We start from the raw sequence: 72,089 nt of genomic DNA, 5'->3' as shown, positions 1-72,089 counted from the left end.
GTCCAAAGCTATGCTTACAAGTAATGTCTTGTGGGGTTACCCTCATTCCTTTAATACAATACTAAAAACAAGGATGTTATGGTGTGAAAAGATTCAAACAATTTTATATAGCATTTGTGCAGCATAAAAAATTGGGTCTTTCAAGAATGCGGGATGCTTCTAATAAAGCACAGAGCAATTCAATCATGGTAATAGAAAATTTATGCACTGTATATGGTGATGCATTTGAAAAGGAAGTCTGTAACATGTTTTTACGGTGTCAATTTTATTCTTTCGTTTATAAGAGAGTGAAGAGAGGTGAAGATAATTTTAGTAGCCAAAGTAATTATAGGTTATTTTAATGTTTTTTTTTTCTGAAATTTAAAATATCTTTGGAAACTATAGCTCATGGTGAAATTGAGATATTCATATATTAAGGAATCAGTTTTATGTGACATTTTCCTCTTCTACCATTATACACAGGTAAAACAGGATGGTGTAAAGCATGTTATAATAACTTTCAGCCACCTTAATTTTACTGTTTTTATGAATTGGACTATATAATGATGAAGGCAAGAGATAACGTTAATCACATGTCAATAAATTGCTCTATATAAGAGCAGATACATGAAGGAATTTTTAATAAAATTGAATCTTTTCAAGCCCTGATATACACTGTTGATATATAATTTAGAAGGTCAAGACACTAATAGTATCTCTGTACTTTTATTTATTTGCAAAGATAATTATGTGCAGATTCAATATGCACATATTTGGAATAGTTTGATTGTGTTTAGCATCATCTTAGATGATGGAGTGCACCTGCCAGTTAACCAAATGGTGTTTAATGAGTGGATCATCTGTGGCCATTGATTACTAAGAATAAAACATGTCCTTAGAAAGAATTAGGTTAAGCCAGGATGTGGCCTAGATTTTCTCTATGTAATTCATGACTTTCTGCCCTTTCTGCTTTATTATATAACTGGTTCCTTCATAAATACTTAAAAAACCTTTATGTAGTAAAACAAATAAGCATAGATTAGAATTAGAATTAGGATAATTAGAATGAAGCCATTAACTTCTTCCATCATGGAAGCAGGAAATGTGCCAATTGAAACCACATTGTATCATGAGTGCATAGTAACCTTTTGAGTTATGAAATTTTATTAAAAATGAGAGCTATTGAAATCACTCAAACTGTGGATGGTTCAAGACATGCAGCCCAAAAAAAGCAGTATCCCTAAATTATGGGCAGAGAATACAAACTACTCCTTGTGGTGTTTTTGAACTGCTCTCCATTGAAAACAGATCGCAAGGAAAATGTATTCTCAGTAATAAAGTTACCAAAAATTGAAAGGCTAAACTGGGAGGAAAAGTAAATAAAATGACAACAAAAAATTCCTCTGCTTTTATTTTCTTCTATCTTGATTGGCAATAATTTTCCAAGATGAGGAAAAAATATATATGTACAGTTTTCCAACTTGCCACTCTTCCATAAGAGAAAATATTTGAAAAATATTTATTTCATTAATGAAGTAAAAGGCAATGGTGTTAAATCTTGCTCAATCAATATATCCGATAGGCAGTTGAATCTTAAATATCTGGTGAATATGGAGGTGGGTAATCTGAATGACTCAAACAATTACTGATGAATTATTGGTACATTTTTACAAGTTTTCCAATCAATGTTTAGGCTCTGACTGAAAACAATTACACCTTAATTTATCTTCGTCTTCTTAAATTCACAGCACATATACTTAATTTTCACTTTCATTTTTTCCCATGTTTCCCTATTTTTGTAAATACCAGCCACTAGGGTGATGAAGAGGTTGAGCCTTTACTTTAAATCATGTAAAGGCCATGTCAGAAGATCATCGGAAATGAGAAATACAGGCACATTCTGAAAAATTGAACACTGTACTGCTAACTTGCTCTGATAGACGCATCACAAAATATCTCATAAATGCAAATGGAATTCTAGAACAAAAGGCTGTCACTTCTTTAAAAAAAAAAAATAGCTGTCTAGCTTATCTGTCTTTCCTCATCGTCACAATTACCTTCATAACAGTAGGAGATACATAATATGGATTGAAAGGCACATTTCATGTTTATGCAAAAGAAAAAAGCAAATTTATAAAAATGAATATAGTAATGTAAATGAGTAAAAAAATGCCTACATGCAACATGAAGATCCCAGAAATATCAAGTGAACTAAGAAGTGCCAAGTTTTCCAAAGATGTGTAGCTCTTATCCAGAAGCAAAAACAAATCATTTATTTTCAAAACATTATAAAAATTTTTTTAATGACAGCCACAAAACCCAGACTAACTAATCTTTCAAAAAGATCTCTTTGGGCTAATCATTTGTAGGGGTCCAAGTGTAAGAAGTAAGGGCTGTCATTCAGCATGTGATGAAAGGGAAGGGGCACGTTTTATCCAGAGAAATGTCTAAGCATTATAATCCATGTGAACAGTACAAAAATTATCCATAAAATATCAATTATTTTGTTGATACTTAATTTTACAGGATGCCGAGATACCTGGCTAAACATTATTCAGTGAGGGTGTTTTAGATGAGACTAATCTTTAAATAGGTAAATTAAGTAAAGCACATTGATTTCCCAAATGTGGGTGGGCCTTATCCAATCAGTTGAAGGACTGAATAGAATAACTGACTGACGCTCCAATGGGTGATAGAAAACTCCTCGTACTTGACTGCTTTGAGCTCCAACACCAGATTTTTGTTTTATTTTTTCCCTGCTTTTTGCCATAAACTGTAGCAACAGCTCTTGGGTCTCAAACCTGCCAAGTCTTGAATTGGAGCCTCCATAATTACATAAGCCAATTCCTTATAATAACATCTCTCTTGCACATACATGTGGTATATATATTGAGAAAGAAATAGAAATGGAGAGATATACATAGATAGAGATATAGGTGTATATAGAGACATCACTGATTATTGATCTATAGGAAGGCCATTGATGGTAAGTGATTATTGATATGATTAATAAATACATAAGCTGCCAAGGCACTTAAAAAAGGAAATAAATTTATCTCCTTGATGTGGACACTCAAACATACATCTTACTGCATCATACTTCCTTCCTTCAGCAGGAAGTTTTGATGCAGACCTGAAAAACTCACCAGTGAAGAGACAATAATATATTGTAAAAGAAATGGCAAGTTAGCACAAAGCTTTTTTAATAGTTCTTCTCTTACCACATTTATTCATAGCTGGTTCAGCTTCTCTTATTCCAGCCTTGTGGAGCCTTGGGTGTAGGGCTTTGTACATTCTAGTCAATGACTCTGTATTGCAACTCTATACAATTTTTATTGGTGTGCTGCTGCTGCTGCTAAGTCACTTCAGTCGTGTCCGACTCTGTGCTACCCCATAGACGGCGGCCCACCAGGCTCCCCTGTCCCTGGGATTCTCCAGGCAAGAACACTGGAGTGGGTTGCCATTTCCTTCTCCAATGCATGAAAGTGAAAAGTGAAAGTGAAGTCGTTCAGTCGTGTCTGACCCTCAGCAACCCCATGGACTGCAGCCTACCAGGCTCCTGCATCCATGGGATTTTCCAGGCAAGAGTACTGGAGTGGGGTGCCATTGCATTCTCCATTTATTGGTGTAGCTCACTGATATTCTCACATTGAATAGGAGTTAAGCTAACCATAAAAGACCACAGATGTCCTGGTACTTCCAAAACTACGAAAATAAATGAATGAGATTCATGAAGTTTATTTCTTCCAAAAAGAAAACTATAAAAATTTAGACTCATATGACAATATTTTACTAAAGCACATATGGCCTTGAGACTACAATTCTCTTATATGAACTGAAAATAACTAAAATGTATCCCATAGAGATTCAAATAATAAATAAATATAAAATTACTTTAACAATACTGACTGACCTACCATAGGGACATGACAATGAAAAATATTAATACTTGACCCTTTCATATGTAAAAAACAAAACCTTTACTTTATGGATATTAACATACTATTATAAAGTTTATAGGAAAATCATAAGACCCAGAATATTCTACATAACATTAAAGGAGAAGAATGAATTTGGAGGACTGATGCTACTCAACTTTAAGACATATTATAACGATAAAGCAATTAAGGTGGTATAGTATAGGCAAAGAAATAGACCAACAGAACAATAGAATAAAATAGGGAGTCTAGAAATAGACTCACATAAATATAATCAACTGGCCTTTGACAAAAATAATAAGGCAATAAAATGGAGCACTGACAGAGTCTTCAACAAATGACACTGAAATAGACACCCAAATGCAAAGAAAGCAAATGACTTCTGGACATAGATCTAACTAACAAGCACCCTTAACAAAAATTAATTCAAAATGAATCATAAACTTACATAAAAGTGAACATCTACACCCCCTAGAAGATACCAGCTTAGACAGCCTTAGGTATAGTGATGATTGTTTTAGATGCAACATCAAAAATAAGATCCATGAAGGAAATAATTGATGAAATGGACTTCACTAAAATTAGAAATTTCTGCTCTGTGAAAGATAATGTTAAGAAATTAAGACAAGCACCAGACTGAGGGGAAGTATTTGCAAAAGACACATCTGATAAAGGACTATTACCCAAAATGGACAAAAACACTTAAAATTCAACCTTAAAAAAAAAAAAGAAAACTAATTTTAAAAGGAATCAAAAACTTTAATGGACACCCTATCAAAGAAGATCTACAGATGGCAAGTGAGTATATGAAAAGATGCTCTGCCTTATATATCATCAGGAAAATTCAAATCAAAATAACAATGAAATACCACTCTATACCTATTAGAACAGACAATTCCGAAACACTGGCAATACCCACTACTGGTGAGGATGTGAATCAGCATCATCCATGGTAACTGTTGGTGGGAATGCACTATGGTACGGCCACAGTGGGAGATAGTTTGTCAGTTTCTTACAAAACTAAATGCACTCTTACCATACAATTTTGGAAGTACACTCCTTGATATTTACCCAAAGGAGATGTAAGTGTAGTTCCACACAAAAGCCTACACATAGACATTTATAGCAGTTTTATTCATAATTACCAAAACTTAAAAACAATCAGAATATCCTTCAACAGGAGAATGAGTAAATAACTAGATCCAGACAATGGAATATTATTGAGCATTAAAAAGAAATGGGGGCTACCCAGCTGGTGCTAGTGGTAAAGAACCCTGCTGCCAATGCTGGAAACACAAGAGATGCAGACTCCATCCCTAAGTCAGGAAGGCATCCCCTGGAGGAAGGCATGGCAACCCACTCCAGTATTCTTGCCTGGAGAATCCCATGGATTCTGGGGATTCTGGGGATTCCCAGAGGAGGCTGGGGAACTAACAGTTCACAGGGTTGCAAAGAGCCAGACATGACTGAAGTGACTTAGTTTGGTTCAGTTCAGTTGCTCAGTCGTGTCCGACTCTTGGCGACTCCATGGCCTGCAGCACACCAGATCTCCCTATCCATCACCAACTCTGGAGTTTACTCAAACTCATGTCCATTGAGTCAGTGATGCCATCCAACCATCTCATCCTCTGTTGTCCCCTTCTCCTCCTGCCTTCAATCTTTCCCAGCATCAGGGTCTTTTCAAATGAGTCAGCTCTGTGCATCAGGTGGCCATTGTATTGGACAAGTGGGGATAAATAGGTGGAGCACAGATGATCCTTAGGGCAATGAAAATATTCTAAAAGATATTACAATGATTGATATATGCCATGATACATTTTCCAAACCATAGAATGCACAACACCAAGAGTGACCCCTAAGGTAAGCTATGAACTTTGGGTAATTATGATGTGTCACCTTAGGTTTATCCTTAGTTAAAAAAAAAATGCACCTTTATGATGATTGATGTTGATAACGGGGGAGGCTATGCCTGTGGGTGTGTGGGTCAGGGATATTTAAGAAATCTCTGTATTTTCTTCCTAATTTTGCTCTAAAAGTAAAGCTGTTCCAAAAAACAAAATTTAAAAAAGAAATAACTCTTTCTAAATAATGGCAATAAAAGCTGATTATCATAGATAGTCTTTGAAAATAATTATTAAATACAAATAAATGAACATACAATGTCAAGAAGATCTTTACAGATTCTTAAGTTTATACAAAAATCATAAATTTGGGGACCCCACACAGTATTTCTAAACTATTTTCACTCATTGTCTATCCCTGTATGCAATACTATTACAATGTGTGCATGTTAAGACACCTTCAGTCATGTCTGACTTCTGTGATCCTATGGACTATACCCTGCCAGGCTCCTCTGTCCATGGGACTTTCCAGGCAAGAATACTGGAGTGGGTTGCATTTCCTCCTCATATGCTTCCTGAAAAACCTCAAAGGAGCATTGAATCTACAACAAAGGAAAGACCATCAGTATTTCCTTAGTTTTGGCATTTTTGTATGTTCTAATTTTGGTTGTTATCTGTCATAAAATTTGGAAAGCCCAAGGGATCTTACTACCTAGAAAAAAAACTGGGTTTTCTCTGAGATTTAAAGAATTATGGGCAAGTTAGCTTCAACATAAGTAATAATCTGGAAATATTTTCCAAAGATCTAAGATGTGCCAAGAATAATATTGAGTATTTGTTATGTCCATACTGCTCCTCAGATACAATTACATATAAGCATGTTTAAGATCATGGCATCCGGTCCCATCACTTCATGGGAAATAGATGGGGAAACAGTGGAAACAGTGTCAGACTTTATTTTTCTGGGCTCCAAAATCACTACAGATGGTGACTGCAGCCATGAAATTAAAAGACGCTTACTCCTTGGAAGGAAAGTTACGTCCAACCTAGATAGCATATTCAAAAGTAGAGACATTACACTTGCCAAAAAAGGTTCATCTAGTCAAGGCTATGGTTTTTCCTGTGGTCATGTATGGATGTGAGAGTTGGACTGTGAAGAAGGCTGAGCGCTGAAGAATTGATGCTTTTGAACTGTGGTGTTGGAGAAGACTCTTGAGAGTCCCTTGGACTGCAAGGAGATCCAACCAGTCCATTCTGAAGGAGATCAGCCCTGGGATTTCTTTGGAAGGAATGATGCTAAAGCTGAAACTCCAGTACTTTGGCCACCTCATGCGAAGAGTTGACTCATTGGAAAAGACTCTGATGCTGGGAGGAATTGGGGGCAAGAGGAGAAGGGGACGACAGAGGATGAGATGGCTAGATGGTATCACTGACTCGATGGATGTGAGTCTGAGTGAACTCTGGGAGTTGGTGATGGACAGGGAGGCCTGGCATGCTGAGAATCATGGGGTTGCAAAGAGTCGGACATGACTGAGCGACTGATCTGATCTGATCTGATCTGATGTTTCAAAACCCTTATTTGACTGATTTGTAAAATTTGCTGAGTACAGTACATTTCCCTGGTGGCTCAGATGGTAAAAAAAATCTGCCTGTAATGTGGGAAACCCAGGTTTGATCCCTGGGTCAGGAAGATTCCCTGGAAAAGGAACTGGCAATCCACTCCAGGATTCTTGCCTGGAGAATCCCATGGACAGAGGAACCTGGTGGGTTACTGTCCACACCGTTGAGAAGAGTTGGACATGACTGAATGACCAACACACACAGTATTATGCTTATTGATTTACAGAACAAATTATTTTTTTCCTTCAATGTGCTGGACAGTGCTTTCAGTATGGAGCTTACTTTCTAGAAAGAAAGGCAGAAAATAAACTGATAAATATATATCATACTGCTGGCTATGGCAGAAGAAGAAACAGCCATGAGATAAAGGAATGGGGAGAGACAGTAAGGTGTCTTTCGTACAGTAATCAGGGGAGATCATCTTCAGTGGTGACACTGAATGGTACTGAGTGAAAACAGAATTTCAAACAAATGCCTTGAGGTAAAAACAATTTGGTGCTCTGAAGCACATAGGTTTTTCATGAGTTTTCTTTAAACAAGAGGCAAGAAAAATTCAACTTATTAAACAGGAGCATAGCTAGGATGTAGCAAAGGTGTGCATTGATGCTTCTCATACCACTCTCCTTTATACTCACCACCATCCAGTCCAGTGGTCATCATTCAGTGTCTGGAACATCTTAAGTATGGGAACTGAAATTCTTCTTCCTAACCCTTTCTGTACTTCGGTTTTTTAACTCCAGGCTTCTCCCTATTTGTGAGACCCAAGACTGAATTACAATAAGGCCCTACCCTGGAGTTCAGAAAACTGTGAAGTTAAGGGCACAGTCCTCTAGACTGCAAGGTGAGCCTAAGAGTGCTAGCACCAGCTGTAAGTAAGGGTTCAGCTACAAAGGTAAAAGAAAGTGCATATAAGATCGTTCTAATTTCTGATAACAACTTCAAGTTTTGGAGTTTCCCCAAACCTCAGTTCTACAGATTAGTTCTGATTTGCTAATAAGTTTTACACAATTCAACTCATGGAAAACTATAAACTCACATTTACATTCATTCAGGACAAAGATACATTAAAATTAGCCATGGAAAGACACAAAGGGAAGAATCCAGGAGGGCTCCAAATGGAAGTTTTCTTTCAGTTAAAGATGCATTAAGTTGCAATGAACATGGGGGAATGCACGTATCTTTTCAAATTAGTATTTTTCATTTTCTTTGGATAAACTCCCAGAAGAATTGCTGGATCATATGGTAGCTGTATTTTTAAACTTTTTAAATCTGCGATACTGCTTTCTGTAGTGGTTGTACCAATTAACATTCTACCTAAGACTGCACAGTGTTCCTTGTTCTCAACATCCTCTCCAACACTTGTTATTTCTTACATTTTTAATAATAGAAATTCAAAAAGGTGTAAGGTGATATACTACAGGAATTTTCATTTGCTTTCCCTCATTTTGAGTATCATTTCACATATACGTTGGCCTTCTGTGTGTCTTCTTTGGAAAAATGTCTATTCAAGTTCTCTTCCTATTTTTTTTAATCGGATTGTTTGTAATTGGATTATATGGGTTCTTTATTTTTTTTTGACAGTAAATCCTTATCAGACATATGATTTGCAAATATTTTTCCCCATTCAGCCAGTAGGCTACTTTTTCATTTTTTTTTGATGATTTCCTTTGCTGTGATAAATCTTTTTAGTTTGATATGGTCCCACTTGTTTATTTTTGCTTTTTAAAAAAATCATTTTATTGAAGTATTGATTGACAATGTTGTGTTAATTTCTCCTGTATAGCAAAATGATTGCTATATACACACACACACACTTTTTTGGATTCTTCTCCATTATGGTTTATCAAGATATTTAATATAGTTCCCTGTGCTATACAGTAGGACCCAGTTGGTTATCCATTCTAAATATAACAGTTCACATCTGCTAATCCCTAATATTGCTTTTGTTGCCTTTGTTTTTAGTATCAGATGAAAAAAAAAATCATCACCAATTTTGCTGCCTATGTTATCTTCTGGGAATTTTATTGCTTAAGGTTTTATAATAAGGTCTTTGTTGTTTTGTTGTTTCTTAGTCACTGAGTCACATCTGACTGCTTGCGGTCCCATGCGCTGTAGCCTGCCAGGCTCTTCTGGCTATGGGATTTCCCAGGCAAGAATACTGCAGTGGGTTGCCATTTTCTTCTCCAAGGGCTCTTCCCAACACAGGGATCAATCCCAAGTCTCCTGCTTAGTAGATGGATTCCTTACCACTGAGTCACTTGAGAAGCCCATTAAAGTCTTTAATGAGCCTTTGGTACACTGTGAGTTAATTTTTGAATCTGGTATAAGATAGTGGTCTAGGTTTATTCTTTTGCATGTGACTGTCCAGTTTTCCCAACACTATTTATTGAAAAGGCAATCCTTTCCTCATTGTATATTCTTGATTCATTGCTTAAAAATTAATTGAACATATGTATATGGGTTTATTTCCATAAATTCAGTTCTGTTCTACTGATCTATACGTCTTTGTACTTTTTTTTTTTTTTAATGAAATGCTTGTTCTTTCTCTGGCCAAAGTTATATTGAGATAAATGATTTTGCTCATCATTTGATATATTGTTATTTATTTAATATTATGAGTTACATAATGTGAACTATGTTTCTCAATTTATTTGTCTTTAATTTTAACATTTATACATTTTTCAATATCATAATTTAAAATTTGTAGCTCTTCAGGTATATCAACTACCACTATCCCCAGCTTAAATTTTCTTTTTTTGATACTTATAAAAGTTATTTTTAAATAATCCTCAAGTATTCACTTCTTTTTTCTTCTAGTTTTATATCTCTAGGTTTTGCATTCAATTCTTCAAATCCTCTGGAGTTTATTTTTATGATGATGCAACATAAAAAATTTGAATTTTTTTTCTTCAAAATTTACTTTATTTCTTAAAACACCTGAAGAATACTTAATTTTCTGCAATTGTTTGAAAATCATTTTGATTAATAATAAATTTTAAATACTTTTGGTATAAACAAACCTTTGGCTCCTCATAATGCAGCCTCTTTTCTCGAGGAGATTTTTCTCATGTAGTCTTATTAAACATTCTATTTCTTTAGTTCTCACATTACCTAAATGTTTCCCTTAAATGTAGATGCTTACATTTTTCTTTGATATTTTCCCCATCATCCTCTGCTCTTCAATCTCAATGTACAATCTTATACTTCTTTTCAGAATGTCATTCATTCATCTGACTGAGGAGAGTTTATGGGCAAACCTTTTCTATTTGTCAAAAGATACATATAGGACCAATACTAGAAAAAGCAAATCATCAATTTCTCTCAACAAATTCATTCTAAAAAATACCAAAGATAACAAAACATCTTTTCTTTATTGCATATAATTGCTAACAGTGTTTTCTGAGATGACTCTCTACTTCCATTGATCTAGCTATTCTGTACATGTAGCGTGTCCTAATTATTAAAGCTTTACAATTATTTGGTGAATAGCATTGTGCCAGTTCTCTCCTTATCCTACTGCTTAAATTGTTTTATAATTGTCACTTGTTTGTTGTTTCAAATGGGTTTCAGAATATTTGCTAGAGGTTAGTAAAGATCCATTTGGAGTTTCAGAGAAGTCATATTAAATAATACACAAAGTTAAGATAATCATGTATCTTTAAAATAATTTTCTTCCAACACATGGCTGTGCAACAGCTTTCTATTGAGTTTATTTTTAAAGTCACAAATAAAATGGAAGTAAAATGATGAAAAAGATAAAAATTGGCTAAAAGTTTATAACTCTGAGCATTTTTCATTGCCATTTGTATAATTTAAAGCAGAATGTGATGTGATAGCTATGTTCAAAGTCTGATAAGAGAAATACTTTTCTTTATTCTGTCCATGTACACTCCTATCAATCTCTTTAGAATACTGACTTATTAGTTTTAAATCACCTTTGTTCAGTAAGACAATAATTAACCTCTCCCAAAATAGTTTTCATTAAAATTTTGTAGAAATAATTTTAGTTCTTTTTTCACAGAAAACACAGCATAGAAACAGGAAACAGAGGAAAGACTCTGAAGGGGAAATATGATTATTTTACACATGAAATTTTTAATAGAAATATTTGAGTGCATTTTACTTGAAGGCCAGTTAGCTTGGAGGGGGGAAGGATGTTGGTATACTTCAAAAGACTTTACATCAGATAAATGTAAACTATCTGTTTGGCAGTGATTAGTGCAGGTGACATTAATTATTGGTTATCTGTGAATCCCTTGGTTTTCTACAGAAGTCATGTCATTTTTATATTTGTTCTAATGGTTGTGTAATCTTTAGGGTTTTCTAAATGTTTTCTAAATGACATAAATGTTTATGTCATCTGTGAATAGACATATTTTATTTCTTTATTTGAAACTTAGATGATTTTACTTTTCTTTGCAACTATTTGCCCTGGATAGGATGCCCAATACTGTGTTGAATAGAAGTGGTAAAATCAGGCATCCTTTTCTTGTTCCTCATCTTAGAGGGAAAGTTTTTAGTATCTACTATTGGGTATGATGGGGCTTCCCAGGTGGTGCAATGGTCAAGAATTTGCCTGACAATGCAGGAGACACACGTGGGTTTGACCACTGGGTCGGGAAGATCTCCTGGAGTAGGAAATAGCACCCCACTCCAGTATTCTTCATGGATAATTCCATGGAGAGAAGCCTTGTGTGCTACAGTCCATGGAGTCGCAAAAAGTTCGACATGACTGAGCGACTGAACACGCATGCACACATGATGGTAGCTGAGGGTTTGTCATATATGGTCTGTATTATGTTGAGGCATTAATAGTTCTTTCTATTTTTATTTTGTCGAGTGTTCTTTTTTTAATCACAAAGGATATTGAATTTTGTCAAATGCTTACTATACATCAGTTGAGATGACCATGTGTTTTTTTCCCTTTCTTTCTGGTAATGAGATGCATTGTATTTATTGATTCTTATACTGAACCATCCTTTCATTCTCAGGACAAAGCCCACATGGTCACGGTATATAAAGATTTTAATATACTGTTGAATTTGGTTTGTTAGTATTTTGGTGAGAGCTTTTACATTAATATTCATCATATATATTGATTTTTAGTTTTCTTTTCTTATAGTGTCTTTGTCTGACTTTGGTATCAGGGTGAAATTTGCTTCATACAATGAAAGAATGATTCCTCCTCTTCAATTTTTTCAGAATAATTAAAGAATTGGTGTTAATTATTCTTTTTTTTTTGACTTTTTGTTATTTTATTGAAGGGTTCTCACAGCAAAGAACTGAAATGAAGTCAATGATATCAAGAGTATCAAGTCACAATAAATGAAAAATGTAAATTATTTACATTATACATCCTTCTGTATTTAAAACTGATAAAAGAAATAAAAACTGTGATTTTTTTTAAAGATAAGCCAGATTAAAAACTCAAGTTAGCATTTCATCACTATCCAATTATAAAGTATACAGACACTTTTGTGAACAGGAACAACACACCTCTCCTTTTCTAAAAGGAACTTTCACATAAAGCCAAATTGTTAACTACAGAGATAATTTCAGTCAGATATAAAAGTAAATACAGACAAACTGGAAAAGAATGATTAGGTACAACCATGAACAGGAACCTTTGTAATGCCCAAAGCAAACCAAAATTACTTTTATTAATTAACTGTATCTCCTTCTTTTCACTATGACAAAGCAGCACACTACCCTAAAAAGTATTTGTAGAGAATTTTACATGGCTTACAGCTTATGCTTTTATATCTTTATTCAAAATAAATTTTTTCCTTTTTTTTTAATTTTTCTTTTAGTACTTTATTATTATTTTTTTTATTTTTTTAAATTTTATTTTATTTTTAAACTTTACATAATTGTATTAGTTTTGCCAAATATCAAAATGAATCCGCCACAGGTATACATGTGTTCCCCATCCTGAACCCTCCTCCCTCCTCCCTCCCCATACCATCCCTCTGGGTCGTCCCAGTGCACCAGCCCCAAGCATCCAGTATCGTGCATCGAACCTGGACTGGCAACTCGTTTCATACATGATATTTTACATGTTTCAATGCCATTCTCCCAAATCTTCCCACCCTCTCCCTCTCCCACAGAGTCCATAAGACTGTTCTATACATCAGTGTCTCTTTTGCTGTCTCATTGTTAGATCTTCCAGTGAAGTCATCTGGCCCTGGGCTTTTCTTTGTTGAAAACTTTTTATTGTTTCAATCTCCTTGACTAGTCATAGGTCTCTTCAGATTTTCTGTTTCATCATGATTGTATTGCTATTTCTTTCATGATTTAGCTCTGGTAGTTTGCCTCTCAAATTTGGTCATTTCATCTGTTATTCGATTTGCCAGCATAACAACTATTCACAGTACTCTCTTACAATCCTTTGTATTTCTGTAAAATCAGTAATACTATTTACACTTATATTTCTGAGTTTAGTTATTTTTGTCTTCTCCCTATTTTTCTTAGCCAGTCTTGCTAAAGGTTTGCCAATTTTCTTGGCCTTTTCAAAGAAAAATGTCTTGGTTTTGTTGATTTTTCTTTATTGTTTTTCTGTTCTCTTCCTTATTCACCTCTGATCTAATCTTTATTATTTCCTTCCTTCGATAGATTTGACGTGGCTTATTCTTTCTGTACTTCTTTAAGGTATAAACTTTAAGTTGCTGGTATCTTTCTTCTCTCCTAATGTAAATATTTATAAGTATAAATTTCCCTCTTAACACTGTTTTCACTGCATTCCATAAATTTTGTATGTTGTCTTTTCATTTTCATATATTTCAATATATTTTCTAGTTTCTCTGGTGCTTTCTTCTTTGACTCACTGGTTATTTAAGAATGTGTTGCTTACTTTCCATGTATATGTGAATTTCCCAGTTTTCCTTCTGATGTTATCTTCTAGCTCCATTATGCTGTGATCTTAATCTTTTTAAATTTATTAAGATTTATTTTGTGGCTTAATATGGTTTATACTGGAAAACATTTTATGTGCTCCTTTCTTCCCTTCTTAATCCCTGTAATCCCCTTTCCTTTGTTACTTGGGTAAGATGTAATGAAGGCTATAATATTTTTATTTATTGCATTCTTGTTTTAAAAAGAAAACATAAGAACATAAATATATATTATTTTCCAACTATATTTCTCTAGGTTGTATTTTTCAAAAATATTTTTAAAAGAATGACCAAATAATTTTTTTAGTGATTCATTCTCCTGCCTAAGCTCCAATTGTTTTTAAGGTAGTAATGACTAGGTCCACTTGTAAAATAATCTTAATTTTGAAGTCAGGAAAATAAGTTTACCTCATCTAAATGCACTGATTATGTTTTTGTTGCAAAAATACATCCCCAGGCTTAATTCCATTATTTTTCTATTATTTCAAGTGAGGTAAAAGAAAACAAACTGCAAAAAGAAAAAGGTGGCACCATGATTCAGTCTTGAATCAATTAGAGTCCATTAATAAATTATAAAGATGTATTGATCAACTAAATATAAGGGAAACTTCAAATGTTTGACATTTTAGATCATGATAATTAAACAAATAAATTTTTTCCCCCAGAAGTTCCTTTAGTTGTTTTTCTGGAATTTTACACACATGACAACAATTTATTTTCAGCAATGATTTACATTTTCTACCACTAGGCAAGTAGGAAGGCTTGAGGTTTTCATATCTCTAGTTTTATTATTTATGCATTGCACCTTCATGTTTTACTCATGAAAACCTAAGTGTTCAAAAGGAAATATGCAAACTAGATTTTCTGATGACAATTTATTTTGTTTGAAAAGATTATTTGCCATAATTCCTTAGGCAACCTCCCAATACAAGGCAAAACAATATAAGATTAGGATGCTGAGTTGTATTAGAAATCAACACACTGTTAAAACAAGTTATATTAGTTTTTCCTTTGTGGTATTCAAAATCACTAAATTCCTCTGCAAATATTTATAAAAATATTTGATCTTCAGAATTCCTTTCATATAGCAACAACTTTGCAAAAGAAAGTGACAGAAAGTTGGGGGTTCCATATAACACTTGTAGTAGGTAGAATAGTAACGGTCTTACCACCCCTATACTTGCCTGTTTTTAGCACACAAAATATAATCTTTACTTGAATTTTCCATAGGTAGACATGGTTATTAAATATTCTCTGTGTATTTATCATCATCTATCCAATTGGCTATACAAATTATACTTTACAAGACACAAATTTACTTGTAATATGTATCTATTGATTTCATAAATCATCATATTTTTAATTAAATTGTCATCCAACTGAGGCAGAGACATAGAAAAAAATGAAACAGCTTAATGAGCTTTCTCTAAGCCATTGCCCACCAGCTTAAAAAGCACATCAGCCTTGTTTACATGAAAGAAATACTTCTTTAGGCTCATTATAAACTATGGATTTACAGTTATAATTATTTTTCTCGTTGACTTTTCTATTGTACTAACTACCCTGCTGTGATTCAGGATCTGCTTTTAGATGCACTTTCATCAGACAGTTTTCAAAGTATATTTGCATATCTTAATTCAATTACATTAAAATTATTTTAAACCCAAACTGCATCTTTTAGTTCTTTTTTTCCTTTCTAATATGAATTATTCTGCCCTTGCTTGTGTAAAAATTCATGCTGACTTTTTCATTTTTCCCTTGTTTATAATTTGAGAACCAACTTTGATCCACCTAATTAAAACTTCTGTGAAGGACAAAACAGAAAATGACTGCCAGGAGGCAGTCCGAAGCTATTCAAAATGATTTGAACATCAGTGCTCTAACTTTCCACAACACCCTCAACTGTTTGCAGACCCAAGTAAACAAACTGTGTGATCTTTCCCAAGTATAATCAGTATTCAATTACACCACACTCTGGGGACTTGATGAACCTGTCTGACATACTGCCATTCTAAAATGTTAGCAAAAATAATTTGCATGAATTAGGCTGTTTATAGGTAGATAGTTAGGATGGATAAATATTTTTATGATATAAAAAAAGACTTTAAAACAAAGAAACAAGATAAAAGGGCTTCCTTGGTGGGTCAGCAGTAAAGAATCCGTCTGCAATGCAGAAGACGCAGAAGTGGGTTTCATCTCTGGGTCAGGAACCCATTCCTGTACTCTTGCCTAGAGAATTCTGTGCTCCTGCCTGAGAATCCCATGGACAGAGGAGTCTGGCGGACTACAGTCCAAGGAGTCTCAAAGAGTCAGACAGGACTGAAGGGACTGAGCATAGCACAGCACAAACAAGATAAAAGAGATTACAGGTTTTACCACTGTTTAGAAAAGAAAAAGGAATAAAAATAAGAGGGGAAATGTAGGCTAACATAAACAATAAATAAAAGAATAGAGTTAAGTTCCAGACAAATGCTGACAGCAATGAAAATTAAGACATTAAAAAAATGTAAATCGTAAGCTATTGATTAATTTTCCTGTCCATATATAGCTTGTTTCCTTCTTTGAAGCAAGTTCTGCAGTACTGCTGAGTGAGTAAGCCAAATGTAAATCAGGCTATTGCAGCACACACAGAGTCCTACGAGGTGAGAAAATGTTATGCTAATAATCAAATAGGTCTCTGAAGGTCATGGGGAAAAAAGTACCTATGGGCCAAGACAGAGTTATCCATTTGTCTCTTGGACTTGTCAGAGATTATACTAATATTTAAGAAACCTAGATTCCTAATACTTTTTAATATGTCTGTTTCTATAAAACGAATAACATGTTTTTTTTTTCTAGGATAGCATTTCATGGATAGTATAATTATTTAGACCTATAATAAATATTCATTACATCCATTATATTAAACAGGCATATCCCCACTATTAGACATTTAGAAATATTTAATTTGGGGAATGTTTAGTGTAAGAGTGACGAAAAACTGGTTCACTGTGTTAAATATATATCCAATAATGGCATTGTTGTAGTTGTTTAGTTGCTCAGTCATGTCCAACTCTTTTGTGACCCCATGGACTTTAGACAGTCAGGTTCCTCTGTCCATGGGATTTCCCAGGCAAGAACACTGTCATTTCCTTCTCCATGGGATCTTCTTGACGCAGGGATCAAACCCAAGTCTCCTGCATTGGGAGGTGGATTCTTCACCACTGAGCCACCAGGGCTAGTCAAAAATCTAAACCTTTCCAAGACATAATATAGTTGTGAATTAATTTTTTATTGGGAAATGCTTTTTTATCTGGATAGTAAAAGTAATGGAATGTACATGCAGAGATACACACATATTTTATTCAGTTTGTCAATCAAAATTATGATATTAATAGTTTTAATTTGGGGGTATGTATTGACTTTGTATCATTTTTTAACATAGCAACAGTTATAATGATGGTTCCAAAGTTTACATTCATAAAATACAAACACTAGAAAAAATAGTCAATGCATTTTTTTGAACTTTCTTAATCATTAAAGTGGATTACATAACCAATTGTGCTATTTATTTTATTCATATTTGAACTACAAATTCTAGCTTGCATCATCTAGAAAACAAGCCATAATTCTAAATTTTTAAATTTCTTTTAACTTAATCCAAAGAAATACTTTTGATGCTATACAATTGACCAAAGACTTAACTACTTTGTGAATACTTATTTTTAAGGAATGAAATTTGAGAAATTTCTCAGCAACTAAAGTAAAGGAAGTAATCAAGATAACCTTATGCTATTAAAAATTTTGTTTATTATATACGAAATAATATCTGTACAATTTAAACTCATTCATTATATATATATGCATACACATATATATATTCATGAATTAAAATAGATAAGAAAATTCAATTTGATCTAGAAATATCATTCTATCAGGATTTTTAAAAAATTATACCAATGACTACCATTGTGTTTAACATGGGGATTTAGAAATTAGCCCCTTCTTACATAGTCAATGGTCAGAAATCATATTGTGTATGTATGATTTTGTTCCTCTCCTAAAAGCAGATAGTCAAATTAAAAAAACTTGCCTGCAAATAATTATTTTGGAGTACAAATGTCACTGGTGGAAATGTGAGAAAACCATAGGGAAGAAAAGGCAGCCATCAAATGTGCATTTTTATCAGCTATCATGCTGGGCTAATGGAATTTAATCCTCTAGGGAAATTCTAAAAAGTGGTATAAGATCACAACTTCAAATTCTCTCACTTGAGAGGAAAGGAGTTATATATTTAGCCATCAACTCCCAGAGTGATCTGAATCCCCTGATCATTCCCAGCACTAGGAGAGCACTGAGAACAGCCTTCTGTGCTTCTAGAAAATGTCCTATCAACCCAGGAGGCAGAGATTCACACTTGGAGACTTTGGAGGCTAGCCATGATATAGGGAGCTACTTGCAGTATTGGGAAGGGCATGGCAATAAATGTCTTCACTTTATATTGTTCAGGTCTTCCTCAGGCCCTACATTAAATGCACAGTTGTATTAATGTCACTGCTTCTTAAAGGTTGGTCACAATTAAAAAAAAAAAAACCAACAAATTACAAGACAATGGTAAATAAGGAGCTCTACCTCTGTAATTGGTCCTGAGGCTACCCACAGCTCATACCCTTTATTCCTCTTCTACTTTGCATACTAGATTTCCCTCAACTGAGTTAGCACTTCAGCTGGCCAAGAATGCTTTTCCCATGAAATAAATCATACCTTCATGCTTGAGCGTTTTGATCCTTTGATTACCACGTCTTTGTCAGATTGCACTTCCTGCAATTGACATGTAAGGTTTTAACTCAATAAAAGCATTAAGAGGTACCATAGGAAATCTTCTTAGCTCCAGACATACTCTCCCTGTCTGAACACAGAGCAGCCACCTGATCTCATGAAAACTATAATCAGTTATCCCTGCCAACAGAGTAACTCCATTCCTTTTCCTTGTTTTGCTGGCCTGAGGGACTCAATGTAAAACTTCTTGTTGCTGTCACTTAGTCACTAAGTTGTGTCCAACTCTTTAGTGACCCCATGGACTATACACCTCAGGCTCCCCTGTCCATGGGATTTCCCAGGCAAGAATGCTGGAGTGGGTTGCCAATCCATTTCCAGAGGATCTTCTCAACCCAAGGATCAAACCCAGGTCTCCTGCATTGGCAGCTAGGTTCTTTACCACTGAGCCACCGGGAAAGCCCCAATGTAACTTAACTGAGTCAATAAATTTAAGTTTAGTGACATCCTTCATATGTTCTAGTGTAAACATACCCCTCCCCTCAGAATCAGGATTTCTAATGCAGAGGCCAGAAGTTGCTCAATGAGGCAAAAATAAATTAATTGCATCACTAGGAGCAATAGCTAGAGGGTACTCAGACAAAGGTATTCCATCTATAGCGAATATTGAGAGTATTAGGGTCAAAGACTTTCATGGACATTTTGCTAATTATTGCACCATCTTCTCCATAGTTTTGATGGCCTTTCTAAGGTATTTTCATAATCCCATTATAATAAGTCAATTTGTTAGCCTAGGAGTAGATTTCCTGGCCAAGACAGTGCAGACAGACAAGGAAAAGCCACACCCTTGTCAAAGCAAAACTTGCACCAGACAAAGTTAAACAGGCCCCCAAAGACCTTTTTCAAGACTATTTCAATAAAGAGAAAGACTGAATTCATCTCCACCGATATAAAATATGGGAAAGATTATAAGTATTGGGATGAGCTAGTGGAAAAGTATTGGAAGATTTTGTATGTAGGGTTGATCTAAGGTATGTGTCCAGCATATTGAATTTTTCTTGAGTTGCAAATCTTTTTCTCTTTAATTAGGTTATTTGTGTTTGTTAAGTGTTGCTTCATGAAGTTAGACTCCCACCCTCCCTCAGAGACTAGGAAATTGGGGTGTTATCTCCTTTGATGTTTACATTTCAAAGAGATGGTTCCCAGGTCCTTGAGAAAGACATTTCCTGAGCTATAAAACTGACAAGAAGTTAGAAGCAGATTTACATACATTTCAAAGGAACAGAACAAGAATTTACAGTCCAGAAAGTTTTCTGAAGTAAATGCTCTAAGAAAAGGCAGGTCAGGGGTCTGTCATTAGAAAAAACTTGTCTAAATCTGTTAAGCTGAGAGGAAATTTAAAGTCTCCTTGGTCACCCAGAATATGTATCAATCCAGCATGAGGATAAATTATTTACTCTTTGAGGATGGAAAGGATCCAGTGTAATCAATCTAGCCCTGGGTGGCTAAATGAGCTGCTCAAAGGATGGTGCCTTACCAAAGGCTTCACTTAAGTCTCTACTGCTACTCTGTTGAGCATTCAGCAGTCACAGTGTCTATTATAAATTCAATGAGAGGGAGTTCTTGTTGGGCCCAGGCATATTTACCAAGCCTGCTACTATAGTTATTCCTTTCATTATAACAAAGCTTTAAGCACAAGAAAGACTAAGGGCAGAACATTTTTGTTGTTTTCTGAGTTGTTTGGTCAGCTATGCTTGTGCTAATAATTTTGTAATTGATTTTGATCAATTAATATTATTAAGCTAATTCTAGGGATGGGAGGTGTTTCAAAGCTGGATGGCAATCCCTTTAAGGGTTATGTTTTTACTCTGTTCACTTTGATTCCTGGGGAGTATATTTTCCAAGTTCCAACTCCATGTACAGAACCTCCCTACTCTGGACATTCCTGGAATCCTAAAATTTGTATCTGAGTTAGCAATAGAGCTTAATTAACTAATTAAATCCTAACACAAGAGAAATATATGCACATCCATCATTGCTTTACAGTCAAGATTTTTTTTTTTAACATTTTACAACTTTCTTCATAATAGCCTAAACTCAGAATAACCTAAAAGTCCATAAGCAAGGGATATGTAAATTTGGGAATATAATAAATGAGACATTATATAGCCATGAAAATAAATGAACTAAAGTAAATAAAGTAAAGTAAATAAAACCACTCACAAGTGGGGATGGGTCACACAAACATTATGTCAAGTAACTGAATTCAGATCCAAATGAGTACATGCTATATAACTCTAGGAAGATAAAGTACAAAGCGGCCAAAACTATTGCATTGTGTTAGAGTTCAGGATAATGTTTATTTTAGGGAAAGAAATAGGAAGTTGGGATTAGAAGAGGCATGCAAGGGACTTCTTGATGGCTGGAAAAGTCCTGTTCTTGATCTATTTGTGATTACAGATGCATTTGTGAGAAAATCCTTAAGTCATACTTCTTACTGTTTGATATACATTACTGTATGCTATGACTCACAATAAAAAAATAAAAAGAACAAAAATTAAGATCTCACAGTGGTGCATGCAAATAAAAATATCTCAAAACATAATTAAACTTTTCTAAGTACTTTGTAAAAATTGCTTAATTTGAATGTTTCTTTGCTCACCAAAAAGAATATATTATAATGTTATAAGAGTAAAATAAAGGGATATAAATTTTTCCTCATATGTTAACTTTATTAATTAATTGTTCTTTCTGAGACATTCATTTCTTTTTACTGGTCACTGAGGCAACCAGTCCATCCTGAAGGAGATCAGCCCTGGGTGTTCTTTGGACGGAATGATGCTAAAGCTGAAACTCCAGTGCTTTGGCCACCTCATGCGAAGAGTTGACTCATTGGAAAAGACTCTGATGCTGGGAGGGATTGGGGGCAGGAGGAGAAGGGGACGACAGAGGATGAGATGGCTGGATGGCATCACTGACTCGATGGACGTGAGTTTGAGTGAACTCCAGGAGCTGGTGATGGACAGGGAGGCCTGGCATGCTGCGATTCATGGGGTCGCAAAGAGTCGGATACGACTTAGTGACTGAACTGAACTGAACTGAGGCCTTTTTATTTTACACATAAAACCACTAAGTATGGTATTGCCTGTGGACACCTCAGAAATTATACTATAGATACTCATGACTTCAAATAGTTGGTGGGAAAAGAGATGAGAAAAACAATGACTTGGGTCAATGACATGATTATAGAACTAAAGTTTCCAACAGGGTTTCAGATGGTCAACTTGGCTTCTGAAGCAGTTCTAAGGATGCAGTGAGAGAACAATAGAGGAATAATAGAAGGAGTTAACTATCAGGAGCCCCTGCAAGTATCAAGGGAGACCTTGAACTATCTATGCAAACATCAAGAACAACATTCTAACCAGCCAACTAGTGACTGAAAGACCTAGGTGTTCCCCTTCCCCAAGTTAATTTGGCTTATCTGAAGCTCTTGCTAGCAAATTTAACCTTGCTGCCCACTTCTTCAGCAGTTATGAGGATCTGGTTGTGCTTGGTCAAGCACTGGGATAGGCAAGGTATATCAGTCCTGAGCTGCCCAGTGCAGGTCTCTACCATGAGGTTGGCAATGCATATACCTTCAGTTTCCCCAGAGTTATAAGATACCATGACACCCCACCTATTGGACTGGTCCAGCTTGCACACCCAAAGAGAATTGGCTATGAGATGATCCGGTACACTTTGAGCAGGAGGTAGTTGCATGAGTTTTCAACCACAGCCTTGGAAATCTGCTTCAGGCTGGTCACTGAGAGATCATTCCCCACCACCTGGATTCTTGTCCTAGCAGTGAACTTCTGCCAATTTTCCCAATCTTTTTGATTAAAAAGGTCTTTGATAGACACCGCTGGGTAGTTCTTGATGAAGGACTTATAAGGGTCTGACATTTGGTCAGGTGGGTGTACCTGCTGAGACCACTGGGAGACTTGACATCCAGGTCATATTTCCCTGACCTGAAGAACTGAGAGGTGGTCAAGTCCATGCCATTGACAACCTTATGGGTATACCAGCTGTCCTGACCTCATTCTTCAGCAATTCTAGGGCTTCTTTTTTCCCCAGGAGAAAATTTCCCTTCACCCCCACATTGGTGGCATCTTTCCCATATTTCTTTTTGATGATATTCTTCAGGTTGTCATAAACCTCTGCTCCAATATGCATGGCTTCCCTGAAGTTTGTTCCACCAAAGGAGAGGATCAGAAACTCCTATGTGGCCAACTTGTTTCCAGTATGAGAACTACCACTGATCACACTGAAAGCTGGAACTGACAGGATGACTTTCAAATTGCCAGCATGTCAGCAATGTGGAGGTACAAGACACCCCTTCTCAAAATCCTAGCCTTACAGATGGCCAGTGTCCCTCCCCAAATTAAGTTAGCACAGATAATTTCCTCAATAGTATAGGCCAAGAGTATTATCTAAAGGAATTTTATAAAGTTAATAGAGCAAATTAGTATTTAGTCCAATAAGTAAAACACAAGTCACAATTTTGAGTACAACAAGTATTTGAAGATTTTATGTTCAAACTTAATTGCTCACATGATAATATTTATTAAAGGTGAATAAAAATCACCTTAATTAAAGATTATATGTATTTATATATAATTTCCAGAGTCAATATTCTAGTTTATCTAAATACAAACTTCTTTATTCTTAATGAGTCTTTCCAATGTTTTGCATATGTTAAAGTTATCATAGGTGAATTAGTAGTGGCTAAACTAAAAGGGAATTTAAAATTTTCAGCCTACTCCAAGAGGAAAAAGAAAGATGGTGAATTCTGTTTTGTTTCAGAAAAATGAACCATCCCTCTAAGGGAACTAATTTGGAATCAAGGAAAAAGAAACTCACACAACAAAGAGAATCCATTTTAATTATCTATGTGAAAGTAAAAATTATTTGTATAGAAACAGCAAACTCATAGATTGCATAACATACTATGACATAAACTTTATGGTGAACTCTATTTCAATATCACCCATATCCATATTTATTTTATTTTACACTTTACCTTGCCTTTATTTATATTCAACATAATGTCCCTATTATTCTTGCTTGGCTTCTCATTTTACTATAAAATAAAAAGTGTGCTAGACAAAATAAGGTAATATAAAGAAATGGAACTCCAGATTGCTAACTCTATTCAAGAAATCCCACTCATTTTAACCCAAAGTTCTGAATTAAATCATTGATTATATTCTCCCATCTTATACATGAACTACAATGCTAATCAAACAGCATAAATATCACAGATTTTTTTTAAATACCAGATATCTTATAAGATAAACTTCATTGGAAGGTGTATATTATTTTTGAAAGCTTTATTTACTTTGTCAAAAACATACTCCTTGTTTATATGTTTGACATCAACTGGATAATATTGAGATCATTTCTTTAGCTATTGAACATGAGGAAAAAAAACAGTTTCTGAACACTATCAACGATGCAAATATTATAATTTACAAAGTTTCCTCATATAATCTTTTTTACAAGATAGATGAGATAATCAGTACCAACCACAGACTTCAAAAGGTTAAGGATTAAGAACACATAGCTACATAAAGAACACTTAAAATCTATAGTTTTTGACAAACTAAATCACAGGAGAAAATATTTAAAATTATGTGACAGACAAGGGGTTAATATCCATAATATACAAACAGCTAATTCAATTAAATATCAAAAAAAAAACCAAACTAATCAAAAATGGACAGAAGACATAAATAGACATTTTTACAAAAAGGACATGTAGATGGCTAACAAGGATGAGATGCTCACTATCATTAATTATTACAGAACTGCATATCTAAACTATAATGAGGTATCATTCCACACCATTCAGAGTGGCTATCATCAAAAAGTCTACAAATAATAAACACTGGGGAGTGTCTTGAGAAAAGAGAACTGTCCTACACTGTTGGCAGGAGTGTACGGAAAACAGTTTGGAGGTTCCTTAAAAAGCTAAAAATGGAGCTACCATATGATCCAGCAATCTTATTCCTGGTTATATATCCAGAAAAAAAAAATAAAAGCCCAATTCAAAAGAATACTTGCACCCCGAGTTTAGTGCAGCACTATTTACAGTAGCCAAGAAATGGGAATAATCAAATAGCCATCAATAAATAAATGGTTTAAAAGTGTGGAATTGAATATTACTCAGCCATAAAAAAGAATGAAATATTATTATCTGCAGCAAAATGGATGGACTTGGACTATAACGCTTAGTGAAATAAGTCAGATAAAGACAGATACTCCATGATATTACTTATATGTAGAATCTAAGAAATAACACAAATGAATCTATAGACAAAACAGAAACAGACTCATAGACATAGAAAACAAACTATGGCTACCAAAGAGGAGAGAGAAGAAGGGAGCAATGAATTAGGAGTATGATATAAATAGATATAAGCTACTATATATAGATAAGCAACAAGAATTTACAATATGGCACAGGAAACTATATTCAATATCTTGAAAAATAACATATAATGGAATATAATCTGAAGAAAATAACTGAATCACTTTGATGTACACTTGAAACTAAGGCAATGTCAAAAATCAGCTATACTTCAATTTAAAAAAATCTTTCTGTGGTAGAACATACAGTAACTTATTATATTGTTGACTTGCATACAATTGAGTTATTGAAGTATACTTTGAATTGTTTATAGTTTCTGATAGAGAAATACAAGCCTAAATATTGGTTTGTGTTTCTTAATTGCCACACATTCACCTATATGAAACAAATCTCTAATTGAGAAGGAACTTACTAAGAAACAATTTTGATAAAAGAAATCAGGTTCCCCCATTAATTACCTTTAAATCTTATAGGACAGTGATCAAGAAAATGACTCTTATAACAGATAACCATAATGCTGAAGAAGCACAGGCTTTGCCTATGAAGTGATCTGTGTATGAGGATCAAGGATAATCAGACTAGATTATTTTATCTATTATCTGTAAATTCTAAATGTTAATAGCTATTCAAAGCTTAAAATAGAACCTGCTATTGGGCTTCCCCTGTGGCTCAAAGGGTGAAGAATCTGCCTGCAACACTGGAGACGCAGGTGATGCGGGTTCGATCTCTGGGTCAGGAAGGTCCCCTGGAGAAGGGAATGATAACCCACTACAACATTCTTGCCTGTAAAATCCCATGGATCTTAGAGAGGAGCCTGGTGGGCTACAGTCTACAGGTCTCAATAAGTTGGACATGACTTAGTACACACAAAGCACAACATAAATCAGACAAGATGTCTAACATTATAACATCAATATTACAAAATGCCTATAAGGATCCCATTGGAGCAATATTTCCCAGTGTCTTCTGATAATCAGGAACAACCCTCACTATATCACTCACATTAGAATCACTTTAAAAAAATCTGTAATATTTTATATTAGTCCATGTGTTTTCAAAATGTATACACAGAATCTCCCTCACTTAAAGGAATATCAATCCTCAACCCCTTACAACTCATTTCAGTACCAAGTACAGGAAAGGAATATTGATTTAGTAGAATAAATGAAAAAGTAAATGAATGAATGAATAAATAAATATCAAGAAGTGGTTGTTAGTATAAAACTGCCTGTATGTAATTAAAATTTCAACAATTGTGAGCTTCATTTACTTTGTTTTGAATTTATTGGAGATTTTTAGGAAAGAAATTTCTAGATAAAGTTAGTGGTGTATGAAATAAAATGCTTAGGAAGTAAATATAAATGTGCTATCACATTACATGTTGTTGTTCAGTCCCTAAGTTGTGCCCAACTCCTTCTGACCGCACGGACTGCACCACACCAGGCTTCCCTGTCACATTACATATTCCCCATCACATTACATTACATGTGTGTGTGTGTGTGTGTGTGTGTGTGTGTGTGTGTGTGTGCTTTGTTCTCGTGCTATCTCCTAGTTAGCTTGGCTTTGAAAAATAATTATACCTATCTATTTAAAGTATAATTATCCAGTGCATGTTTATGGTAAAGGATGTTGTGAAGAAAGAACAGTTTTTGAGGCTGGATTGGATATGTTGGATATCAGAGGTAGAACTTGACCGTGTGCTGTCTACCGACCCCATCATCCAACCCACTACCTGTAATTATAATCAACAGTCACCAGAAACAAACAAACAAAAAAACCTAGGGTAAGCCTCCTTCTAGGGAAACATGACTTCCTAATGGCAAACAAAATTCACTTCAGTTATCTATAAACAAGGACTGTCATCCAGAAATTAACAGATTTCAAAGGAAAATCAATATTATCTAAAGTGAAATTTCAAGAAAAATAATTTAGAAAATTGTTAAAAAGAAGTAGGTAATTTAGTGAGAGAGAATATATTTTAAGAAGAGAATTTTAAAAACTAAATCAATAGCCTTGACGTGTTAAGGAGTTAACTTTTGAAAAAATTAACTTTTAGTCAAAAACAGGTTAATAATTTTAAAGTGAGCCAATAAAATGGAATGCTTAGATGCATTAAAGCATTTTTTAGAGAGAAAAAAAACTGGAAGAAAAAGTTACTAACAGTTACTAACTGCTACTAACACTCTTCAAATATACACATATATGTAAATAGAAAAAAAAGTTGCGACAGGGCCAATGAATATAGGGGTTCCAATTTTCATGGGAAAGGAGTTTATCAGAGCAATAATGGAAGAGGGAAATAAATGCCTAGAAAAGGGCTATCAAAGGCAGGAATAATCAGTGGTCTTCAAATTGAAAGACACAAGTGAGTAGAAGAGTGAAAGGGGTTACAATACGTTGATATGTATAAATAGGCTTTGAGAAAGCCAAAGATCAAAAAAAAGTTCACTAAAATAATAACCAAGAAAGACTGATTATTTAAAATGAATAAGAACTGACTTTGTATAGAATCTCCACAGGAACTCTGATTAAATCATATAAAATTATTAAGGAATGCATCTGTATACACATTTTTAAAGTAACTAAATATTAACAAGATGAGGCAGAGAAATGATTTGAGACATGAAATTTTGAGAGCATTTATTTCCTCTGCATCTTTCCAAGGAATATAATTATATTATTTTCATCCAAGAAATAGGGATGACATAGACTCTGTGAAAAACAAAACATTACTGAAAAGGTACAATTTAAATATGAATCAAATTGAGAAAAAGAAATATTTTGAGCAAGTGATATGATAAAAGAAAATGAAATCTATTGTTTGTTTTCTTGGACTAGTACTAAATGCTATAAATTTGATTTCATAAAATAACATTTTCTCCTCTTTTTAATATCTTTTTGAAAATTTGTTTTAATTGGGGGATGATTACTTTACAGTGTTATGATTGTTTTTGCAGTACATCAACATGAATTGGCCATAGGTATACATGTGTCACCCCATCCTGAAACCCCTCCACACCTCCCTCCTCACCCTATCCCTCTAGGCTGTCACAGAGCACTGGCTTTGGGTGCCCTGCGTCACACATCAAACTTACACTGGTCATCTATTTTAAACATGGTAATGTACATGTTTCAATATTATTCTCTCAAATCATTCCACCCTCTCCTTCTCCCACTGAGTCCAAAAGTCTGTTCTTTTCATCTGAGATATAGATGTTTTCTTCTTTCTGCAAGTCCATTCACAATACTTGTTTCCAAAACATCCAATAATCAACGGATCATAAATTAAAAAGCTGACTGTTTGGATTTTAATCTTTAGAATCTTTAATCTTTACAGAATAATAGCAGTGTTCTTACATTAAGGCTAGAGCAGAATATAATGTTTTAAGTCTTGACAACTGAAAAAATATGACTGTCAGTGAATGAGATATTTGTAGAGTAAAAGGTTATATTGAAAGAAACTGACTAAGTATATACCACTCCTGAGTAATGAGTTAAGGGGAAAGTTCTACAGTTTAAAAATATAAAACTAACCAAAAAAAGAACCATGCGTTTCTGAAAAGTTTTGCAAATGGAAATAAGTTGGGAGATTCTATAAGTGTGCTAAAAACCCCATTTTTCAGAGCAGGGTGTCAATGGTCACTATCTAATTAGATAAATCAAGAAAGGAGGAACAAGTCTATATAGCTACAAATATTCTTACAGATTCCATTCCAGTTTATTTAAGCAGAGGGGGATTTCCTAAAGAATTTTAGACATCTCAGAGCATTTTCAAGAGTGCCTGAGAGTCAATCCTGGATACTTCACAGCTTGGCACAAAGCAATCAGATGCATGGAATCTAGAAAACTAACCACGGTATAGGACTCCTCCAGCTCAGACAGTAATGTCCGTATCATCCATCGCTCTACACACATGACTCTCAGGGCCTGTGCCCCTTGGAAATGTCACACAGCTGCCCTTGAATAACAGAAAACCCTGTGTGCTTCTTTTTTTTTTTTTTTTCTGTTGCAATTAATTTTTATTTTTATTTTTTTAAGGTTTTTTTTTTTATTTCATATAGAAAGTTTTCTTGTTTGTCTTTGCCTGAAAATCTCTAGATTTCTGTTTCAGTTCTTTTTTGTTTGTTTTATTTTGTTCTTTAATATAAATTTCTTAATTTATATTAATGTTCTTAAATATAGTTATGTTAAATATAGTTCTTGAATATATAATGTTCTTAAATATAAATATAAATTTATTTAATGGAAAGCTAATTACTTTACAATATTGATTTGGTTTTGCCATACATCAACATGAATCTGCCATGGGTGTTCCCCATCCTGAACCCTCCTCCTACTTCCCTCCCCATACCGTTACTCTGGGTCATCCCTGTGCACCAGCCCCAAGCATCCTGTATCATGCATCAAACCTGGACTGGCGATTTGTTTCACATATGATATTATACATGTTTCAAAGCCATGCTCCCAAATCATCCCACCCTCTCCCTCTCCCACAGAGTCCAAAAGACTGTTATATACATCTGTGTCTCTTTTGCTGTCTCACATACAGGGTTATCATTACCATCTTTCTAAATTCCATATATATGCATTAGTATACTGCTTTGGTGTTTTTCTTTCTGGCTTACTTCACTCTGTATAATAGGCTCCAGTTTCATCCACCTCATTAGAACTGATTCAAATGTATTCTTTTTAATGGCTGAGTAATACTCCATTGTGTATATGTACCACAGCTTTCTTATCCATTTATCTGCTGATGGCCACAATGAGGTACCATTCCACGCCAGTCAGAATGGTGGCTATCCAAAAGTCTACAAGCAATAAATGCTGGAGAGGGTGTGGAGAAAAGGGAACCCTCTTACACTGTTGGTGGGAATGCAGACTAGGACAGCCACTATGGAGAACAGTGTGGAGATTCCTTAAAAAACTGGAAATAGAACTGCCGTATGACCCAGCAATCCCACTGCTGGGCATACACATCATGGAAACCAGAATTGAAAGAGACACGTGTACCCCAATGCTCATCGCAGCACTGTTTATAATAGCCAGGACATGGAAGCAACCTAGATGTCATCAGCAGATGAATGGATAAGAAAGCTATGTGCTTCTTAAAACAAGTGTATACCAGCCACCATGTGTTGCTCATTTCTGTATCCAAGTTCAATAAGGAAGCATCTAATCAGGAAAAATGTCAGTCATATGCTCACATTCTAGAGACAAGTGCATCTCCAGAAATGCTAGAGGCCAGAGGTCCAAAATCAGGTATCAGAAGGACTATACTTCCCATGAAGTCTCCAAAGGAGGATCCTTCTTTGTTCTGGTAAACACATCACACAAATCTCTGCCTCTGTGTCTTTCTTTTTAAAAAACATTTCTAGAAATTATTATAGAGACAAACATTACATAGGCCTGTTTCCTAATTTTTTCCCCAACATTATTAGATATATCATTGACACATAACTTATGTAAGTTTGAGGTATATGATGTGAGCATTTGATTCATTTACATAGTGCAAAATGATCACCACAATAAACTTTTAACACATTCATTCTCTTAAATAAATACCATTTTATATTGTATAGTGTAATTCTAATAGGCATGATTATAAATTAATATCCCAAATATTTACAATTTCACTCACATAATTATAGGAAAAAAATAATACCCTCAGTAGAATTTTATGTTACCTATGTTTTACTTATAGATATGTGTAAAACAGAATAAAGGGAATTTCACTTAAAATGGAGTCAGGAGGTCAGAAGGGGAAGCCCTCAGGCACTACCATTCCAAGTCAGTGACAGACCTCAAGAGGAAGCATTAATTATAGACCCTCGTAGAAAGAATTCTCCTTGCTCAGCATCCAGCCCAGCCAATGGGAAACACCACACCATCCTGAACTCCTAATAAGTGAACCTTGGTTCACAATAACCTCTCTGAATTTCCTTTTTCCTTTATGAAGTAGCATTCCTGTTCTTTGCTTATTAGATTTGCCACTGGCTTTTGCTATGGATTGCTTGTCCTAAATTGCCATTCATTCCTCTGCTATTCATGAAAATAATCTATTTTATTGGCAAAATAATCATGTTTTTTTGCTGTTGTTGTTTTAAGGTAATAATAGTAATAACAGTGTTCTGGAACAGATTTTCTAAGCTAAATAATATATACTCACCAATAAACTAATACTGACATCTCCTCAAATCAAAAATAATAACTATAACTACAGTTTATGGAATACTTATCTCCCAAGTATTTTTTTCTGTACCTTCCCTTGTTTAATTCCCATAGTAGCTCTCAGATCTAGACACCATTAGTCTCACATTATAAAGAAAAAATAAAAAGCATTGAAACTAAACAAAACTTTCATATGGTAAACCCAGACAGAAAATGGCAGAACTATGACTGGAATCTAGATTCCAATATCCATGATAGCACATACAATCCCCCCAAAACTCAAACACAAAGTCATAATGAGATTACTAATTATCTAGTATGCATAAGAGACCTTTTTGAATTAAGAAACCATATTGCTGTCATGAAAAAGGTCTAATTTAGGAGAAATTCTTAGCATGAACCCACAAAAAATTAAGAATGTACATCTTTCATAATAACCATGCTAATCTATCTAGAGTATTTAATATTTTATTGATTGTTCAATTAGACTTTTAATTAGGCATGAGCATATATTGATGATATATTGATTATTCATAAGGCCAGTGTTTCAGCTGGATAAACTAAGAGGGATTCAGCCATGATCAGATACATTTTGCCATGTTATATGAGCCACTGGAACTGATTACCAAGGGTATGCTTACACAAGGAATCTAGAAGTCTCCTTTGAGTGTGCTTATTCAAGAAAAGATGAGAATCAAGGCAAATAAGTATTGTTTAAGAAAAATAGCATTAGGTAAGAAACGTGATTTTAAAATGTGTGTGTTTATTGCCTATTATACATTTCCCCAAAAGGTCTTGTGTAAGAAATCTAGGAAAATGATATGATAAATGAAAAGAAGAACAAGGAGGGGGGGGAAAAAAATATATATATAGATAGATGTTTCAGTGAATTATCTGGATGATATTGGCAACCAGTGTCTCAATTACTCTTCTGACACAAATGCAAACAACTGCTTGAGTGAGATTAATAAAATGTATCCATCTCTGCTCTCAAAACGTATCCATCTCTGTTCTCACTTCTCTGAAGTGACAAACCACTTCAGTATTCTTTCCTTGAGAATCCCATGAACAGTATGAAAAGGCAAAAAGATAGAAAACTAAAGATGAACTCCCAGGTCAGTAGGAGCCCAAAATGGTACTGGAGAACAGTGGAGAACTAAGTCCAGAAAGAATGAAGAGACAGAGCCAAAGCAAAAACAACACCCAGTTGTGTATGTGACTGGAAATAGAAGTAAAGTCTGCTGCTGTAAAGAGTGATATTATATAGGAACCTGGAATGTTAGGTCCATGAATCAAGGCAAATTGGAAGTGGTCAAGCAGGAGATGGCAAGAATGAATGTCAACGGTTTAGGAATCAGTGAACTAAAATGGACTGGAATGGGTGAATTTAACTCAAATGACGATTACACCTACTACCGTGGGCAAGAATCTCTTAGAAGAAAGGAGTAGCCCTCATAGTCAACACCAGATTCTGAAATGCAGTTCATAGGTAATCTCAAAAATGACAGAATGATCTTGGTTCATTTCCAAGGAAAACCATTCAGTATCACAGTAACCCAAGTCTATGCCCCAACCAGTAAGCTGAAGAAGCTGAGTTAAACAGTTCTATGCAAAAAAGGAAAATGGCTATCTGGGGAGGCCTTACAAATAGCTGTGAAAAGAAGAGAAGTGAAAAGCAATGGAGAAAAGGAAAGATAAGCATCTGAATGCAGAGTTCCAAAGAATAGAAAAAAGAGATAAGAAAGCCTTCTTTAGCAATCAATGCAAAGAAATAGAGGAAAACAACAGAATGGGAAAGACTAGAGATCTCTTCAAGAAAATCAGAGATACCAAAGGAACATTTCAAGCAAAGATGGGCTCGATAAAGGACAGAAATGGTATGGACCTAACAGAAGCAGAAGATATTAAGAAGAGATGGCAAGAATACACAGAAGAACTGTACAAAAAAGATCTTCATGACCCAGATAATCACGATGGTGTGATCACTGACATAGAGCCAGACATCCTGGAATGTGAAGTCAAATGGGCCTTAGAAAGCATCACTACGAACAAAGCTAGTGGAGGTGACAGAATTCCAGTTGAGCTATTCCAAATCCTGAAAGATGATGCTGTGAAAGTGCTGCACTCAATATGCCAGCAAATTTGAAAAACTCAGCAGTGGCCACAGGACTGGAAAAGGTCAGTTTTCATTCCAATCCCAAAGAGAGGCAATGCCAAAGAATGCTCAAACTACTGCACAATTGCACTCATTTCACACGCTAGTAAAGTAATGCTCAAAATTCTCTAAGCCAGGCTTCAGCAATATGTGAACTTCCTAATGTTCAAGCTGGTTTTAGAAAAGGCAGAGGAACCAGAGATCAAATTGTCAACATCTGCTGGATCATGGAAAAAGCAAGAGAGTTCCAGAAAAACATCTATTTCTGCTTTATTGACTATGCCAAAGCCTTTGACTGTGTGGATCACAATAAACTGGAAAATTCCGAAAAAGATGGGAATACCAGATCACCTGACCTGCATCTCGAGAAATTTGTATGCAGGTCAGGAAGCAACAGTTAGAACTGGACATGGAACAACAGACTGGTTCCAAATAGGAAAAGGAGTACGTCAAGGCTGTATATTGTCACCCAGTTTATTTAACTTATATGCAGAGTGCATCATGAGAAACGCTGGACTGGAAGAAACACAAGCTGGAATCAAGATTGCCGGGAGAAATATCAATAACCTCAGATATGCAGATGACACCACCCGTATGGCAGAAAGTGAAGAAGAACTCAAAAGCCTCTTGATGAAGGTGAAAGTGGAGAGTGAAAAAGTTGGCTTAAAGCTCAACATTCAGAAAACGAAGATCATGGCATCCGGTCCCACCACTTCATGGGAAATAGATGGGGAAACAGTGGAAACAGTGTCAGACTTCATTTCTCTGGGCTCCAAAATCACTGGAGATGGTGACTGCAGCCATGAAATTAAAAGACGCTTACTCCTTGGAAGGAAAGTTATGACCAACCTAGATAGCATATTCAAAAGCAGAGACATTACTTTGCCAACAAAGGTTCGTCTAGTCAAGGCTATGGTTTTTCCTGTGGTCATGTATGGATGTGAGAGTTGGACTGTGAAGAAGGCAGAGCACCAAAGAATTGATGGTTTTGAACTGTGGTGTTGGAAAAGACTCTTGAGAGTCGCTTGGACTGCAAGGAGATCCAACCAGTCCATTCTGAAGGAGATCAGCCCTGGGATTTCTTTGGAAGGAATGATGCTAAAGCTGAAACTCCAGTACTTTGGCCACTTCATGTGAAGAATTGACTCATTGGAAAAGACTTGGATGCTGGGAGGGATTGCGGGCAAGAGGAGAAGGGGACGACAGAGGATGAGATGGCTGGATGGCATCACTGACTCGATGGACATGAGTCTGACTTAACTCTGGGAGTTGGTGATGGACAGGGAGGCCTGGCGTGCTGCGATTCATGGGGTCGCAAAGAGTCGGACACGACTGAGCGGCTGATCTGATCTGATCTGATGAAGACATATAAGACCTTCTAGAACTAACACCCCCAAAAGATGTTTTTTTCATTATAGGTGACTGGAATGCAAAAGTAGGAAGTCAAGAGATACCTGGAGTAACAGGCATATTTAGCCTTGGAGTACAGAATGAAGCAGGACAAAGGCTAATAGAATTTTGCCAAGAGAATGCACTGGTCATAGCAAACACCCATTCCAACAACACAAGAGAAGACTCTATGCATGGACATCACCAGATGGTCAATACTGAAATCAGATTGATCATATTCTTTGCAGCTGAAGATGGAGAAGCTCTGTACAGTCAGCAAAAACAAGATCAGGAGATGACTGTGGCTCAGACCATGAGCTACTTATTGCCAAATTCAGACATAAATTGAATACAGTAGGGAAAGCCACTAGATCATACAGGTATGACCTAAATCAAATCTCTTACGACTATTGTATAGTGGAAGTGACAAACAGATTCAAGGGATTAGATCTGATAGACAGAGTGCGTGATGAACTATGAATGGAGGCTCATGACATTGTTCAGGAGGCAGTGATCAATATCATCCCCAAGAAAAAGAAATTCAAAAAGGTAAAATGGATGTCTGAGGAGGCCTTACAAATAGCTGAGAAAAGAAGAGACGTGAAAGGCAAAGGAGAAAACGAAAGATATACCCATTTGAATGCAGAGTTCCAAAGAATAGCAAGGGGAGATAAAAAAAAAGCCTTCCTTAGTGATTGATGCAAAAAAAATAGAGGAAAACAATAGAATGGGAAAGACTAGAGATCTCTTTAAAAAATTAGAGATTCCAAGGGAACATTTCATGCAAAGATGGGCACAATAAAGGACAGAAATGGTATGGACCTAACAGAAGCAGAAGATATTAAGAAATGGTGGCAAGAATACACAGAAGAACTATACAAAAAATATCTTCATGACCCAGATAATCACGATGGTGTGATCACTCACCTAGAGTCAGACATCCTGGAATGTGAAGTCAAGTGGGACTTAGGAAGCATCACTACAAACAAACCTAGGGGAGGTGATGGAATTCCAGTTGAGCTATTTCAAACCCTAAAAGATGATGCTGTGAAAGTGCTGCACTTAATAAGGCAGCAAATTTGGAAAACTCAGCAGTGGCCACAAGGATGGAAAAGGTCCGTTTTCATTCCAATCCCAAAGAAAGGCAACACCAAAGACTGTTCTATCACACAATTGCACTCATTTCACACGCTAGCAAATAATGCTCAAAATTCTCCAAGCCAGGCTTCAACAGTAGGTGAACCGTGAACGTCCAGATGTTCAAGCTGGATTTAGAAAAGGCAGAGGAACCAGAGATCAAATTGCCAACATTGTTGGATCATGGAAAAAGCAAGAGAGTTCCAGAAAAACATCTACTCTGCTTTATTGACTATGCCAAAGCCTTTGACTGTGTGGATTGCAACAAATGTGGAAAATTCTGAAAGAGATGGGAATACCAGTCCACCTGACCTGCCTTCTGAGAAATCTGTATGCAGTTCAGGAAGCAGCAGTTAGAACTGGGCATGGAACAACAGACTGGTTCCAAATCAGGAAAGGAGTACATCAAGGCTGTATATTGTCACCCTGATTATTTAACTTATACACAGAATACATCATGCAAAATGCCAGGCTGGATGGCCCAAGCTAGAATCACGATTGCTGGGAAAAATATCAATAATCTCAGATATACAGATGACACCACCCTTATGGCAGAAAGTGAAGAACTAAAGAGCCTCTTGATGAAAGTGAAAGAGGAGAGTGAAAATGTTGGCTTAAAACTCAACATTCAGAAAACTAAGATCATGGCAACCGGTCCCATCACTTTATGGGAAAAAGATGGGGAAACAATGGAAACAGTGATGAGTATATTTTGGGGAGGCCCCAAATCACTAGAGATGTTGCCTGCAGCCATGGAATTAATAGACACTTGCTCCTTGGAAGAAAAGCTATGACCAACCTAGACAGCATATTAAAAAGCAGAGACATTACTTTGCCAACCAAGGTCTGTCTAGTCAGACAGACTAAACTGGTTTTTCCAGTAGTTATGTATGAATGTGAGAGTTGGACTATAAAGAAAGTTGAGTGCTCAAGAATTGATGGTTTTGAACAGTGGTGTTGGAGTAAACTCTTAAGAGTCCTTTGGCCTGCAAGGAGATCCAACCAAACATTCCTAGAGGAAATCAGTCCCGAATTGTCTTTATAACAACTGATGCTGAAGATCCAATACTTTAGCCACCTTATGCGAAGAACTGACTCATTGGAAAAGGCCGTGATGCTGGGAAAGATTTAAGGCGGGAAGAGAATGAATGACAGAGAATGAGTTGGTGGGATGGAATCACTGACTTGATGGACATCAGTTTGCATAAGTTCTGGGAGTTGGTGATGGACAGAGAAGCCTGGTGTGCTGCTGTCCATGGGAATGCTAAGAATTGGACATGACTGAGTGACTGAACAGAAATAAACTGATTGTTTTCTGTAGGGCAGTCACTTGAGAAACCCAAAATCAGGGGGTGATTATCTGTAAAGATAAGTTTCAGAAATAAAAGGATAGATAGACAAGTTGTGTCATCTTGTTTCAAGAATATAGAATCCAGGCTCACCACTTGTTAAGCAGAATAGGAGGCAATATTTTGCAGCCAGAGCAAAAAATAAGGCAACATTTGCCTCAGTTTTGGTAAGACAGTTGTGATAAAACTTTTAATATATGAACACTCAGGTTCCATGTGACAGTCTTAAAAAGATCATGTTTATAAACATATACTGAGAATTTCCAGCATCAGGGCATTGAATTTGTTGGGGGCAAGAGTTAATGCAATTGTGTGGATTAAGTTGAAGTGCACCAAATTCTTTTGTTAATGCCGATTGTGACTATATACTTTTAACAGCCGAACTTGGATATTCTAGAAAAACATAAGTTGTGCATTCAATATTTACTTTACATTGGTTTGGCAAACACACTGGACTTTTTATTTAAATATGAGATTTCTTCTTCTTCCTTTTAATCATTTCAAGTAGAGACCTTTGTAAAAGACAGGAATAAGTGAAAAATAACTAGAAAACTTTCTATGTAACTTACTTTTAACCAGTTCACTTCCTTGTTGAAAGAGCAGATAACTAAAGAGTCAATAGAAAAAAAAAATGATGGTTCATAAAAATTCAGATGTCTTCATTTGAATGCAATTGTAAGAAACATGGAAGTTTAATAACCCCACAGATGGTCCTCAAATTAAGCACATTTGTGGTATTTAAAACCAACCAACACTGATAAATAAAAAGAGTGGAATTACTCCATATTAAGAAAATAAAAGTTAATCATCAAGTGTTTATCTTGTTAACCTCTTATTACCTCCATGTGACCTTTCCTTTATATCATTTATTTTTTCACACCACTCATTTTTCACACATTTATTTATTTCTTATATATGCATAAGTATTGTTCTAGGTGATACATTTTAAAAAACAAGACACAAACCTACTTGAAAATTGCTTATTATCTTATTTTGTGCTTCAGTGTCAGCTAAGTGTCATCCAATAAGTATATTGTCTTGCAATATTATTTTTTTTCACTTTTTTAAGAAATCTTTTAAGAATTTTTAATTGAAGGATAATTGCTTTACAATGTTGTGTTGGTTTCTGCCATACAACAATGTGAATCAGTCATATCTATATATATTTATCCCCTTCCTTGTAAGCCTCCCTCCCACCCCCACTTCCTCCCCTCCCAGGTCATCACAGAGTGCCAGGCTGGGTTCCCTCTGTTATATAACAGCTTTCCACTAGCTATCCATTTTACACATCATGGTGTATGCATGTCAATGCTACTTTCTCAGTTCATCCTACTCTCTCCTTCCCTCGTTGTATACACAAGTCCATTCTCTATATCTGCATCTCCATTCCTTCCCTGAAGATAGCTTTATAAGTGCCATGTTTCTAGATGCCATATATATGTACTAATATATGATATTTGTTTTTCTCTTTCTGACCAACTTCGCTCAGTATAAACAGGCTCCAGGTTCATCCACTTTACTACAACTAACTCAACTTTATTCCTTTTTATGGCCTAGTAACGTTCCATTGTATACAGGTATCACAACTTCTTTATACATTCATCTGCCAATGGATATCTAGGCTGCTTCTATGTCTTGGCCATTGTAAATAGTCAGCAACAGTTCTATTCCTTTTTTTTTTTTAATTAATAAAGAGCATTTTAATTTAGAACATGTGTGCCTGTGTTAAGAAACATGCTGGTGCTTTAGAAAGAGATAAGCAAATTGACCTCTGTCCTCTTTCTTTCCCCCGCCTCCTTTCTAGCTAGTAAGGAGATGGGATGATAACAGCTGGAATAACATGGCATTGGAAGCCGTGTTGTAAAGGGCAACCAAGCAATATAAAAGGAGTTCAGATGCCACTCCAGTAAAGTGGCTATATTGGCCCCAAATTCTACATGAAAGGAAATAAAATTTTATTAAATTTCATCCCTTGAAATATTTGAGACTTGTGAAAAACTGATTTTTATTTTAACACATGTAGAGACAAGTCAATAATTCTTAATTTTATTCAGTTCAGTTCAGGTCAGTCGCTCAGTCATGTCTGACTCTTGAGCATATTTATAATAAAATTTCATAATTTACACTTATTCTGAAACCAAGTTCATTGATAATAATTTTATGAACACTTAATTTAAAAATATATTTTATTAATCAGATTGTAATGTAAGGATAATAGCAAGAAAGGTGATTTATTTATTAAAAATGTATTTCAAAGTATAAAATTTGAGCAAGGCTACATTAGAAAAAAAATGCAGTAGTTCAGTGCTTGGGTATACATAAAATAATTTAAGACTAGTAGTGCTGCTCCATATAAGAAGCTGAGAAAGGAAAGTAGGAAAGAAGAAAGGATGGAGGGAAGAAAGGAAAGGAGAGAGAGGGAGGGACAGAGTGAGGGAGAGAAGAACAAAAAAAATAAATTAAAAACAATAAAACAAAACTGTGTGAAAGTTGTGAGGCAAACACTGGTGTCAGTATCAGATTATATTTGGAAACCAATGAAAATAAAAATAATAATTTTAGTATATAACTTACATAATATAGATTTATCATTTTTGGACAAAAACAAAAAACATGTTGACAAAAGTGATATTAAATATATTAAAACATATTCTATTAATGAATTTCAATATAACCACAACTTTTCTTGAGTCACTGCTAATTTAGTATTATTTAAATTTACTTAGGAAATAATTTTGTTGATAACTCTCTCAAATACCCTGTTAAACATTTGCAGTTTCTTTTTAAACACTACCAATGTAAAATTATTTTCAAATAAACATGTAGCTGCAAATGTACATGTAATTTATAGGTATATGCATTTTTTCCCAAAGAAATGAGCATAAAAGTCTTAACTGGATGCAAAAGATTTTATAACTCAACTCCTTTTGTCATTCTTATGCCATAAAGTCATTTTCTACATCAATTAATTCTTCCTCCAAATGTTTGGCTAACACATTCCTCATTCACTTCAAATAAATTCAATATTTAAGGTTATGTTGACTTAGAATCATAATTTTTGACAGCAACCAAAAAAATAATAGCAAATGCTTCCAAATCATTTTAAGTACATCCCCATCAAATTTCAACCAGTATGGGAAACTAAAAATTCTCATGAGTAAGACTATTTTATTACATACAGGTTTTAGTAATTCCCTGATTATTCCCCACACTTTCATGAGATATACCTCATTTCCATGTAGCCCAAGACAGATTTATTGTAACTCTGTAAATATATCCAAAAAATTTATTTTCCATTTGCTGTATTTTAGTTTCAATTTTTAATTTTTCACTGAAAAAATCAACAATAAAATGGTGAAAATATTTTTTTTATTTATAATGCAAGATTTTATTTTTTTTATTTATTTTTTGTTCTTCAATTTTATTTTATTTTTTTAAACTTAATATTTTTTTAAAGTTTCTTTGAAAGATCACTGTAGCTCAAATGGTAATAAAAGGTTACTAAATAATCTATCATTCTAGAGATTACTATACATTTTACATTTATTATTATGATACATTATGCATTAATAGCTCAGTAACTTCATTGATTTTTGAAGTCTTTTTCAAAGTTCTTGGCAACTAAGTGCTGTTGATGAATAATACAATAAATTGCTAAAACACCTGGTGTTTCTTTTTTAAGTTGGCTGTAAAGCTGTGTTACCCACTAACCCGAGTTACTGTTCCATCTGTTGTACAAACAGTGTCATTGGAAGTGGGAATTTTTTTTTTTCTGTGAACTGATTTTAAAGGTTTCAAATATTGACAAACTCTGTGTACCACAGTCTGTTATTCTAAATGACATCTCCTCTATTATTTTTTCATTCTTTTTGAAGTGTGTGTATGGTAACCTCAGCTTGTTATATACTTCATTTACTTTTGCTTTCTCATTGATTTATATAAAAACAGTAATTTTGTTCAATGAAAAGAAATAAATTATTACATTTGGACTATCACCGCAATACAAATTACTTAATATACAGCTGGCAAGATAAAATTTTCTCTACTATTGTATTGCGTGCATGCTCAGTCATTTCAGTCATGTCTGATCCTTTGCAGTCCTATGGACTATAGCCCTCAGGATCCCTTCCATGGGATTCTCCATACAAGAATATTAGAGTGGGTTGCCATGCACTCCTTTTGGAGGATCTTCCTGACCCAGATTGAACCCATATCTCCTGAGTCTCCTGCATTGTAGGCAGATTCTTTATTCACTGAGCCACCTGAGAAGCCTTAATATTGCATAGTTCATCCTGTTTCATATTATTTGTACTCCATATAAGAAAGAAAAGAAGGCTTGATCATTCTAGATTTAAGACTTTTTGAACATCTCAATGACAGTGCAATACTTTTCAAAAATGTCTTTAAATATCAGAATTGTGTGGTCAGTGTTTCTTTTTAAAATTTGCATTCACTCTTGATATTTTTGTTGCTTAACTAGAAAAAAATGTCAATATATTATCATTTTAGAATGAAGTTGGATAAAAACCAACAACAAAATTCAACCAAATAATGTTGATATTTTTCTTTATATTTAGCATTCTTTACCAGCTGAGCCAACAGGGAAGCCCAACATTTTAAAATAAGATCTAAAATTACCATTATTGTACTGATGCAATCATAGACTGATATGTGTCTATGTGATGCATATATATATATATGTGTGTGTGTGTGTGTGATATATATGTGATATGTGTCAATACAGTGCAGAAGTGTATTGATGACTCATATATCACAAATTATATTACCAAAGATGAGATGATTTTTCAAAATGCTAAACAATTCCTGGTTAACCTCCAAACAAAGCAAAGTTCAATCTCTGCTAAATTTACTCAGTACTTAACTTTGATGTAAATGAAAGCTGTATAAAATCTATTTTGTATATATGTATAAAAGGGAATGCAGTTCTAGGCCCTATTTAACCCTGACTGATATTTTATTTCAGTAAGTTTCTATTAAATAACCCTTTATATTTTTACTTTATAAGCTCTGATCATATATTATTTTGTTCCTCTAGTCATCCATTATCTATTTTTCTCTCTCATCCACACACATACATACAGTTTCACACACATAACATGCATCTATATATACATACATAATCTGAATTTGCCCTTTCTTAAAGAGGGGAAAACTTGTCTGCAATCTTCACTGCTCCATCTCCAAGACTTAGCTTGACACATTGTAGGCATTCAATTAATATCTCTTAGTTAAACACATATTTTATATTTTGATCCTTTTATTTGAGTTAAATGCATTGCTCTTCTAAGTGAATTCCATGACATAGCTTAAGAAACAAAGTAACGGTTTGGTTAGTTTGAACAAGGTTGAACAAATCAAGGGGAACACTGTCGGGATGTGATGAAGCAGCCATGTCTTACATGGTTATTTTAATGTTAACTACCAAAGAAGCTTTTACATCAGAAGATAAACAATTTTTTAAATTTTTAAGTTTTTAAATTTTAATTCCCAAAATAAAACTGAAATGAGCTAATTCTAATATTTGTACAAAGTGCTATTCACTTACAAACTTTCAAAAAAAAGGACATTTCTGGCCTCTTATGTAAGAAACACGAAACGGAAACAGTACATGCAGAGGGAGCCAAGGTACCCTTTCCTAGGAATGTTGAATGACAGCTTGCCTGAGGAATACCAGGATTGGTCACGTTTGCATATTTAGATTAATAGTGCACTTCTACAAGGTTTGTGCTGTAATTGGAACTTAAGTAACATTTGTTAAGTATTATCTGTCAGAGTCTGAAGAGACCCAAAGAGAATGTATATCATTATGCAAAATTACTAATTAAGTACAAGTAATTTAGCAGATAATTTACATGTTCATTTTATAACAGAAATTATTTAGTTTAGGGTTCTCTTTGTATTTCTAAAGTAATCGTGACCCAAGGGATCACAGACTGTTAAGAAGAAGTATAAATTATGGAATGAGACATATGTTTAACTGACTCATAGAGCTTTTGTTGTAGCTAATGATTCCTCTAACAGTAATTGCATAAGGGAAAACATTTTCTTTTTAAGTAAATAATGTTCATTACCTCTTAAATCTACTGTCACTTGACAACATTAACGTAGAAAAATTTTCACCTTCTTGATTAGCTCTCCAAGGATATCCAGCAGCTTTAAATTAATATTGATCAAACAGAAATCATTATATCCATCAAACTGTTCTTACAAACGTTGAATGTACAGGAAAATAATATTTTAATAGATTCTAGAAAGAAAAACACTTACTTTCCTGAAATAAACAGTAAATATACTGCAAATTATTTATATGAGGAAACTGTGTTGAAATTGGGGATTCACTTTGTGTCTATTGATAAGCACTATCTCTGTTATAAATCTCAAATAATAAAATATTAAAGGTTTGCATGTATGGTCAAATTATGTCCATATTGTGTTAATAATTGTTATCTGAACACTGCAACTTTAGAAGAAAAAAAAATCTACCTTCCTAAACTGACTGTTTTATTCAAGTTGTCTAAAAACTTCATGAGGGTAGGAATTCTGTTTCTTCACAGATTTAGTACCAATAATCTAAGGCATACTTTAATTTAAGTGACAATTCCCTCAAGTTCTTTCTGTTTTCTTTTGGTTTTATTCACTACTGCATTTCAGGCAGATTCTTTACTATCTGAGCCACCAGGGAAGTCCATTAATTTACTACAGGCTTTTAAATAATTAAAAAAAAAATAGTATTTGTCTTATTTTTCTAGTTGTCATTGATGTAATTTAATTCTATTAAATTTCCTCTGATAATTACTTCAATTGTATCTCAGATTATGATATGGCTTGCTAAAATTTTGAGACATATTGCAGTTTGATGTCTATTTCCAGTTTCATCAAAGAGTTAATGCTGTATGTTAATTTCTGGGTAGAAAAAATTTATGTTTTTCAATTTTGTTATGTATTCCTAGTTTTATTGAAAATTGTTCAGAGAATGTTCTATATTTTATTTCTATTTTGGGGAATGTATTAAGATTTCCTCTATGGCATAAAAATGATCAATTTTCATGAACATTTTCTTTGCAGTTAAAGAAGTGCAATATCTCTTGGTTAAGATTTCAATATATAAGATCTAAGTTATTAATGTAAGTGTTCAGTACTTCAATGCCTTTATAAAATTTGCTCATTTGATCTGCTTTAGATAAGAAGAGATGTATTCAATTGTACTTTTTAAACATTTCTTCTTGTCATGGCTATAATTGCTGATTAGAACTGTTTCGTTATTTGCATAAAATTAGTGACATAATTTCACTAATAAATATTGTTTTTAACTTTTAAAAAATTGTAATTTCATTATTTTATACTGTTTTATTCGTCTAAATTTTACTTTATAAGATATCAAGATTTTAACCTCTATTTACTTTTCATTTGGGCTTATTTTTATCACTTTTGAAGGTTTTTTTTTTCTTCTTTAGGTCTGTCCCTTGCATAGAGCATAATTTTTAATAAAAATATTTTCTTTCTTTTGATAATTTAAGCTGATTTATTTATTGCTATAATTAATATATGTATCATCTAATCTCATATTTTAAATTCTTATTCACATATAGATGTATCAATATGTGGTCATTTATTCTTGTATCATATATTTTAATATTTAGAAAGGCTTATAATTCTAGATTAATGGTTACTTTATACTAATAATTTTTAGAATATTCTTAGTCTTCTCACTTAAAAAATATTGTCTATTGTTTCTCTTTACAAAGAATATTAAGTTTAACTAGCAACTTTTTCTTCCTTCTCGCTCATTCCTCCAAATTCAATTTAATCTTTTACTCCAAGTTAATATTTAAAGGAAATCAGTGAATTGACTCTGCTTTCATGTCTCTCTCAATTTTCTAAACCACTTCTGCTTTAACTAGAATGGCAGGGCATTTAAGTTACACATACTTCATCATCTCCCTTGTGTTTATCACTTAGCCTTTTTCTTATAGAAATAAATTTTTTCAAGGTTTTTCACCAGTTTCAAGTCGATATCCTCAGTTACTTTCATTTTCTAAAGAAAATTTTCTAGACTTCTTAAGGAAGAACTTTTAGAAACACTATTCCTGTGTTCTTTCATATTCTTAAAATCTGTTCATGGACTTTATATGGATAGATATAATATCTTTTAATCATACTTTCTTTCCTTAGACTCTTACACAGTTTTCTGGTACAAAACATTACTGTTCAAAGTCTAATGTCAGTATAATTTTATTTTCTTCGTATATGAACATTTTGTCTGAAAGCTCAAGGATGTTTTTCCTTTTGCTCTTAAGTATAACAATTTTGCTAGAAAATTTCAAAGTGTTACGTTTTATTCACTCTAGGTTGATTTTGCCAGATATATATATATATATATACATATATATATATATATATATATATAGTGTTGAATGTATTTTCCTCTTTCAATATTATCTAAATACTTATTTGTTTACCCTTTCACTTTAAATTTTATTTCCATATTTCTAACATGATCAGATGTCTTTTTACATCATCATGTCCAATATCATGTCTCGATTTTTTTTAACGTTAATTGATGCTGTTTTTCATAATTCCTAATAGTTTCTTTGAAACTTTAAAAAATTTTGCAAGAGTAAGGTAAAATTTTTATCTGTTTTTTTGTGCATGTCTCTTGGGCATGCTTTCATTGCAGGAGTGTTATCCTGTTTATTAGTATTAAGGGCTCAATCCCCACCCCTACATTCCCATTTATATGTTCAAGTCCTAACCTCCAGTATTTCAGAATGTGACTAAGCTTGGAGATAAATCTTTAAAGTTCAATGAGGACATTAGGGTGGGGTCGCAGAGTGGGATAGGACTGAGCCACTGAGCACAGCACAACACAGCACAGGGTTGGCCCTTATCCAATACGACTCCTATTCTTATAAAAATAAGAGATTAGGACATAGACACAGAGGCTGCTGCTGCTGCTGCTGGTAAGTTGCTTCAGTAGTGTCCGACTCTGTGAGACGCCATAGACGGCAGCCTACCAGGCTCCCCCGTCCCTGGGATTCTCCAGGCAAGAACACTGGAGTGGGTTGCCATTTCCTTCTCCAATGCATGAAAGTGAAAAGTGAAAGGGAAGTCGCTGAGTCTTGTCCGACTCTTAGCGACCCCATGGACTGCGGCCCACCAGGCTCCTCCGTCCATGGGATTTTCCAGGCAAGAGTGCTGGAGTGGGGTGCCTTCTCCAAGACACAGAGGAAAGACCCTATAAAGCAGAGGTCTGCAACACCTGGACTATGGCTCCATACTCATCCATAGTGTGTTAAAAGCCAGGCCACACAGTAGCAGGTGAGCGGCAGGTCAGTGAGCAAAGCTACATCTGTACTCACAGCTGCTCCCCATTGTTCACATCATTCCCTGAGCTCTGCCTCCTGTCAAATCAGTGGTGGCAACAGAATCTCATAAGAGTGCAAACACTTCTGTAAACTGTGCATGCAAGGGATCTAGGGTGTGTCCTCCTTAGTTACAAGGAAACAAGCTCAGGGCGCCCACTGATTCTATATCATGGTGTGTTTTATAATTTCATTATATATCATGATGTAATAACAATAGAAATAAAGTGTACAATAAATAATGTGCTTGATTCATTTTGAAACCATCCCTCCCACCTCAGTCTGGAAAAATTGTCCTCCATGGGACCAGTCACTGGTGCCAAAATGGTTGAGGGCCACTGTTATAAAAGCACAGAAGATGGTCATGTACACACCAAAGATAAGAGGTCTCAGACAAAGTCAACCCAGCTAGCAAGTTGATCTCAATCTTCTAGCCCTGAAAATTATGAGGAAATAAAATTCTATTTAAGCTACCCAGTCTGTGGTACTTTGTTATAGCAGCCATAACAAAAATAATACAACTGCTCTCTATATTTTTCCCCAAGAAAGTTATTACATGGGACTAAATTTTGCCTTCATTAATTTTTCATGGGAGATGGGTTTTTCTTCTGCTTTTCTTTCCTCTGCTCTAGAGTCTATATCCTACTCTATATTTAGATTCTACTCACAAGACATACTCCTCAGTGCATGACTTTGGTCAGAAAAGATTTTATTGTTGACTTTCAGGAGTCATAGGATCTGGCTTGCCTCAGAACTGCCTCCTTTAGTAGTCCTCTCCATTCAACTATAAATCAAAATCTATGCGAACACCTCTCCATCCCGAAGTCCAAAAGACTCAATTATCTTTTTCATTTGAAAAAATGTCATGTAAAATGCAGACATAAATATTTTAATTTTCCCCTACTTGAAGGGTATCAGAATGTCCTTTATGGTCTTTTAAATTTTCCTGCCTAACAGTTGACCAGAAGTGCCTAATTACTACATTTCTGCTGGATATTAAAGGAGATTGAAAAACTATGTTGCAACTACCATCTTGCTGTCAGACTGAAGTATGTCTGTTTGATTACTTTAATTAATGTTCCCAAACTCAGTGAAGAATAAGGATTCAGTAGTGGATCTCTCTTATGTATCTGTGAGTTTATCGTGGAAAGGGCTATATTCATCAATACCTTGAAAATAAATTTGCTTGCCTCATATCCTGGTGTATCAGCAATAAAGAATTCGCCTACAATGCAGGAGATGTGGGTATGATAACTGGGTCAGGAAGATACCCTGGAGAAAGAAATGGCATCCCATTCCAATATTCTTGCCTGGGAAATTCCATGGACCGTAAAGCCAGGTGAGTAGTCTATGGGGTCACAAAAGAGTTGGACAAAACTGAGAAACAACAAGAAATTTTCTACATAATCTAACTTCCTACTTCCTATTCTTTCAGTTTACTGCATTCAAACATAATTGATGCATCTCCCTATAGGTACACTTTTGTTCTTATTCTATCTTGTACCTTAGCACAATTGTGCATCCCTAGCAGGTTACTGCTGTTCAGTTGACAGGTCATGTTTGACTCTGCAATGCCATGGACTGTAGCACACCAGGCTCCTCCACTATCTTCTCGAGTTTTCTCAAATTCATGTCCATTGAGTTAGTCAGCTCTTCACAGAAGGTGGCCAAAGTATTGGAGCTTCGGCAGCAGATATTCCAATTTATATTCAGGGTTGATTTCCTTTAGGATTGGCAGGTTTGATCTCCTTGCTGTCCAGGGGACTCTCAAGAATCTTCTCCAGTACCACAGTTTGAAAGCATCAATTCTTCAGTGCTCAGCCTTCTTTATGGTCCAGCTCTCACATTCATATGTGACTACTGGGTAAATGATAACTTTGAATATATGGACCTTTTTTGGCAAAGTGATGTCTGTTTTTAAATATGATTTCTAGGTTTCTCATAGCTCTCCTTCTAAGGAGCAAGTGCTTTTAAATTTCATGGCTGCAGTTACTGTCCACAGTGATTCTGGAGCCCAAGAAAATAAAATCCGTCACTGCTCCTGCTTTTTTCCCATCTATTTGCCATGAAATATAGAACTGAATGCATTGAACTCAGTTTTTTTTTTTTAATATTGAGTTTCAAGCCAGCTTTTCACTCTCCACTTTCACTTTCATAAAGAAGCTCTTTAGTTCTTCACTTTCTGCCATCACAGTGGTATCATATGCATATCTGAGGTTGTTGATATTTCTCTCAACAATCTTGATTCCAGCTTGTGATTCACCCAGCTCAGTATTTTGCATGATGTATTCTACATATAAGTTAAATAAACAGGATGACAATATACAGCCTTGATGTACTTCTTTCCCAATTTTGAACTGGTCACATATTCCATGTAAGGTTCTAACGGTAACTTCTTGACCCACGTACAGGTTTCTCAGGAGACAGGTAAGGTAGTCTGGTATTCCCATCTCTTTAAGAATTTTCCAGTTTGTTATGATCCACACAGTCAAAGGCTTTAGCAAAGTCAATGGAGCAGAAGTAGATGTTTTCCTGGCAACTACCTTGTTTTCCCCATAATCCATCCAATGTTGGCAATTTGAAGTCTGGTACCTCTGCCTCTTTGAAACCTAGTTTGTACAACTGGGAGTTCATGGTTTAGGTATTGCTGAAGCCTAGCTTGAAGAACTTTTTCAGCATAACCTTGATAGCATATGAAGTAAACACAATTGTATGGTAGTTTGAACATTCTTGGGCATTGCATTTCTTTGAGATTGGAATGAAAACTGAACTTTTCCAGTCCTGTGACCACTGCTGAGTTTTCTAGATTTGCTGGCATATTGAGTGCAGCATCATCTTTTAGGATTTGAAATAGCTACATTTAAAATTCCATCACCTACATCTACACAGCTTCGTTTGTAGTAATGCTTCCTAAAGCCCACTTGACTTCACACTCCAGGATGTCAGGCTCTAGGTGAATGGCCACACCATCATAGTTATTCAGGTCATTAAGACCTTTTTTGCATAGCTTTTCCGTGTATTCTTGCTACCTCTTCTTAATCTCTTTTGCTTCTGTTAGGTCTTTACTGCTTTTGTCCTTAATCTTGCCCATCCTTGCATGAAATATTCCCTTTGCTATATCCAGTTTTCTTGAAGAGATCTCTAGCCTTACCCATTCTATTGTTTTCCTCTATTTCTTTGCATTGTTCATTTAAGAAGGTCTTATCTCTCCAATGATGCTGAAGCTGAAACTCCAGTACTTTGGCCACCTCATGCGAAAAGCTGACTCATTGGAAAAGACTCTGATGCTGGGAGGGATTGAGGGCAGGAGGAGAAGGGGATGACAGAGGATGAGATGGCTGGATGGCATTACTGACTTGATGGACATGAGTTTGAGTGAACTCTGGGAGTTGGTGATGGACAGGGAGACCTGGCGTGCTGTGATTCATGGGGTTGCAAAGAGTCAGACATGACTGAGAGACTGAACTGAACTATCTCTCCTTACCATTCTCTGGAACTCTGCTTTCGGTTGGGTATATCTTTTCCTTTCTCCCTGCCGGTTACTTCTCTTCTTTCCTCAGCTATTTGTAAGGCCTCCTCAGACAACCATTTTGCTTTCTTGCATTTCTTTTTGTTGGGGATGGTTTTGATCACCACCTCCTGAACAATGTTAAAAATCTCCATCCATAGTTCTTCAGGTACTCTATCTACCAGATCTAGTCCCTTGAATCTATTCCTCACCTCCACTGTATAATATACGGGATTTGACTTAGGTCATACCTGAATGGCCTAGTGCTTTTCCTACTTTCTTCAATTTAAGCCTAAATTTTGCCATAAGGAGCTCATGATCTGAGCCACAGTCAGCTCCAGGTCTTATTTTTGTTGACTGTGTAGAGCTTCTCCATCTTTGGCTGCAAAAAATAAAATCATTCTGAGTTCAATATTGACCATCTGGTCCAATCCCCTATGATGAAAAGGACATCTTTTTTGGTGTTAGTTCTAGAAGGTCTTATAGGTCTTCATAGAACTGGTCAACCTCAGCTTTTTTGGCATCAGTGGCTGCAGACTTGGATTACTGTGATGTTGAACAGTTTGCCTTGGAAACAAACCAAGATCATCCTGCCATTTTTGAGACTGTACCCCTAGTAGGTACTATAAGACTAAAGGCTAATTGATTATGGAATATACATTAGAAACAGTGAATCCCAAGATCAGATTATTACTCCATTGTATTTCAGTGATGTGAACTTCTTTTTCAGTGAAAATACCAATATGCTTACTTATGGTTTAATTCATTTTTAAATTCTTCACCGCTTGGATTTTTTTTTTTTTTTTTGCCTCCCAGGATTTGTATGTCATTACCACCTGTACCTTCTGTATGCATAACTTGATGCACCAAGATTTGATTGGTTCAACCAGTTACCAACTGAATTAAAGTTATAGTTGGATAGATCGCTTTTGTTTGCCTATTGCTGATTTTCAACAGTCAGCATACACAGAGCTGTCTTTGATCTGTTTCCCATCATTATTTTAGTCAGCTGTGGACAATATAATATGACCATATGTTGAATGCTTGACCACCTACAGGAACCTGCCCATTGCTTTGTTCAGAAGAGTTAAGAGAGCATAAAATACTTATTTTCAACAATGTTGATGTTCTCTGATCCTCAGAACATGTTAAAAGTTAGAGTGATAGTTTATATAGCTCCTTGCATTTCCATGTCCTTTCTAGGATAAGATATAAGTACTTGTGAGTTTGTGGCCCTACAAAAGAAATAAGGTTCAATAAGTAAAAAGTTAATTAAGTTTGTGTAATGCCAGTCTTGGCCCTCAAGCTGTTATTGCTTTGATTTTTTGGTTGTGATGTCACCCAAATGATCTATACAGTTTTCTGAGAAAGAATTAATAAAATGGGATTCCTTTGAGCAATTTGGAAGAAGATGATGGTAATTCTAGGCTGTAGAGTAATATGCAAAGAAAATAACTTAAGAACATATATCAAATAAAAGAAAAAGAATCAAGTAGAAAACTACAAATGTAAAATAGTCTTAACAGCAATCTCTTTCCAAATTAATTCAGATTCCTAAAGAATACAAAGCTGTTTGCAAAGCTGCTTAAGTAAAGGGGAAATTTCTGTTTCTTGTGTAGTCTGGAAAGAAACATGTGATGAACAGTGACCTAGAATCCTCAGTTAATCTCATGGCCACAGCTTGATGAGGGAAATTAGAAAAAGAATATAGCTTGTTTAAACTATGCTTCACTACTAACTTTAAAATTTATACGGGCCTTGCTTGCCCAAAAAAAAAAAATTATATAACTAAATATATTACATGTTAAATGTTGGAACATTAGAAACTGCAAATGGATTAACTTGTATTTTTTTTAATTGACAAAACGGAGTAGAGAGAACACTCAATATCCCATAGATAATTGATTATAATCAATTCACATATTATGGTTCATATAAAAAAGTAAATAATTATTAATGTATGGCGAGGAGGTTGGGTAGCTAGGCATTATGTTATAAGCAAATATATTTCTATTTTTTAGAATAGTAAAAATATTTTACTATAACATAGTAAAAATAAGAAATGACATCAAAACATTTTATAATAACAAAGATATCATACAGCTAGGAATAAGACTAAAAATATGCAAGACTTCTAAACAAGAACTACATAGTATTATTGAAAAAATTAAGGAGTACAATTAAAGTGATATCCATTTTCATGAGATAGAAGAATATACAGTAGGCTTTCAACTCAGAATCAATATGATCACAATGAATTCCCAAAAGGAATACGTGTTTATATGAAGGTGCATACATGTGCACAAACAGATGTATGAAACTTCACAAGTTGTGTTTTTTCATTTCTATGAATAATCAGATAACTAAGAATAACCAAGTAAATCTTTAGGAAGAATAACAAGATGAAAGGATTTGTTCTGATATAAAGATTACAATGTAATAAAGACTACATGACACTGGCAGGTAGACTGTACATCTAAATGGAAAATATTAAGCTTTTAGATATCAACAACAACAAAAAAGCCATAATCTGGGCTCTCACCCATCCAACCCATGATCTGTTTATATTTCAACCTAACTATACAATAAAAGATGAATGGATAAAAAGAATGTGGTGGTGGTAGTGATTTAGTCACTAAGCCATTTCCAACTCTTGTGATCCCATGGACTGTAGCCCACTCCTCTGTTCATGGGATTTCCCAGACAAGAATAATGAAATAGGTTGCCATGTCTTTCTTCAGGGGATTGAACCAATGTCTCCTGCATTGCAGGTGGAGTCTTTACTGCTGAGCTATGAGGGAAGCCCAAAAGAATGTGGTATATCCATATAAATAGATATTATTCATGCATAAAAAGGAATTGAGTACTGATATAAGCTGCAGTATGAACATCTTAAAACATTAAGCTAGGCAAAGGAACCTAAACACAAAAGGTAACATATGATAGTGTTTACATCAAATGTCTAAAACAGGCAAATTCTAGAGATATAAATTTGTGTTAGGTTCTAGGAGGAGGAGAAAATGGGATTAACTGCTCGTGGATATATGAAGTTTCTTCTGATATGATAAAAAATATTCTGAAATCGGATATAAAGGTGATTTCACACAACCCTTTGAATATACTACAAACCAATGAATCATACATTTGAAAATGGTTACTTTTATGATATGTAATTTATAACTCAGTCTAAGAGGACATGATAATTTTCAAATTGCATCAGTCATTCATTTAACTTCCCAAGTTGATCCCTAATAATAGACTTCATTTAGATGTAATGATTTGCTACTGAATGTTATTTTTCTACCCAATATTTTCTTTTTAAGAACTGATGATTTGCTTTACTTTTTCTCTTACAAAGGCAGGACAGTTTCCATCACCTATTCCTGCTAAAATAATAGATATCCCACTAAGAAATATATCCAATCTATGCCCTAAAATGGGGAAAAAAAAAACAAAACAAAAAAAACAACACATAAGTAGGGAGGAGAATGAGTTAATTAAAATGATAATAAAAAAATATTTAAAAATAACATTCTAAATGTTTGAAGATGAGCCTCCCTGACCTTTTGTAAATGCTTGCTTTTTTTATCCCTACAACAATAGGCCATATGGTCTAATTTCAAAACAGGTATTGCTGCCTCTATAGTGTAACAGTCTGTAGAAAGCCTTTCTTAACTCTTATAAGAAAAAAAAAAAAAAAAGAAAAGCAAAGAAAAGAATACTTCATTTTCAAACGAAGAGCTCTTACTTATTTTGATTTGGCAATAAATCCTGCTGTCTCTCTTTTTTTTTAAATTTACCAGTTAGAAGATCTCTTTTACTCCATGTAACAGACAGCATACTATCTGAGAAAAAGTTAAAGCTTTGAGTCGGGTTTAGGATGACACTTTAAAAAAACTGAAATAAGAACAGTTTCTTTCTAACAAACTGACCAAGAGAAATCATAGCATAAGGATAGGACAAAAAGAGACACCAGGACCAAAAAAAAAAAAAAAAAAATGCATGTATTAGGCATGGTAAAGATTTACATGTGACATGGCTATGAGAGTTGCAATATATTTTGGTTAAAAAAAATAAATAGTAAATTAAAATGAAAAAGAAATAACCATACAACCTCAGTACAATGCATAAAATATAAGTGAATAGGGTAGTGGATAATACTAGATTATATTACTAACAATTCCCTTGGTAATTCAGTAAAATAATGATGTGTCAAAATAATTATAACATCTGACTTGCATTCAAATTGAGGCACTTTTTTGCTTAACAAAGATTTGCTGGAATTACTATTGTAAAGGCTTATTCTAACTTCAAGGAACTAGATTTAGCAATATGTCAAAATTGTGGTGTATTGGTATGCCACTGGCACACGTACAAAATGAAATGGAATATAAATCAAAATTGTGATTCAAAACACACTGTCAGTTATGGTTTTCTGAGATAAGAATATTCCATTGGAAACACCAATTAAAAAAATTCACACAAATACAACACAGTGAATCATAACCAATATTCACTGTATGCAAAAAAAAATTAATAACATCCTCCATATCAGTGACATTACATTTGAAACTCAAATGTGCTGTTAGCATTTGGCAGAACTTAACCAGGGATTATTTTAATATCTAAGGTGATGTAAATATGAACAGGTTAACAACTTCTGATGTGACATTGTTGTCTAAACTGCCAATATCTCTCAGAAGTTAAGCCTCTTCTATGACAAAGAATGCTACTAAGAGGATCATTTTTCTTTTCTTAATTTATGGATTCAATTGTGTCATTCAGGGGAACTTCAATATAGTTAAAAACATTTTATAAACTCTTAGACCTGACCACTAGACAAAAACAAAAAGGAGCTATAAATACTTCCTCTGAATAAACTTACAAAATAATCTGATCTTAAAAGATTCAAATACAAGTAAATGTGTAATTCGGAATTTAGTACCTCTGTTTTTTGTTTTCTTACAATGCATAGTTAAAATGAGAGGTTATACCAAATTTGTGTAATACAGGAAAAATTAAACTGCAAAGTTTGGATAAGTCCAGTTTTGTTCATTCTGACAATTTTAATGTATTAAAGGATCTAATATAAATTCTTTAGTAAAGAAAATGAGTGCCCATCCATTTAGGTTTGTATTACTTAGATTCATTTTATATATTGGGGCCATTTTGTAGGCACCTAACTTTGTAGATCAGAGAAGGCAATGGCACCCCACTCCAGTACTCTTGCCTGGAAAATCCCACGGACAGAGGAGCCTGGTGGGCTGCAGTCCATGGGGTCGCTAAGAGTCCGACACGACTGAATGACTTCACTTTCACTTTTCACTTTCATGCATTGGAGAAGGAAATTGCAACCCACTCCAGTGTTCTTGCCTGGAGAATCCCAGGGATGGGGGAGCCTGGTGGGCTGCCATCTATGGGGTCGCACAGAGTCGGACACGACTGAAGTGACTTTGCAGCAACAGCAACTTTGTAGATCGGAGAAGGCAATGGCAAGCCACTCTAGTACTTTTGCCTAGAAAATCCCATGGATGGAGGAGCCTCATAGGCTGCAGTCCATGGGGTCGCTATGAGTCAGAGGCGACTGAGCGACTTCACTTTCACTTTTCACTTTCATGCAATGGAGAAGGAAATGGAAACCCACTCCAGTGTCCTTGCCTGGAGAATCCCAGGGACGGGGGAGCCTGGTGGGCTGCCATCTATGGGGTCGCACAGAGTCGGACACTACTGAAGCGAATTAGCAGCAACTTTGTAGATGCTTTTTCAAGATTTTTCTATTACATTGTCAGTGGGAATTTTTTTTTAAACATTCTTTATACAGAATATCATATTAGTTGGTGATACAAAGTAAATTCTTTCCCTCTGGTGGTATGATTCTAAAATTTTATCTAACATACATGAAGACATACTTGACTTAGACTAAATTAGAGCTCAAGAAACTAATACCTTATTAAATGTAGTTATATTTGAAATATTCTTGATCATTTGTAATCTGTTGATAATTATTTTTGGTGGAAACCCATTGTATGTAGTATGTCCAGTCATCTCTGACTTTGCGACCTCATGGACTGTAGCCCACCATTCTCCTCTGTCCATAAAATTTTCAGGCAACAATACTAGAGTGAGGTGCCATGTCTTACTCCAGGGGATCTTACTGACCCAGGGATTGAACCCATGTCTCTCATGTCTCCTGCATTAGCAGGTGGATTCTTTATCACTGTGCCACCTGGGAAGGTTGAAAACCCACTGGGGTGATTAAATTGAATTTGAACTTTTCAGTAAAATTTTCAATAGATGACTAATTTAGATCTAATAAAGCATGACATGTGAAAACACAATTCCCATTACTAAACAAAAATGAATTCAATTTTATACAGAATATATTGCACAATTTAGTCCCTATGATTATACAACCTGAGGGAGAAGAAACTGGTGAGTTTGACTCAAGTGTTGAAAATGATTTGCAGGGAGAAATTTTAAGAACTAACTGTAAGTTAATGTTAGCAGGAGAAAACATCCAGTAAGTACGGAAATTAAAAATTAGATACAAATGATAAATAAAATCCAGGGTTTAGTGGATGCATATGCCTATTAATATCTCCATTCCTACTGGAATTTCTTTCATTCATAAGCCCATTCTGCACAGAAAGTTGACTTATTTCTTAATCCTAATGGCAGAGCTTATAGAATATACATATCAATAATGGACAATGAGAACTGAGAGAGAAAGTTGTTAAAAGGTTTCTAGGAAAGGTATTATACTATGAATGTTACTGTGTCTCAGTGTGATGACAGGAATTCTTGTAAACATCCTGACTCTCTCCCTGATGATGACGCTGAGACACAGAGGGTGAAGAGCTAAGACTCTAGAACCAATATAGATGTTTTCTTATACCTTGCATGAAGATACCTTAAGTCTGAATATTTTAATAAAATTTCCTTTTCTAATATGAGTTGGATTTTCTCTTACTTGAAGCCAAAGATATTCTGAGGTTATTTAATTTGTTTGACCCTTTATATTTTAAAAATTATCTTTTTGATGTATTATTTTATTATTTACTTTAAAAAATTACATTATGGTGTATATTTCCCAAATATAATACAAGTAAGCTAATTTGAAATTCTCAAAATGTTAGCTAAATTTTGCTTTAACAATTAAATTCAAAAGTGTCTTTAAAATAGTCCCTCATGAAAACTTAGAGGTTCTTTTCAACCATGGTCCCATAATTATGAATAACTTAAAAACAAATACTAGTTCATATGAGAATTGGTCTTTTAAAACATAAAATATGAATGAGTATCTTCATTTAAAAATGAAAGTAGTTTTCAATTTACTCTTATGAGAAACTGATTGCTAGAAAATCAGAAATACTAAAAAATAAATAAGTAAAAATAATTTTGGGACATGAGAATTTTGGACTCCATTGAAAGATCCAGACTTTATTTGATCTCTTTTCAATGGATTTATACAAATATTAAGAACATGAAAATATCAATTCTAAACCACTTTAAAAAGCTTATTTTTACGAACTATAAATCAACTTAAAATTTAAAAAAATAAAATTTCAAAAGGCACATATTTATTCAATTGGCTGTATAAGCAGACATCTGTATAACAAACTTGGCAACGTGTGTGGGGACAGAGAAGGGAGAGCAGAAGCAGTGGCTTAAGGCATCTCTATAGAAATTAGCTTTTACAGGAATACTTATGAGAAAGTGAAGATTCTTTTCATTTATCAAGGCACCTAGACTTAAAAAGAGTAAAGTTTCTTTAATGCCTGAATCTCTGATGTCACAAGACACAAGACACACAACTTGACAGCATCATACACACACAAAATTTAGAAAAAGAAAAATTTAAATAATAAAAACCTACAGGATTTTTTGTAAACGTTTTGTAAACTGACAGTCATTTCTTAAGGTAAATATTAAAAATAAGAAATTTTTACTAAAATGGCATATTACTGTGTCATGAAACTATAGCCACAATTCACCTAAACAACTGACATTATGCCCTATTAAATCCTCACACATGTGAGAAGAGAATTCAGTTCCCTGATATTATCTTGATAATCCATTTACAAGTACTGTGAACTATTGTTCAAATATGTGAACATTTTTATAAAATGGATTTTCCAGAAAAAGATGTCAAGGCTTGATATGTGTACTACAGTTTCCAGTCCTGTTGCCTGGTACCCTTTCTTAAAAGCTCTCTGCTTTGCAGGCAAATACTTCTCAACACAGTAATCCAAAGAGCTAAATAATTATAATTGGCATATGGATTTCACATACACTTTTATAGTAAATCAGGATTTACCAAAATATGTTAATAGAGTTGAAAAGCAACATACTTTAAAAAAATATTTAGTATAAGCTGTGAATAAGATACTGTATACACAAAAGCTTTGCTTAAAAAGTATTGAGAATATGAAACTCTGAAAGTCATAGAAGACAATACATATGAATTGTATGTGTATATGGGGGGTTTGTATATTTGAGGTGTTTAAAGTGTTTTGAAATATAACATTAAAGCCACCAAAGTAAGAGTTTGAAAAATTTGAGGTTAAAAATTTAATTTTGGAATGACCCTCAAATCTATAAACAAGATGAAAGTATCAGGGAAAAGAAGTGTAACAACTCCATATAAATAAAAAACACCCCCACAGGAAAACACATTAAGATCATGAAAATAAACTAACATCATTTACAAACATATGAAAATACAAATGTTCAGTAATTACAAGAAATGCTGCTTAAATTTTGAGGTAATATAGTAGTAAAATAAATAATCATGAAATATTTTGTTTTTACATATCATGTTGAATCAGACAACAATGTAAGCAAAATCCCTCTTAGTATATGGAAATGAGCAGTCCTACTCACAGTGGAAATGTTGTGGTTTTTTTTTTTTCACAGTGGAAATGTTAAGTGGCACAAGTTTCTAAACAGCATTTGGGTAATATTTATCAAAATTACTTTTTAAATTGTTGTCACTTGAAATAGTAATTCCAATGAATCACATATTTTCTTAATAAATTAATTATATATATCAGCATATATGAGTTTGCAAGGGTGTTTATCTCCAAGTTGTTTATGATAGAACAAAATAGGAAAATGGAAGACATAATCTAGGAACCTATATGTTTATCAAGAGAAAATTGTCACATTATGGTACAAACATTAAAAGGAAGGTAAAAAAATTGTTAAAATTATAGTGCAAATACTTCCTTCCAACTACAAATGGAAGCTGACTGTGTCATACTGTCAAATTAGGTAAGCAGTTTTAAGAAGGTTTATAAGTATGATTCTATTTTTGTTAAATTATGTGTATAAGTATAGAAAAAACTGGGGAGGAGATGCAACATATTTTAACAGAAGATCTGTCTCCACAGTAGCATTATATGTTGCTATAATTTTTTCATTGTCTAAAAGATACTTTTAATTTAGAAACTGTGCAATGAATGTTCATATATTTGATAGAAAAATAAACAGAAACAGGTTTTCTCATTCTTTCACAGCTAAAGTATTGCCAAAGTAAAACATTTTAATATTTCTGTAATACTGTACTGGTAATATATGAAACACAAGACTTGGATATATGGTTTCAGGGAGCAACTAAGCAGAGGAAAAAAAAACAACAACAAAAACAACAAAACTATTTTTTAAGACACCTTTGGTATGAGAGAATCAGAATTTTAAAAGTAATTAGTTAAATGTAAATAACTCTTGCATCTATTTCCAAACTGGATTTTAAATAGAACACAGTAAAAGTCAGTATAATAAAACCCTTTTAAAAAAGTATAGAGGAACCACATCATATAAAGGAAAGGCAGGAGAGAAGAAAAGTCTGGAAATGGGACTGAAATTAAAATTATTCTGGACAACAAGCTAAGTGATGTAACTTCAATTTATCAGAAAATCAGTTAGTGAGCTTCTGATTAATCAAAGCTAAAAGTGAGTTGTAATGGGTTACAAAGCTCTTAAAGTCCAATAAAAGGGACATGGAGGTCATAAAAATAGGAAAGTTTTACTTTTCTGAACCCTGAGATAGTATCACTACATGGAACAACATATAACAGAGATTAGAAAACACAGTTGTTAAACAAAATTTCTATGTTCCCTATATATGACTTACATAATATTGGTTCCTGATTCAAAACTTAAGGCATAATTTTATGCTGTATACAAAGGCCAATTTTTGACCTGAATTGATACAGGGTTATAACTTAAGGAATGTAAAAGTTAAGGTTTTACTACTCAAGTCACAAATCTGATAACTAGCAAGCACCTGAATTATGTCAATCAATGGAAAGAACAGTAAAATATCCTATAAAGCAGACTTGTAGGCAACACTAAAGTAATTCCATCATTAATGTTAGCCATCAGAAAAACAATCATTTCAGGATAAAAACCGAAAGAAAATTCAATGATTTTCTACTATTTTAAACATTAATTCAAAATGAAATTAGATACTGAGTTTGTAGTAGGAATTTTTAAACTTTGGTTTCTTTTAAAAACATTAGATGAGAGATTAGAAAGTTTCTTTTTATAAAAATAAATTACTTTGCAATGCTTAGGTATAAGAACTACTTTGAGCATATTTTCATGGAAGAGATTAAAGCTAGCAATACTATAAAAATAAGAAAAAGTATGCAAAAAACGCAAGTAATTACCACACTTCAGTTGGTTCATAATGTAGTAAAAATATATCTAATTATACTTATTACTATGAACACTATATCAAAATTGGAAAAATATACCATATTATAATTACATGGTGTTCCTCTGTAAAAAGAACCAAGGTTCTAAGATTCACTTATTTTTTCTCCAAAGGAAAATAAATAGCTTTGTATACAAAACTTTCCACCACAACGTTTACTAACTAACCAGCCATCAGCTGGAATTTAAAATTTACTGAGGAGAAATCAGGCAGAGATCACTAACATTTCTTAGTCTGCAGCACACACTGGCTGATGCAGAAAGTTTTCCTCTCCTAGGGTTTCTGGGCCAGGGCGATGTTGAGTGGCTTGGAGCCTAAGATGCGGCCATTCATCTCCGTCATTGCTTTAGTGGCCTCCTCCGCAGAGGAGAAGCAGATCAAGCCAAACCCTTTGCTTCGCCCTTCTTCCTGCATTACCTTAACCCTGCTAATTGATCCAAATGAAGAAAATTCCCTCCGCAGTTTTTCATCATCAATGGTCTCATCCAGGTTCTTAATATAGAGCTTCGCACCCTGGCACCGCCGAAATCTTTCATGTTTCAGCTGCTCAAACATTTGCTTTAACTCAGCCTGTCGCTCTGCTTTCTTCTGTGCCCGGCCTACAAAAAGCAGCTGTCCGTTTATGTCCTTTCCATTCATTTCTTCAACAGCCCTTTTGGCAGCCTCATGGCTATCAAAACTCACAAAGCCAAAGCCTTTGGATTTTCCACTGGAATCTGTCATAACCTTAACACTCAGGGTTTTGCCGTACTTGCTGAAAACTTCCTTTAGCCTCTCATCATCCATCTCATCTCCGAAATTTTTGATGTAAACATTGGTGAATTCATGGGCTTTGTTTTGAAACTCGGCTTCTCGATCTTTGCGGCTTTTGAATCTGCCAACAAACAGCCTGCAGTCCTTAAGCAGTGCCCCATTCATCTCCTCGATGGCCCTGTCGGCAGCAATCTGGTTTTGAAAGTGCACGAATGCATAGCCCCGGGAGCCATGATCATCACTCATCACCTTGGAGGACAGGATCTTCCCAAACGCTGAAAAGTGTTCATAAAGTGTTTTGTTATCAATGGATCTGTCCAGATTCTTGATGAACACGTTCCCAATTCCAGATTTCCTTAAGTAGGCGTCACGTTGAGACCACATGAGACGGATGGATTTGCCCTTTATCAGGTCAAAGTTCATGGTGTCCAGGGCCTTTTGGGCATCTGCCAGCTGCAGAAAGTTCACATAGGCGTAGCCCAGGGAGCGGCGGGTGACCAGGTCCCTGCAGATGCGGATGGACAACACGGGCCCTACGGCGCTGAACTTCTTGAACAGCAGGTCCTCGGTGACGTCCGCATGGAGGTCACCCACGTACAGGGAGGCCTGGCGGTACTTGGCTGCTATATTCATCTTGCTCCTCACCACCAGAAGCCGGTCCCTAAAGAGCTCCTGGAGTGATTTCTGCAGGAGTGTGGCCCGGGCTCATGCGTGGTGGCCTCTGAGTCACGGCTTTGAGGCTCAGTGTTGGGGTGCACGTACGGCTCCCCAAGCTCAGGCATCATCCTCATTCCAAAACCCCTCAGGAGCCAGTCCGGCCCATCCTGGTACAGGAGTGACAGAACTTTGAAATCTCAAAGAAAGGCTCCCAGGACAAGCCTGTCCTTCCCGGCCAGTTTGTGAGCAATCTTCAGGTGGCGGGCTGGCCTTCCATCTGAGTGTTCTCCACTCTGGTTCAGCCCTCTGGTCGCTGGTTTCCAAATAAAAATAGGCCTTGCTCAAGCCAGTTTAAAGTTACAGCCTCCGGGGAAGAATTCCACAAGTGGCCGCTGAGGCGACGACCCGGGACCCGGCGCGCGGCGGTGAAAGCGGGGCCCCGGAGCCCCGAACCGCCCGGGACCGGGTCGTGCTGGCGGCGGCGGCCGGGGGCTCCGCGGGCTCCGCGCGCCCTGACCGATCCCGGCCGTTTTCCTCCCTGAAGACCCCGCGCGGAGCCCTGGGAAGAACGGGTGGGGGATGGGGAGGCGGACAGATCGACCGGGTGGATGGACGGAAGGACTGACGGCCGCGGCCCGGTGGGCTGCAGAGGCCGAGCAGGGGCTGGGGGCTCACCCGGGCTGCGGACGGCGCGGGGCGGACGGGAAGCCCGGAACTCGCGCGCTCAACTTCCCGCGCACTCGCTGCCAAGGGGGATGTTTTCTTTTTAATATTTTTGGAGAATGTTTTTCTTCCCACCCGCCCCTCTCGCTCACTTCCCACCCGCCTCCGAAGGCTTGGCTGAGGAGCAGGAGGCGGTGACCAGGGTGGAGAAAGACAGCCTAGGGGAGTGGCCCTAATAAACCCACCCGCCCGCTGGCCCTGGCGTTAAGTCTGACTGCGGGAGCTTTGCCAAGTGTGGATCTGGGCTTGTCACTTCCTAACTTCAAACTGTCCAGTGGCTTCCTTTGACTCTTAGATAAGATCCAATATCCGTACCTTGTTCTACAAAGTTCTGCGGGATTCCTTCCATGTTCAGCCTCAACTGCCCCCTGGATCCCTTACTAAACTACATGCCTTCTTTTGTTCAGGGGCAACTTGACAAAGCTGTGTAGATGCTCTTTCCAAACAGAAGTTTCCCCTGTACAACTTTTGAAAAACTTCAGTTGTCACTCTTAGAAAGTTACACTACCTTGTATTTTCCTGGAGTTTGTCTAATTTAAATATATTGTACATTCCATGGCAGTAGGGACCATAAACTCGTTTTATTTCCTGGCTTAACTTGGAGAAATGAGGTGCTCAGCATTTACTGAAAGAATCCATTGCGTGGAATAGATGAGATATTTAATCTGACGTTGGTTTTCATGCCTGGAAACATGGCAATAGTGTTCCTTACCTCAGATTAAATGTAAAGATTAAATGAATTAGTAGATTTGGAAATGTCTAACACAATATCTTGCAGAGAATAGGCTTTGGGTAACATCGGTTTTATTTCCTCTAGTTAAAAAATTCCTTAACATCATTTCCGTAAAACATTAAATTTGAATCATCATTCATTTTAAAGAATGTTACCTGCAAAACTGAATTGTGTGGATTGGTTTATATAAAGTTAATCTATGGTTTTCAAACTTTAATGGACATAGAAATGCAGAAGGAATCTTTTTTGAAAGCAGATTCTGATTCAGTAATTTGGAATGAACTAGAAACTCTACACTTCCAAAAAGCCCCTGAGTGATGCAGATTCTGTTGGTCTTTGAGCTACACTCTTAATAACAAGACTTAAAGGCTAAATGAATGAGTCCCTATAGTGGTGTCTTCTCTAAGGGCTAGAAAAAAAAATTTTTTTCTTTCAAGAGATAATGATACTGACAAAATTCTCAGTGATATATTAAACACACACACAACTAAATTGGAAGGTGATTTTCACTATAAAATCCAAATTGCTTTTAACTTATCTAGTGTTGAATAATGATTCTATGATAACTCCCAAATTAATCCTGATTACTGCTTTTTGTTTGTGAAATTTATTCTGATATGTGTGCTCTTGTAGTATCATTGTTCAAATAAAGTAATCTTTTCTTCAACCATATATCTTCTAGGTGCAATTAAAAAGGAAAAAAAGACCACTGACATAGGTGGTAGATACCAACAGTGGATACCAGCACATACTTAAAAAATTCAGACACTATTTGGCATTGTTCAAAGTAAATAAAAGTTGTCACCATATTCAGTATTATCAGGTCTGTTTAAAAAAGAAAGTTTCTAAGTGTACATTTCCTGAGAATTTTGCTAAGACTTTTTATTTCTAGGAAAAGTGCCTAAGATCACATAAGTTCTTCGTTAAATAATTTAGCTATAGTATATATCAGAATGTTTCAAAAACTCATTTATTTTCCATTTTACTTTAGTGTAATCTTCATAAACATTTTGTGAAAAGTGAAGAAGAGTTTCCGGTTTAGTCTTAAAATTTAGTCTTAAATTTCTTGTCTCTAATCAACATACAAGCGAAAGGTACAAACTTCAATTTGTTAAATGACCACCAATCATGCTTCTTATTTATAGTACTCATTACACTGCTTTCATTTTTTATGTTTTAACAAAGTAAGCATTTTTTAAGCATCTATGATTTTCTTTCTTCTCTTTAATTCTCTAAATCTCATCATTTTGTCAGTTGTGTTGATTCAATAATTTCTTAATTTGGGATGTCTTTTACCCTTTGCCCTTTGTTTCTATTCCCATTATCACTGCTCTTGCCTCATTTCCTTGTGCATTATCGCACAAGTTTTATCCATTCATCTTCTTTTGTTTATATGCCAGTCTATTCATATGGCAGTGCAGTGTGCATTGTGCTGCTAGCATAATCTTACTAACAATTCTTTCATAAGATTTCAGTAAAAAATAACAAATGACTACCAAAACTGTGCAGTATCAATTCTATCCTAGCTACATATATCTTCTGTCAGGCTAATTCATCATTGTTTATATGTACATACAGTTAATTCTTCTAAATACATACTTCCCCTATGATTATCTAAATTCTATTATCCTTGAGCCCTGTTTTCATCAATACTTTTTTTCTCTCAGTAGTCCAGCTGACACTGATTACTTTTCCTTTATGGAAACAATTTATTTAACATATGCATCATGTATTTGTACTTAATTTTGGCCTGAATTTATTGGTTTTGATAGACTTTGACTTACAATTGATACTGCCAATGTTAATTGTCTTATACTTTCCTTACCCAATTGTTGCAGGTTTGCGTATTGCTAACTTGCATGTCTTCTTAATTCCTCAAATATTCTGAAAATATCTCCATTAAGTGCCAACAATTTGCCTCCTTTTTTTTTTTTTTTTGACTGCACAGTGTGGCATGCAGTATCTCAGTTACCAGACCAGGAACTGAACCTGAACCCTCTGCAGTTGGAAGCATGGAGTCTTAATCACTGGACCACTGCAGAAATCTCTTTTTTGCCTCATTTTGAAAATACGTTGTAAGTTTGCCCATCTTATGTTATTTAGCTCAATCACCATTCAGAGTACCAGTATATTTTGTGTGGGTGACTTACAGCATTCAAATTAGAGGACATAAGATGCTATTTTGCTTAAATGGCAGGAAAAAATGTTTGTCAGTGTTTCTATTCACTGATATTGATGTTAACGGAGGTCAGTGCTTAACTCAGTATATATTATGAAGAAATGAGTAAACAGCTATTTTGAGTATGAAAATGCATTTTAAAATAGAAATCTCTTGTACTAATTAGACCAGTTTCTGACATCTACTTGAATCATTGCTCTGATGTAGTCAAACTATTGATAAAATTTTCCTTATTTTTGTTCAAAATGTTCTGTATAGTCTTAATAGAAAGCAAGAACATAAATGAAGCTTGTTTTTCTTATATTTAGTTAGTGTTTTGTTCAGTATTTACTCCAAAGTGTAACATTGCATCTTTTAGATTGTTTCAATTTTATTTGACAATTATGGTCTCTTTCCAGTTGTAACTGTTTTCTAATTTTTTTTTTTTTTTTACCAAGATAGTGTTAATTTCCTTAGTATGAGGTATATGGTTTACATATCAAAGTGATACTTCTTCATTCAGGGTATATAGAAATGTCACAAAAATAATATTTGATTACTAGTAGTTCTTGATCAAAAGTTTAAATCAATCCAAAATATCATTTGCCAGTAAAAATACAGGCATTATAGAAATTAAACTGAATAAGACACAACATGTTTCCCTGAAAGTTTCAAGGCTCTTATTAGGAAAAAAAAAGACTAAAGGAACAATTTTAAAACAATGTAAATTCAGTAGCTAAGAATGTATATGATAGAAATTTAGCAAAGGAGATATATGAGTAAGTCTATCTATAAGAACCAAAAAAAGATTTTGCAGAGAAGATGGCACTAAAGAATACCAAGCTCCCTTTTTGTGAACTATGGGGAAGTTTAAGTATAAATAATGTTGGTGTCAGGCTTCCCTGGTGGCTCAGCAGTAAAGAATCTGTGCACCAATGCAGGAGGCATGGGTTCTATCCCTGGGTTGGGAAGATCTGGAGAAGGAAATGACAACCCACTCCAGTATTCTTGCTTGGAAAATCCCAAGGACAGAGGAGCCTGAAGTGATACAGTCCACAAAGTCACAAAGAGTTGGAAATGACTTAGCGACTAAACAAGAACCACCGCAACTAAAATGCTGGCATCAACCAGTATCCACTTGATATTGCTGGAATACAAAGTGTAAAGAAGGAAGTGGCAGGAATTGAGACGAGAACAAAGTAAGAGCAATAGACCAGATTGCCTCACATGCTAGGCTGTATTACAGAATTTGTTCTAAAGGAAAGCTATTGGAATGACTGATCTAAGAAATGACGTGTTTATATTACCTCTCAGAATTGTAATGTGAAGATAATGTGAAAGACATGGAGTCCTGGAAACATGAAGCAGGGATAATGTAAAGATGCATAATCACAAACCATTCTGAGTATGAAAATGGACTTTAAAATAAAAATCTCTTGGGGAATTCCCTGGTGGTCCAGTGATTAGGACTTGGCACTTTGACTGCTGTGGCCCAAGTTCAGTCCTTCATGAGGGATCGTGCAAGCTGTATGGCCAAAAAAATAAAAGAAAATAAAAATAGAATAGAATGGAATAAAATGAAATCTCTCATACTAATGAGACCGAAGTGTTTCTGAAGTCTGCTGAAATGGTTGTTTTGATGTAGTCAAGTGAAGTGAAAGTTGCTCAGTTGTGTAGTCAACTGTTAGTAACATAGCTTTAGGCATTGATTGTATGGCGAGTAAGATACAACTGATGTTGAAAAGCATTTGTTTTAAAGTTCCAATCTGACTGCCCTCAGATGGCTGCCCAAAGATTCTGCATTTTGTCACTTTGTCCTACCTACTTTATTTGTACCCTTTCTCCTTGCTCCAGAGCTCCAACTTCATCTTACTGTTTAATCCTGTTGCCAAAGCTAAGAAAGCTGCTCACCTTGTATTTTCAGTTTTTTCAGTTAGCAATCAGACACATCTATCATCACGTATTATCACCTTTCATAACACAAATCCGTTGTACTATTATGCCCAAATCTCTTCAACCCTACCACGGGTAGGCAAGGAAGAACTAAGGGAGTGAAGAAGTCTGAGATGCCCTTCTTGGCCAGCTATCCTTTTCTTGGTGAACCTACGTACTACTGTAAGAGAATCTTATTGGCTCTAACCTTGATGAATAGAGAAGGATTGGGAACTACTGCCTTATTCTTGTAAGCAGGGAAGATCTAATATCTTTCATGAAGATGTTCATCTCATTACTGGTCATTCATACAGAGATGATTTCCTGACACCCAGCTGGGGATCTCTTGTCTACTTTGGATAGAAATATGTTCTGCTCATCTCATCATTTTAGTCTCTACTTGTCTACACTGCTGCCATTAGCATTAGTCAGCCAAATTCCTATCTAGAAAATGGTGTCCCAGGTTCCACAGGCTTAACCCTCCAAAGTTTCTACATTACGATCCACAGGAGTCAGTGCAGAAGAGAAAGTGGTTCAAGACTGGGTCACTGGGAATTGATCCTTTAGGTGTTAATGATTTCTCCTCATTCATGCTTTTCTCTGAAGGTGAGCCTTATGAAAGAATGTGAACAGGTTGATACCAGTTCAGGGTGTGTAATTATCTCTGCTGTTCTCCTGCCAGGACCATTTCTGTAATTAGGTAGAAAAGTTTTATGAAGCAACAGATTTTCTGCATGGTCCCATGTTTTGGCTACAAATGACAAATTTCAAATACCTGAAAAGGTGTTCTAGATATAAAGTCTTTTTTCTATAGTTTGATAATTCTGTCTTTAAAGAAAAAAATCTTTTCTTCTGGTAGCAGTTCCTGAAATCTTATCTTGGTGTGTAACTGCATCTTCTGATGTTTGCTGTTATGTCCAACTGCAGGAGGTGCTAGTCAATTACAGGCTTAGGAACTACTTGCTATGGGAAAACCTCTTTATCAATCCCATTGCCACATATATAAATACAGACTCATTTGTTGTTTTTTTATTATTGGTCACTATCCTCAACACTCACACAAGCTATGCCACCACCACTACCAACATCTTTAAAGTGAAAATTCCACAAAAGCAAAAATTGTGTCTAAATGAGTCACCACCATGTTCTCAATGCCTTAAATAAGGGCTCCCATGCAATGGGGTTCTCAACACTTCTATTTTGAATGTTGACAGACAATTCTTTATAAATCATTTACATTTTTACACATCTTATAAATAGAGGTATGCCTGCATGCTCAGTCCCTCAGTCGTGTCCAACTCTTTGTGACGCCATGGACCATAGCTTGCCAGGCTCCTCTGTTCATGGAATTTACCAGGCAAGAACACTAGAGTGGTTTTCAATTCCTTGTCAAGGGATCTTCCCCACCCAGGGCTCAAACCTGTGTCTCTTGCGTCTCCTGCATTGCCAGGTGGGGTCTTTCCACTGCAACGCCTGGGAAGACCGTAAGTAGAGGCACTGAGTGCCTTTGTCTTGAGCTATGGTTTAAACAATGTTTAAATAGCAAATGGCCTTGGAAAAAATTGTGTTTCCCTCTGAAGCAAAGTGCAGGTTTATGCAAAGACTTAGAAGATATAGATACTTTCTTTGGAGCACAGAGCAGGCATACTTTCTGCCCATTACAAATGATTCAGACTTTGTAAGTACTGGGTTACTCTCCTCTTATACAACCCACTGTGGGTGCAGGAGTCACCTGGATGTTCACACACCAAACTGTGGGAATTTGGGCTTGGGGAAACTAACAAGCATATGTTAATATTGGCTACTGCTGTCACTGTGAGGAATGAAGTCTTTGTCTCTAATCCAGAGCATCCATAAAACTGTCGTAAGCTAATTTCTTTGATTACAAGTAGGGTAAAATCTCAGACCTTCATAGATCTTGACAGTTTTGGTAGCAATAATGGGATCCTAACAAAGACATAGATCTCTGGAAAGGAAGGCTAATGGCCACACAGGTAGCTAAATGGGATTTATCTGTAGCAAAAATATAAACCAAATAATATTAATATCATCTATGTGGCCAAAAAATTGCTCCTCAGTTTATTGCCTGTTAATCAGGAGAAATGGGTCAGGTGGTCTCAGGCTAAGGCTAGGGGAATAGATACAAAGTCAGCTGCCCAAATGGCAGCCTGGTTGTTGTTCAGTCATTAGGTTTATGTCTGACTCTTTGAGATCCCATGAACTGCTGCATGCCAAGCTTTCGTGTCCTTCACTATCACCCAGAGTTTGCTCAAACTCATGTCCATTGAGTCAGTGATGCCATCCAACCATCTCATCCTCTGTGGCCTCCTGCCCTCAATCTTTCCCAGCATCATGGCCTTTAACTCTCCTTAGGGGGAGGCAATTTTCTCACTATTCTGGTCTCAGTTCCATCCCACTGAAACAACTAAGATTAATCCGAGACAGGTAGACTGTTTAACACTTTCAGACAATCATTGCAGACACTTGTACATTCACTGAATGTGAAAAGCAGGAAATTTATGACCACTATAAGCATTAACAAGACAAGTCAATACAACTTTGGTTAGTTCTTATGGTAGATGATGCTGGGGTAGAGTATGTAAGACTTGTGGGGGAAAAACAAAACAAAACAAAACAACAGCAGTAGCTGTGTCATCTCCTGGCTTAGCTGTTTTTATGGGCTTCTATGGTCTATCATGTCAACTTTAGAATCATTTGAAGACAAAAGCAAAAGATCTCCAGTTATTCATTGATTTGTTTTTCAGTGGGTGCTAACTATTATTGATAGTAAACAGCTTTGGTCCACTTAGGGAGATTTTCCTGAGATAGAAGTACTATTGTAGAAATGTACAGATGAGTAAGTGACTAGTATCTGTGCTTTTACTGTCCTGATTGGATTTGAGCAAAGTGACCCACGGGGGAAATAAATTACCAATCCAAAGAAAGTTTTGTAATTCCCAAAATAACTAACCCCTACCATTATGGAAAAATTCCCCAGCCCCTATATTAAAGCAAGATAAAACTTTAACTTACATCTTATGACAATGGAGCAGGAAATGCCTCATATTAAGGTGAACTGCTTTAAATAAGTTGCTGCTCTATGAGTCAAGCCCAACTTGGCTAAAGTGCACTAACCCAACAGCCCCAAAGGCAAGTCCGTTGGTTGTGGCCACTGAATGTATTCTCCAAGGCTAAACAAGATTGTGCCAGTTATTAGGAATAGAACACTTGATAGGTAAAGACTTTTGAACAGGCTGAAAATATTGGAATTAATTTATTTAAATCCAAAGCTAAAATCATACCACTTAAACCTGATGGTAAAGGTGAGTCTAATTTTAAAGGTAAGGAGCAGTTTTCCTTGTGTTCATTGCCTAATCCTTTGCTCCATGTTTACTTCCACCTCAGGCATTTCAATGAGAAAGATAATTATTGATTGGCCAAAGTTTCCTGGTGCCTGAAGGGAAACCAGTGTCAATCTTGCTGGGCTATTTCAGGGAAGGGAAAGAATCAAAATTCAATGGCTTTTTTGGACACTGATGTTCAAGTCACAATCCTACCTAGACTCTTGGAAGGAAGAGGGTGCTCAAATCCAACTAATGGGGTTGGGCATAGTTCACAGTGGGCAAGAGAAGATAAATGGTCCTTGTGGGTGGGTGAGTCCTTTGGGACAAAGCAAAGCACTGTTCATTGATTTTACAACTGAGTTTATACTAGGAATTTATGTGTTAGGTGTTCATACATTCTTACAAATTGGTAAATTACAAACAACCCTCTTTGGGGTACTGTATTATGGACATGGTGGCTCAGTGGCAAAGAATCCACCTGCCAATGCAGGAGATGTGATTTGATCCTTGGGTCAGGGAGATCTCCTTGAGAAGGAAATGACAACCCA

The 72,089-nt window shown here is 35.3% G+C and overlaps 1 protein-coding gene and 1 pseudogene across 1 annotated transcript; both read right to left on the bottom strand.

Annotated features, from left to right (window-relative positions):
• Positions 1-22,500: 22,500 nt before the first annotated feature.
• Positions 22,501-48,571, bottom strand: LOC129630325 (alpha-enolase-like; annotated as a pseudogene).
• Positions 48,572-57,608: 9,037 nt separating this feature from the next.
• On the bottom strand, positions 57,609-63,436 carry PABPC4L (poly(A) binding protein cytoplasmic 4 like). The gene has a single exon (XM_055550436.1). The coding sequence runs from the start codon at positions 62,625-62,627 to the stop codon at positions 61,515-61,517; it is 1,113 nt and encodes a 370-aa protein (XP_055406411.1). The 5' UTR covers positions 62,628-63,436; the 3' UTR covers positions 57,609-61,514.
• Between the last annotated feature and the right edge of the window lie 8,653 nt (positions 63,437-72,089).

This window comes from Bubalus kerabau, chromosome 16 (genome assembly GCF_029407905.1).
Source record: "Bubalus kerabau isolate K-KA32 ecotype Philippines breed swamp buffalo chromosome 16, PCC_UOA_SB_1v2, whole genome shotgun sequence".
In the NCBI taxonomy this organism is placed as follows: Eukaryota; Metazoa; Chordata; class Mammalia; order Artiodactyla; family Bovidae; genus Bubalus; species Bubalus kerabau.
The sequence above is the reverse complement of the archived record's forward strand: the minus strand, read 5'-3'. Positions and strand labels throughout refer to the sequence as shown.

Excerpts from the sequence above, each read along its gene's own strand:
- PABPC4L (XM_055550436.1), bottom strand. The coding sequence starts at position 62,627 with ATGAATATAGCAGCCAAGTACCGCCAGGCCTCCCTGTACGTGGGTGAC.